General features: G+C 37.4%; 1 protein-coding gene across 1 annotated transcript; it reads right to left on the bottom strand.

Annotated features, from left to right (window-relative positions):
• Positions 1-19,838: 19,838 nt before the first annotated feature.
• LOC100368382 (uncharacterized) lies at positions 19,839-57,425 on the bottom strand. Its single transcript, XM_002738068.4, has 2 exons — positions 57,324-57,425; positions 19,839-23,773 (listed from the first exon to the last, which is right to left on the bottom strand). The coding sequence occupies exon 2, from the start codon at positions 23,743-23,745 to the stop codon at positions 22,825-22,827; it is 921 nt and encodes a 306-aa protein (XP_002738114.1). The 5' UTR covers positions 23,746-23,773; positions 57,324-57,425; the 3' UTR covers positions 19,839-22,824.
• Between the last annotated feature and the right edge of the window lie 14,664 nt (positions 57,426-72,089).

The following is a 72,089-nucleotide window of genomic DNA, read 5'->3' as shown; positions in this document are numbered from 1 at the left end:
ATTCATCCTGCCTGGTGTATGGCTTACTGTCACTGCCAGAGCCCTCAATCCATACAACATTACATTCATCCTGCTCGGTGTATGGGAGGCTGTCACTGTCAGACACCTAAATCCATACAACATTATATTCATCCTGCTCGGTGTATGGATGGCGTCACTGCCAGAGCCCTCAATCTATACGGCATTACATTCATCCTGCCCGGTGTTTGGGAGGCTGTTACTGCGAGAGCCCTCAATCCATCCAACATTATATTCATCCTGCCCATTGTATGGCTTGCTGTCACTGCCAGAGCCCTCAATCCATACAACATTACACTCATCCTGCCCAGTGTATGGGAGGCTGTCACTGCCAGACACCTCAATCCATACAACATTACACTCAGCCTGCACGGTGTATGGCTGGCTGTCACTGCCATACCCCTCAATCCACACAACATTACATTCATCCTTCCCGGTGTATGGCTGGCTGTCACTGCTAGAGCCCTCAATCCATCCAACATTACATTCATCCTGGCCGGTGAATTGGAGGCTGTTACTGCCAGAGCCCTCAATCTAATCAACATTATATTCATCCTGCCCGGTGTATGGCTTGCTGTCACTGCCAGAGGCCTCAATCCATACAACATTAAATTCATCCTGCCCGGTGTATGGCTGGCTGTCACTGCCAGAGCCCTCAATCCATACAACATTACACTCATCCTGCCCGGTGTATGGGAGACTGTCACTGCCAGACACCTCAATCCATACAACATTACACTCATCCTGCACGGTGTATTGCTGGCTGTCACTGCCAGATCCCTCAATCCACACAACACTACATTCATCCTTCCCGGTGTATGGCTGGCTGTCACTGCCAGAGCCCTCAATCCATACAACATTACATTCATCCTTCCCGGTGTATGGCTGGCTGTCACTGCCAGAGCCCTCAATCCATACAACATTACATTCATCCTGCACAGTGTATGGCTGGCTATCACTGCCAGAGCCCTCAATCCATTCAACATTACATTCATCCTGCCCGATGTATGGGAGGCTCTCACTGCCAGACACCTCAATCCATACAATATTACATTCATCCTGCCCGGGGTATGGCAGGCTGTAACTTGCATCCCCCTCAATCCATACAACATTGCATTCATCCTGCACAGTGTATGGCTGGCTATCACTGCCAGAGCCCTCAATCCATTCAACATTACATTCATCCTGCCCGATGTATGGGAGGCTCTCACTGCCAGACACCTCAATCCATACAATATTACATTCATCCTGCCCGGGGTATGGCAGGCTGTAACTTGCATCCCCCTCAATCCATACAACATTGCATTCATCCTGCCCGGTGTATGGCTTGCTGTCACTGCCAGAGCCCTAAATCCATACAACATTACACTCATCCTGCCCGGTGTATGGGAGGCTGTCACTGCCAGACACCTCAATCCATACAAGATTACATTCATCCTGCCCAGTGTATGGGAGGCTGTCACTGCCAGACACCTCAATCCATACAACATTACACTCAGCCTGCACGGTGTATGGCTGGCTGTCACTGCCATACCCCTCAATCCACACAACATTACATTCATCCTTCCCGGTGTATGGCTGGCTGTCACTGCTAGAGCCCTCAATCCATCCAACATTAAATTCATCCTGCCCGGTGTATGGCTGGCTGTCACTGCCAGAGCCCTCAATCCATACAACATTACACTCATCCTGCCCGGTGTATGGGAGGCTGTCACTGCCAGACACCTCAATCCATACAACATTACACTCAGCCTGCACGGTGTATGGCTGGCTGTCACTGCTAGAGCCCTCAATCCATCCAACATTACATTCATCCTGGCCGGTGAATTGGAGGCTGTTACTGCCAGAGCCCTCAATCTATACGGCATTACATTCATCCTGCCCGGTGTTTGGGAGGCTGTTACTGCGAGAGCCCTCAATCCATCCAACATTATATTCATCCTGCCCATTGTATGGCTTGCTGTCACTGCCAGAGCCCTCAATCCATACAACATTACACTCATCCTGCCCAGTGTATGGGAGGCTGTCACTGCCAGACACCTCAATCCATACAACATTACACTCAGCCTGCACGGTGTATGGCTGGCTGTCACTGCCATACCCCTCAATCCACACAACATTACATTCATCCTTCCCGGTGTATGGCTGGCTGTCACTGCTAGAGCCCTCAATCCATCCAACATTACATTCATCCTGGCCGGTGAATTGGAGGCTGTTACTGCCAGAGCCCTCAATCTAATCAACATTATATTCATCCTGCCCGGTGTATGGCTTGCTGTCACTGCCAGAGGCCTCAATCCATACAACATTAAATTCATCCTGCCCGGTGTATGGCTGGCTGTCACTGCCAGAGCCCTCAATCCATACAACATTACACTCATCCTGCCCGGTGTATGGGAGACTGTCACTGCCAGACACCTCAATCCATACAACATTACACTCATCCTGCACGGTGTATTGCTGGCTGTCACTGCCAGATCCCTCAATCCACACAACACTACATTCATCCTTCCCGGTGTATGGCTGGCTGTCACTGCCAGAGCCCTCAATCCATACAACATTACATTCATCCTTCCCGGTGTATGGCTGGCTGTCACTGCCAGAGCCCTCAATCCATACAACATTACATTCATCCTGCACAGTGTATGGCTGGCTATCACTGCCAGAGCCCTCAATCCATTCAACATTACATTCATCCTGCCCGATGTATGGGAGGCTCTCACTGCCAGACACCTCAATCCATACAATATTACATTCATCCTGCCCGGGGTATGGCAGGCTGTAACTTGCATCCCCCTCAATCCATACAACATTGCATTCATCCTGCCCGGTGTATGGCTTGCTGTCACTGCCAGAGCCCTAAATCCATACAACATTACACTCATCCTGCCCGGTGTATGGGAGGCTGTCACTGCCAGACACCTCAATCCATACAAGATTACATTCATCCTGCCCAGTGTATGGGAGGCTGTCACTGCCAGACACCTCAATCCATACAACATTACACTCAGCCTGCACGGTGTATGGCTGGCTGTCACTGCCATACCCCTCAATCCACACAACATTACATTCATCCTTCCCGGTGTATGGCTGGCTGTCACTGCTAGAGCCCTCAATCCATCCAACATTAAATTCATCCTGCCCGGTGTATGGCTGGCTGTCACTGCCAGAGCCCTCAATCCATACAACATTACACTCATCCTGCCCGGTGTATGGGAGGCTGTCACTGCCAGACACCTCAATCCATACAACATTACACTCAGCCTGCACGGTGTATGGCTGGCTGTCACTGCCATACCCCTCAATCCACACAACATTACATTCATCCTTCCCGGTGTATGGCTGGCTGTCACTGCCAGAGCCCTCAATCCATACAACATTACATTCATCCTTCCCGGTGTATGGCTGGCTGTCACTGCCAGAGCCCTCAATCCATACAACATTACATTCATCCTGCACAGTGTATGGCTGGCTATCACTGCCAGAGCCCTCAATCCATTCAACATTACATTCATCCTGCCCGATGTATGGGAGGCTCTCACTGCCAGACACCTCAATCCATACAATATTACATTCATCCTGCCCGGTGTATGGCAGGCTGTAACTTGCATCCCCCTCAATCCATACAACATTGCATTCATCCTGCCCGGTGTATGGCTTGCTGTCACTGCCAGAGCCCTAAATTCATACAACATTACACTCATCCTGCCCGGTGTATGGGAGGCTGTCACTGCTAGACACCTCAATCCATACAAGATTACATTCATCCTGCCCAGTGTATGTGAGGCTGTCACTGCCAGACACCTAAATCCATACAACATTACATTCATCCTGCCCGGTGTATGGGAGGCTGTCACTGCCAGACAGTACACCTAAATCCATACAACATTACATTCATCCTGCTCGGTGTATGGCTGGCGTCACTGCCAGACCCCTCAATCCATACAACATTACATTCATCTTGCCCGGTATATTGAAGGCTGTCACTGCCAGAGCCCTCAATCCATACAGCATTACATTCATCCTGCCCGGTGTATGGGAGGCTTTCACTGCCAGAGCCCTAAATCCATACATCATTACACTCATCCTGCCCGGTGTATGGGAGGCTGTCACTGCCAGACACCTCAATCCATACAACATTACATTCATCCTGCCCAGTGTATGGGAGGCTGTCACTGCCAGACACCTAAATCCATACAACATTACATTCATCCTGCCCGGTGTATGGGAGGCTGTCACTGCCAGACAGTACACCTAAATCCATACAACATTACATTCATCCTGCTCGGTGTATGGCTGGCGTCACTGCCAGACCCCTCAATCCATACAACATTACAATCATCTTGCCCGGTATATTGAAAGCTGTCACTGCCAGAGCCCTCAATCCATACAACATTACAATCATCCTACCCGGTGTATGGGAGGCTGTCACTGCCAGAGCCATAAATCCATACAACATTACACTCATCCTGCCCGGGGTATGGGAGGCTGTCACTGCCAGAAACCTCAATCCATACAACATTACATTCATCCTGCCCAGTGTATGGGAGGCTGTCACTGCCAGAGCCCTCAATCCATACAACATTACAATCATCCTTCCCGGTGTATGGCTGGATGTCACTGCCACAGCCCTCAATCCATTCAACATTACATTCATCCTGCCCGATGTATGGGAGGCTCTCACTGCCAGACCCCTCAATCCATACAACATTACATTCATCTTGACCGGTATATTGAAGGCTGTCACTGCCAGAGCCCTCAATCCATACAGCATTACATACATCCTGCCCAGTGTATGGGAGGCTTTCACTGTCAGAGCCCTAAATCCATACATCATTACACTCATCCTGCCCGGTGTATGGGAGGCTGTCACTGCCAGACACCTCAATCCATACAACATTACATTCATCCTGCCCGGTGTATGGCTTGCTGTCACTGCCAGAGCCCTAAATCCATACAACATTACACTCATCCTGCCCGGTGTATGGGAGTCTGTCACTGCCAGACACCTCAATCCATACAAGATTACATTCATCCTGCCCAGTGTATGGGAGGCTGTCACTGCCAGACACCTAAATCCATACAACATTACATTCATCCTGCCCGGTGTATGGGAGGCTGTCATTGCCAGGCAGTACACCTAAATCCATACAACATTACATTCATCCTGCTCGGTGTATGGCTGGCGTCACTGCCAGACCTCTCAATCCATACAATATTACATTCATCTTGCCCGGTATATTGAAGGCTGTCACTGCCAGAGCCCTCAATCCATACAGCATTACATTCATCCTGCCCGGTGTATGGGAGGCTTTCACTGCCAGAGCCCTAAATCTATACATCATTACACTCATCCTGCCCGGTGTATGGGAGGCTGTCACTGCCAGACACCTCAATCCATACAACATTACATTCATCCTGCCCAGTGTATGGGAGGCTGTCACTGCCAGACACCTAAATCCATACAACATTACATTCATCCTGCCCGGTTTATGGGAGGCTGTCACTGCCAGACCCCTCAATCCATACAACATTACATTCTTCTTGCCCGGTATATTGAAGGCTGTCACTGCCAGACCCCTCAATCCATACAACATTACAATCATCTTGCCCGGTATATTGAAAGCTGTCACTGCCAGAGCCCTCAATCCATACAACATTACAATCATCCTACCCGGTGTATTGGAGGCTGTCACTGCCAGAGCCCTAAATCCATACAACATTACACTCATCCTGCCCGGGGTATGGGAGGCTGTCACTGCCAGAAACCTCAATCCATACAACATTACATTCATCCTGCCCAGTGTATGGGAGGCTGTCACTGCCAGAGCCCTCAATCCATACAACATTACAATCATCCTTCCCGGTGTATGGCTGGATGTCACTGCCACAGCCCTCAATCCATTCAACATTACATTCATCCTGCCCGATGTATGGGAGGCTCTCACTGCCAGACCCCTCAATCCATACAGCATTACATTCATCCTGCCCGGTGTATGGGAGGCTTTCACTGCCAGAGCCCTAAATCTATACATCATTACACTCATCCTGCCCGGTGTATGGGAGGCTGTCACTGCCAGACACCTCAATCCATACAACATTACATTCATCCTGCCCAGTGTATGGGAGGCTGTCACTGCCAGACACCTAAATCCATACAACATTACATTCATCCTGCCCGGTTTATGGGAGGCTGTCACTGCCAGACCCCTCAATCCATACAACATTACATTCTTCTTGCCCGGTATATTGAAGGCTGTCACTGCCAGACCCCTCAATCCATACAACATTACAATCATCTTGCCCGGTATATTGAAAGCTGTCACTGCCAGAGCCCTCAATCCATACAACATTACAATCATCCTACCCGGTGTATTGGAGGCTGTCACTGCCAGAGCCCTAAATCCATACAACATTACACTCATCCTGCCCGGGGTATGGGAGGCTGTCACTGCCAGAAACCTCAATCCATACAACATTACATTCATCCTGCCCAGTGTATGGGAGGCTGTCACTGCCAGAGCCCTCAATCCATACAACATTACAATCATCCTTCCCGGTGTATGGCTGGATGTCACTGCCACAGCCCTCAATCCATTCAACATTACATTCATCCTGCCCGATGTATGGGAGGCTCTCACTGCCAGACCCCTCAATCCATACAACATTACATTCATCTTGACCGGTATATTGAAGGCTGTCACTGCCAGAGCCCTCAATCCATACATCATTACATTCATCCTGCCCAGTGTATGGGAGGCTTTCACTGTCAGAGCCCTAAATCCATACATCATTACACTCATCCTGCCCGGTGTATGGGAGGCTGTCACTGCCAGTCACCTCAATCCATACAACATTACATTCATCCTGCCCGGTGTATGGCTTGCTGTCACTGCCAGAGCCCTAAATCCATACAACATTACACTCATCCTGCCCGGTGTATGGGAGGCTGTCACTGCCAGACACCTCAATCCATACAAGATTACATTCATCCTGCCCAGTGTATGGGAGGCTGTCACTGCCAGACACCTAAATCCATACAACATTACATTCATCCTGCCCGGTGTATGGGAGGCTGTCATTGCCAGGCAGTACACCTAAATCCATACAACATTACATTCATCCTGCTCGGTGTATTGCTGGCGTCACTGCCAGACCTCTCAATCCATACAATATTACATTCATCTTGCCCGGTATATTGAAGGCTGTCACTGCCAGAGCCCTCAATCCATACAGCATTACATTCATCCTGCCCGGTGTATGGGAGGCTTTCACTGCCAGAGCCCTAAATCTATACATCATTACACTCATCCTGCCCGGTGTATGGGAGGCTGTCACTGCCAGACACCTCAATCCATACAACATTACATTCATCCTGCCCAGTGTATGGGAGGCTGTCACTGCCAGACACCTAAATCCATACAACATTACATTCATCCTGCCCGGTTTATGGGAGGCTGTCACTGCCAGACAGTACACCTAAATCCATACAACATTACATTCATCCTGCTCGGTGTATGGCTGGCGTCACTGCCAGACCCCTCAAACCATACAACATTACATTCATCTTGCCCTGTATATTGAAGGCTGTCACTGCCAGAGCCCTCAATCCATACAGCATTACATTCATCCTGCCTGGTGTATGGGAGGCTTTCACTGCCAGACACCTAAATCCATACAACATTACATTCATCCTGCCCGGTGTATGGGAGGCTGTCACTGCCAGACGGTACACCTAAATCCATACAACATTACATTCATCCTGCTCGGTGTATGGCTGGCGTCACTGCCAGACCCCTCAATCCATACAACATTACAATCATCCTGCCCGGTGTATGGGAGGCTGTCACTGCCAGAGCCCTAAATCCATACAACATTACACTCATCCAGCCCGGTGTATGGGAGGCTTTCACTGCCAGAGCCCGCAATCCATCCAACATTATATTCATCCTGCCCGGTGTATGGCTGACTGTCACTACCAGAGCCCTCAATCCATACAACATTACATTCATCCTGCCCGGTGTATGGCTGGCTGTCATTGCCAGAGCCCCCAATCCATACAACATTACATTCATCCTGCCCAGTGTATGGCTTGCTGTCACTGCCAGAGCCCTCAATCCATACAACATTACATTCATCCTGCCCGGTGTATGGCTTGCTGTCACTGCCAGAGCCCTCAATCCATACAACATTACACTCATCCTGCTCGATGTATATGAGGCTGTCACTGCCAGAGCATTAAATCCATACAACATTACACTCATCCTGCCCGGTGTATGGCTGGCGTCACTGCCAGAGCCCTCAATTCATACAATATTACATTCATCCTGCCCGGTGTATGGGAGGCTGTCACTGCCAGAGGCCTCAATCCATACGGCATTACATTCATCCTGCCCGGTGTATGGGAGGCTGTTACTGCCAGAGCCCTCAATCCATCCAACATTATACTCATCCTGCCCGGTGTATGGCTTGCTGTCACTGCCGGAGCCCTCAATCCGTACAACATTAAATTCATCCTGCCCGGTGTATGGCTGGCTGTCACTGCCAGAGCCCTCAATCCATACAACATTACACTCATCCTGCCCGGTGTATGGGAGGCTGTCACTGCCAGACACCTCAATCCATACAAGATTATATTCATCCTGCCCAGTGTATGTGAGGCTGTCACTGCCAGACCCCTCAATCCATACAACATTACACTCATCCTGCTCGGTGTATATGAGGCTGTCACTGCCAGAGCATTAAATCCATACAACATTACACTCATCCTGCCCGGTGTATGGCTGGCGCCACTGCCAGAGCCCTCAATTCATACAATATTACATTCATCCTGCCCGGTGTATGGGAGGCTGTCACTGCCAGAGGCCTCAATCCATACGGCATTACATTCATCCTGCCCAGTGTATGGGAGGCTGTTACTGCCAGAGCCCTCAATCCATCCAACATTATACTCATCCTGCCCGGTGTATGGCTTGCTGTCACTGCCAGAGCCCTCAATCCGTACAACATTAAATTCATCCTGCCCGGTGTATGGCTGGCTGTCACTGCCAGAGCCCTCAATCCATACAACATTACACTCATCCTGCCCGGTGTATGGGAGGCTGTCACTGCCAGACACCTCAATCCATACAAGATTACATTCATCCTGCCCAGTGTATGTGAGGCTGTCACTGCCGGACCCCTCAATCCATACAACATTACATTCATCTTGCCCGGTATATTGAAGGCTGTCACTGCCAGAGCCCTCAATCCATACAGCATTACATTCATCCTCCCTGGTGTAGGGAGGCTTTCACTGCCAGACACCTAAATTCATACAACATTACATTCATCCTGCCCGGTGTATGGGAGGCTGTCACTGCCAGACGGTACACCTAAATCCATACAACATTACATTCATCCTGCTCGGTGTATGGCTGGCGTCACTGCCAGACCCCTCAATCCATACAACATTACAATCATCCTGCCCGGTGTATGGGAGGCTGTCACTGCCAGAGCCCTAAATCCATACAACATTACACTCATCCAGCCCGGTGTATGGGAGGCTTTCACTGCCAGAGCCCGCAATCCATCCAACATTATATTCATCCTGCCCGGTGTATGGCTGACTGTCACTACCAGATCCCTCAATCCATACAACATTACATTCATCCTGCCCGGTGTATGGCTGGCTGTCATTGCCAGAGCCCCCAATCCATACAACATTACATTCATCCTGCCCAGTGTATGGCTTGCTGTCACTGCCAGAGCCCTCAATCCATACAACATTACATTCATCCTGCCCGGTGTATGGCTTGCTGTCACTGCCAGAGCCCTCAATCCATACAACATTACACTCATCCTGCTCGGTGTATATGAGGCTGTCACTGCCAGAGCATTAAATCCATACAACATTACACTCATCCTGCCCGGTGTATGGCTGGCGTCACTGCCAGAGCCCTCAATTCATACAATATTACATTCATCCTGCCCGGTGTATGGGAGGCTGTCACTGCCAGAGGCCTCAATCCATACGGCATTACATTCATCCTGCCCGGTGTATGGGAGGCTGTTACTGCCAGAGCCCTCAATCCATCCAACATTATACTCATCCTGCCCGGTGTATGGCTTGCTGTCACTGCCAGAGCCCTCAATCCGTACAACATTAAATTCATCCTGCCCGGTGTATGGCTGGCTGTCACTGCCAGAGCCCTCAATCCATACAACATTACACTCATCCTGCCCGGTGTATGGGAGGCTGTCACTGCCAGACACCTCAATCCATACAAGATTACATTCATCCTGCCCAGTGTATGTGAGGCTGTCACTGCCAGACCCCTCAATCCATACAACATTACACTCATCCTGCTCGGTGTATATGAGGCTGTCACTGCCAGAGCATTAAATCCATACAACATTACACTCATCCTGCCCGGTGTATGGCTGGCGTCACTGCCAGAGCCCTCAATTCATAAAATATTACATTCATCCTGCCCGGTGTATGGGAGGCTGTCACTGCCAGAGGCCTCAATCCATACGGCATTACATTCATCCTGCCCGGTGTATGGGAGGCTGTTACTGCCAGAGCCCTCAATCCATCCAACATTATACTCATCCTGCCCGGTGTATGGCTTGCTGTCACTGCCAGAGCCCTCAATTCGTACAACATTAAATTCATCCTGCCCGGTGTATGGCTGGCTGTCACTGCCAGAGCCCTCAATCCATACAACATTACACTCATCCTGCCCGGTGTATGGGAGGCTGTCACTGCCAGACACCTCAATCCATACAAGATTACATTCATCCTGCCCAGTGTATGTGAGGCTGTCACTGCCAGACCCCTCAATCCATACAACATTACATTCATCTTGCCCGGTATATTGAAGGCTGTCACTGCCAGAGCCCTCAATCCATACAGCATTACATTCATCCTGCCTGGTGTATGGGAGGCTTTCACTGCCAGACACCTAAATCCATACAACATTACATTCATCCTGCCCGGTGTATGGCTGGCGTCACTGCCAGACCCCTCAATCCATACAACATTACAATCATCCTGCCCGGTGTATGGGAGGCTGTCACTGCCAGAGCCCTAAATCCATACAACATTACAATCATCCTGCCCGGTGTATGGGAGGCTGTCACTGCCAGAGCCCTAAATCCATACAACATTACACTCATCCAGCCCGGTGTATGGGAGGCTTTCACTGCCAGAGCCCGCAATCCATCCAACATTATATTCATCCTGCCCGGTGTATGGCTGACTGTCACTACCAGAGCCCCCAATCCATACAACATTACATTCATCCTGCCCAGTGTATGGCTTGCTGTCACTGCCAGAGCCCTCAATCCATACAACATTACACTCATCCTGCTCGGTGTATATGAGGCTGTCACTGCCAGAGCATTAAATCCATACAACATTACACTCATCCTGCACGGTGTATGGCTGGCTGTCACTGCCAGACCCCTCAATCCACACAACATTACATTCATCCTTCCCGGTGTATGGCTTGCTGTCACTGCCAGAGCCCTCAATCCGTACAACATTAAATTCATCCTGCCCGGTGTATGGCTGGCTGTCACTGCCAGAGCCCTCAATCCATACAACATTACACTCATCCTGCCCGGTGTATGGGAGGCTGTCACTGCCAGACACCTCAATCCATACAACATTACACTCAGCCTGCACGGTGTATGGGAGGCTGTCACTGCCAGACCCCTCAATCCACACAACATTACATTCATCCTTCCCGGTGTATGGCTGGCTGTCACTGCCAGAGCCCTCAATCCATACAACATTACATTCATCCTGCCCGGTGTATTGGAGGCTGTTACTGCCAGAGCCCTCTATCTATCCAACATTATATTCACCTGCCCGGTGTATGGCTTGCTGTCACTGCCAGAGCCCTCAATCCATACAACATTAAATTCATCCTGCCCGGTGTATGGCTGGCTGTCACTGCCAGAGCCCTCAATCCATACAACATTACACTCATCCTGCACGGTGTATGGCTGGCTGTCACTGCCAGACCCCTCAATCCACACAACATTACATTCATCCTTCCCGGTGTATGGCTGGCTGTCACTGCCAGAGCCCTCAATCCATACAACATTACATTCATCCTTCCCGGTGTATGGCTGTCTGTCACTGCCAGAGCCCTCAATCCATACAACATTACATTCATCCTGCACGGTGTATGGCTGGCTGTCACTGCCAGAGCCCTAAGTCCATACAACATTACGCTCATCCAGCCCGGTGTATGGGAGGCTTTCACTGCCAGAGCCCGCAATCCATCCAACATTATATTCATCCTGCCCGGTGTATGGCTGACTGTCACTACCAGAGCCCTCAATCCATACAACATTACATTCATCCTGCCCGGTGTATGGCTGGCTGTCATTGCCAGAGCCCCCAATCCATACAACATTACATTCATCCTGCCCAGTGTATGGCTTGCTGTCACTGCCAGAGCCCTCAATCCATACAACATTACATTCATCCTGCCCGGTGTATGGCTTGCTGTCACTGCCAGATCCCTCAATCCATACAACATTACACTCATCCTGCTCGGTGTATATGAGGCTGTCACTGCCAGAGCATTAAATCCATACAACATTACACTCATCCTGCCCGGTGTATGGCTGGCGTCACTGCCAGAGCCCTCAATTCATACAATATTACATTCATCCTGCCCGGTGTATGGGAGGCTGTCACTGCCAGAGGCCTCAATCCATACGGCATTACATTCATCCTGCCCGGTGTATGGGAGGCTGTTACTGCCAGAGCCCTCAATCCATCCAACATTATACTCATCCTGCCCGGTGTATGGCTTGCTGTCACTGCCAGAGCCCTCAATCCGTACAACATTAAATTCATCCTGCCCGGTGTATGGCTGGCTGTCACTGCCAGAGCCCTCAATCCATACAACATTACACTCATCCTGCCCGGTGTATGGGAGGCTGTCACTGCCAGACACCTCAATCCATACAACATTACACTCAGCCTGCACGGTGTATGGGAGGCTGTCACTGCCAGACCCCTCAATCCACACAACATTACATTCATCCTTCCCGGTGTATGGCTGGCTGTCACTGCCAGAGCCCTCAATCCATACAACATTACATTCATCCTGCCCGGTGTATTGGAGGCTGTTACTGCCAGAGCCCTCAATCCGTACAACATTAAATTCATCCTGCCCGGTGTATGGCTGGCTGTCACTGCCAGAGCCCTCAATCCATACAACATTAAATTCATCCTGCCCGGTGTATGGCTGGCTGTCACTGCCAGAGCCCTCAATCCATACAACATTACACTCATCCTGCACGGTGTATGGCTGGCTGTCACTGCCAGACCCCTCAATCCACACAACATTACATTCATCCTTCCCGGTGTATGGCTGGCTGTCACTGCCAGAGCCCTCAATCCATACAACATTACATTCATCCTTCCCGGTGTATGGCTGGCTGTCACTGCCAGAGCCCTCAATCCATACAACATTACATTCATCCTGCACGGTGTATGGCTGGCTGTCACTGCCAGAGCCCTCTATCCATTCAACATTACATTCATCCTGCCCGATGTATGGGAGGCTCTCACTGCCAGACACCTCAATCCATACAATATTACATTCGTCCTGCCCGGTGTATGGCAGGCTGTCACTGCCAGACCCCTCAATCCACACAACATTACATTCATCCTTCCCGGTGTATGGCTGGCTATCACTACCAGAGCCCTCAATCTATCCAACATTACATTCATCCTGCCCGGTGTATTGGAGGCTGTTACTGCCAGAGCCCTCTATCTATCCAACATTATATTCATCCTGCCCGGTGTATGGCTTGCTGTCACTGCCAGAGCCCTCAATCCATACAACATTAAATTCATCCTGCCCGGTGTATGGCTGGCTGTCACTGCCAGAGCCCTCAATCCATACAACATTACACTCATCCTGCACGGTGTATGGCTGGCTGTCACTGCCAGACCCCTCAATCCACACAACATTACATTCATCCTTCCCGGTGTATGGCTGGCTGTCACTGCCAGAGCCCTCAATCCATACAACATTACATTCATCCTTCCCGGTGTATGGCTGGCTGTCACTGCCACAGCCCTCAATCCATACAACATTACATTCATCCTGCACGGTGTATGGCTGGCTGTCACTGCCAGAGCCCTCTATCCATTCAACATTACATTCATCCTGCCCGATGTATGGGAGGCTCTCACTGCCAGACACCTCAATCCATACAATATTACATTCATCCTGCCCGGTGTATGGCAGGCTGTCACTGCCAGACCCCTCAATCCACACAACATTACATTCATCCTTCCCGGTGTATGGCTGGCTATCACTACCAGAGCCCTCAATCTATCCAACATTACATTCATCCTGCCCGGTGTATTGGAGGCTGTTACTGCCAGAGCCCTCTATCTATCCAACATTATATTCATCCTGCCCGGTGTATGGCTTGCTGTCACTGCCAGAGCCCTCAATCCATACAACATTAAATTCATCCTGCCCGGTGTATGGCTGGCTGTCACTGCCAGAGCCCTCAATCCATACAACATTACACTCATCCTGCCCGGTGTATGGGAGACTGTCACTGCCAGACACCTCAATCCATACAACATTGCACTCATCCTACACGGTGTATGGCTGGCTGTCACTGCCAGACCCCTCAATCCACACAACATTACATTCATCCTTCCCGGTGTATGGCTGGCTGTCACTGCCAGAGCCCTCAATCCATACAACATTACATTCATCCTTCCCGGTGTATGGCTGGCTGTCACTGCCAGAGCCCCCAATCTATACAACATTACATTCATCCTGCACAGTGTATGGCTGGCCTTCACTGCCAGAGCCCTCAATCGATTCAACATTACATTCATCCTGCCCGATGTATGGGAGGCTCTCACTGCCAGACACGTCAATCCATACAATATTACATTCATCCTGCCCGGTGTATGGCAAGTTGTAACTTCCAGACCCCTCAATCCATACAACATTACATACATCCTTCCTAGTGTATGGCTGGCTGTCACAGCCAGAGCCCTCAATCCATACAATATTAAATTCATCCTGGCCGTTGTATGGCTGGCTGTCAATACCAGACGCGTCAATCCATACAACATTACATTCATCCTGCCCGTTATTTGGCTTACTGTCAATACCAGACGCCGCAATCCATACAACATTCCATACTTCATGTCCTTTGTATGGCTGGCTATTACCATCTGACTTTCATTTTTTACCATATATATTGTAGACACTATTCTCTAGTGTATCGCCCTCAGCGCCTGACCTATTATCTAGATTTATAAATTTATCTGAACTGAGACTACAGTGTTTTCATATGTAAATCAGATTGATCTTAGTTCTTATTACTTGTATATTTTATCTGCTGTGATAATAAATTGTATAAATATATATATATATATATATATGTCATGGTATGTATGTATGTATTTAATACAGTGTAACTATAACCCATATAACCATGTTTTGTATTTGTTCTATCGACTCTATTTCAGCATGGAGTAGTTATGTATTCACAGTGCAATAGGGGACATATCACAAGAAATGTTACTAAGAGTTGACGAGCAATTATATTTGTGCTTAAATATTCAAATTCATTAATGCCCTTTCACAAAAAAACACGTTGTTTATTTATGAGCATTGCCTTGAATGTACGCTGATTGTCCCTCAGTTTAATTTCGAAAACGATAATGTACAATCTATGTAGCAATTCTAAAAAAACTAAACATAAGATACAGTATTATGCACAAACACAACACAACCATTGTATTGGAGTTGGAAATAGCAGTAATTTTGAAGATCGATCTATATATTGTATATATAATCTATAATTATCCTACGAAAAGTTATTTATTAATTTAAGACACTTACAATTCTCAATAAAATTAATTTATAAATGACTAAATAACTCTGTGGTATAGCGTTTGTTAAAACTTTGTGTTGTGCTGTTAATGTGTACGTCGTGCCCACATAATGTGAATATTGTTTAAATCCGCTGTTATTGTTTAGTTTGTAATATGTTGTTTTATTTTTTTGGAGGCTAACACACATGAATATTAGGACATTTCGTTTTTTTTATTAATCTTATTTATTGTTGACGAATCGCATTCCACATTCCAACGCTCTAAATGTTTGATGACAGTGGCATTATTTATTCATCCTGACGGCAAACTATTATCTCACACTTTCTATGAAACTTTTCAAGTTGTCCATTATAAATACTGATAATGAAAACGTGACTGATGTCCCAGAGGGCCACATTGATGAGAATTTTTACTGCATAACATGCAAAGAAATCAGTGCTTTACCGTGGCATAGCTAATCCACTCATTTTTTATCTACACTCTTGAGACAAGTTACCCTGGCAACTTATCGTTTATGACGCATGTGAAAAATCCTCAAAACCGAATTAGAGTTGACCCGAAAATAAAGAATTTATCAGGTTATTGTATTTCGATGTTTTTTTTTATTTTAGAAGACGATTGAGCACATATTAGTGTTTATGTAGTGTCATGTGAGAATATATATGCCAGTGACGTGTGTTGTTATTTAAGGTAGCAGTGAATATGTGATATCGTAAATAATGACTACGTTCTGTTAGCTGTACGTAACATAGTCTAATTGTTGATAAAATTCTTTCATTCGTTCAACGATTCTGGTTGACTTTAAATAATAATAATTGGTCCACACAATATTTCCACAGAGAGGGACCCAACGTCGCTGAATGTCAACCAAGGTTTAGAGCTGTGTCTATTTCTGTGTTTATACACAAAATTACTTGTGTACACAAAGAATTAACCATACTGACATTTCTCATATCGCGAATTATGAATAAGGAAACATTGCTTATGAGAGGATTGACATTTCTCACATCGTGAACTCAGAATAATTAACCATTGCTTATAAGAGGATTGACATTCCTCATATCGTGAATTCTGAATAATTAACCATTGCTTATACTGAGGATTGACATTTTTTAAATCGCGAATTCTGAATAATTAAACAATTGCTCATATAGAGAATTGGCATTTCATATCGTTAATTATGAATAATTAAATATTGCTTATACTGAGGATTGATAATTTTAATATCGTGTATTCTGAATAAGGAAACATTGCTTATACAGAGAATTGACATTTCTCATATCGTGAATTCTGAATAATTAACCATTGTTTATACAAAGGATTGACATTTCTCATATCGTTAAATCTGGATAATTAACAATTGCTTATAAGAGAACTTTCATTCCTCATATCGAGAATTCTGAATAATTAACCACTGCTTATACTGAGGATTGACATTCCTCATATCGTGAATTCTGAATAATTAACAATTGCTTATACTGAGAATTGACATTCCTCATATCGTGAATTCTGAATAATTAACAATTGCTTATACTGAGAATTGACATTTCTCATATCGTGAATTCTGAATAAATAACCATTGCGTATATTGAGGATTGACATTACACATATCGCGAATTCTGAATAATTAACCATTGCTTATACTGGAGATTGACATTCGTCATATCGCGAATACTGAATAATTAACAATTGCTTATACTGGGGATTGACATTACTCATATCGTGAATTCTGATTAATTAACCATTGCGTATATTGAGGATTGACATTACACATATCGCGAATTCTGAATAATTAACAATTGCTTATACTGGAGATTGACATTACTCATATCGTGAATTCTGAATACTTAACAATTGCTTATACTGAGGATTGATATTTCTCATATCGCGAATTCTGAATAAGGAAACATTGCTTATAAGAGAAATTACATTACTCATATAGCGAATTCTGAATACTTAACAATTGCTTATACTGAGGATTGATATTCCTCATATCGCGAATTCTGAATAATTAACCATTGCTTATACTGGGGATTGACATTACTCATATCGTGAATTCTGAATAATTAACAATTGCTTAAACTGGAGATTGACATTACTCATATCGCGAATTCTGAATAATTAACCATTGCTTATACTGGGGATTGACATTTCTCATATCACGAATTCTGAATAATTTACCATTGCTTATACCGAGGATTTACATTTTTCATATCATGAATTTTGCTACAAAACTGACAATTTTTCGCCCGGATAATTCTAATGAACTGATTATTCGGTGAGGTATTTGTATTTTGATACTTTTAGTATGTCAACGTTGATGGCAGTAATCATTTGCTTGCCTGAGTTGGCAGCATTATAAACATCATGATGTTTGATTTGATAATGCTAGCGTTGGTGGCAGTATACACATTTGCGATAGTGCCAAAAAAAATCGTTGATGGCGGTGTGCACATATTTGGCGGGGCAATGTCAGCATTTGTGACTATATGCACATGTTTGATGGGGTAATGTCTGCATTGGTGACTATATGCACATGTTTGATGGGATAATGTTAGCATTGGTGACTATATGCACATGTTTGATGGGATAATATCAGCATTGGTGAATATATGCACATGTTTGATGGGATAATATCAGCATTGGTGAATATATGCACATGTTTGATGGGATAATATCAGCATTGGTGACTATATGCACATGTCTGATGGGATAATGTCAGCATTGGTGAATATATGCATATGTTTGATGGGATAATTTCAGCATTGGAGAATATATGCACATTTGTGATGGGATAATGTCAGCATTGGTGAATATATGCACATGTTTGATGGGATAATATCAGCATTGGTGAATATATGCATATGTTTGATGGGATAATTTCAGCATTGGTGACTATATGCACATGTTTGATGGGATAATATCAGCATTGGTGAATATATGCACATTTGTGATGGGATAATATCAGCATTGGTGACTATATGCACATGTTTGATGGGATATCAGCATTGGTGAATATATGCACATGTTTGATGGGATAATGTCAGCATTGGTGACTATATGCAAATGTTTGATGGGATAATATCAGCATTGGTGACTATATGCACATGTTTGATGGGATAATATCAGCATTGGTGACTATATGCACATGTTTGATGGGATAATATCAGCATTGGTGACTATATGCACATGTTTGATGGGATAATGTCAGCATTGGTGACTATATGCACATGTTTGATGGGATAATATCAGCATTGGTGACTATATACACATGTTTGATGGGATAATATCAGCATTGGTGACTATATACACATGTTTGATGGGATAATGTCAGCATGTGTGACTATATGCAAATGTTTGATGGGATAATGTCAGCATTGGTGAATATATACACATGTTTGATGGGATAATATCAGCATTGGTGAATATATGCACATTTGTGATGGGATAATATCAACATTGGAGACTATATGCAAATGTTTGATGGGATAATATCAGCATTGGTGACTATATGCAAATGTTTGATGGGATAATGTCAGCATTGGTGAATATATACACATGTTTGATGGGGTAATATCAGCATTGGTGACTATATACACATGTTTGATGGGATAATATCAGCATTGGTGACTATATGCAAATGTTTGATGGGATAATGTCAGCATTTGTGACTATATACACATGTTTGATGGGATAATATCAGCATTGGTGAATATATGCACATGTTTGATGGGATAATGTCAGCGTTGGTGGCGCATGCCCAGGTTGAACATTACGTACACTGTACAAAGTATTTGATGGCAATATCAATTTGTATATCATGATATGTGTATGAATTAACATAATTATGCATTATTGAAGCGGATTCTCCATTATTCAGTGAGGAATCAGTAATAGGCAGTAATACCCGCATTGATCACGTGACCAAACCACATTATCTGCAAGATATAACTAGAATTTATTTCCTTTATGATACAAAAAACGTTACAAACACTTTAAATGTAGAGGGCGTGGTTTGATTTGTTATCCCACTAAACATTAAAATAAAGGCCATAAGCATTCGTTATACCCCCTGATTTAAATGGTCAAATCAAGAAATCAACTATGTCTATATAAAGTCCACGTGCGCAACCACTCTTGATGTTGGTAGGTCACGTAATTACTTCCGGTGTCAGGTTTCCACTTGAAGCGACAGTATATTTAGCTATGAGAATAGGTAATTGTGATATCCATTGAGATAAGGTTACGAAATATCTTGCAGCGTCATTATAGGATGTACAACTGAGCTTGACGGTCAAGCATCGTAATTAGAACTTACATATGTATGCCACATGTTATTACCAGATAAAAAAGTTTTAAATGGTTGCTGACGAATGATTTCAAAAATCTCTGTTAAACACAATTGGAACTATTTCGGGATAATTGGATTCGCTTAAAATGTGCTACTGTTCGTTTTAGATTTTTTTCTGATAATTTCTTGTATTGATATCAGAAATGATGAAATTAAGAACAATACTACCCTACAGTAGCACATTTTAATCGAATCCAATTATCCCGAAATAGTTCCAATTGTGTTGTTATATATTCTATTACTTCAGCAGCATTAAGTGCACCAAGTATGTGCGCCATCTATAGACCGTGATATTCCAAACACGTCGTGTCTTCAGCATTTATTAAACTGACAGAAAGAAAGACTTGAGTGTGAGACGAACCCCGCAAGGTGTATTGATATGTATTATACATAGAAATATTGAATAATGCCGCACATATATCGTAAATATGATGGATTATAATCTAAAGCCACTCAGCAGGTCAAAAGGTGTAAATTGAGAAATTGTTTGTCTTAAGTTACACATAATTGTAATATTATTCATAACAAAATCAAAATAATCATGATTAATGTTACTATCTCTTATATTATCTGTTCGATGGCAATTTTTAGTTATTTGTAATCTTCCAAACTACTCCATGGCATTCAAGTAAGATTTGTTATTACATGATGACTTGTACATTGACAGCAACATCCAGCCATCGTACGTGGCATTGCCTAAAATAGTAAATATAATTCTTTGAGACATTTCTGTTGTATCAGTGATTCAATGTAGTGCTATGATATAATCCGTGGCATTGATTTAAAGGGCGGCAGTCATCGCGCTGCGCTTGTGCGACATTTGTGTTGATAAAAATTGATTTTCTCACAACCCAATGCGCCCATCTAATGGAAATCACAAGTAGGAGGTTTGACCTGGACGAAATTTGCACAAATTACCGCCAGTGAGTCCTCCACACCTTCTAATCACTAAAAATATACTTAATTAGAGAATGGTTGATCTGCGCAACAGTCAAAGTCGCCATCTTTGTTTACATGAGACCCTAATATCTCGCGTATGTGTGACGCGACGACTACCACAATTTAATCTCGATTTGCCACATAACAAATGGAGTAATTAGAATTTTTAAGATTTCAATGGTAAACAAATGACGAATCCAAAGTTCACACGACACAGATAATATTGATTACTTCCGGTCCATACATATAATGACAAGTTTCTGGGGTCACTGATGTTCAAAATACTGGTGATTATACATCATGCTGGAATAGCTGTAACCCAAAGTTAAAAAATGCGATATTTTGGAAGCGCCCATTGATTATTTGACATGCGTATTCACTTTAAATGTAGTGAATACAATTGTGAGCTGTGATAACATATTACTGCAAAAACACGCGCGATATGGCAATATTGCAATAGCAAACGACTATTACCATCATTGCAAAAATACATGCAATATCGTTCGTATTGTAATTACAAAAGATGTTGCCGTCATTGATATCGTGGATATCGCTGTTATTGCTAATACCTACGCTCATATTCCAATTACACACGATATAGCCGTTACTGCAAAAATACATGTGATTCCGATATTGCTGTTTTACAAACACATGTGACATCGGTCACATTGCAAACACATGCTATATCGACCATATTGTGATTACAAACGGTATCGCCGTCATTGCAAAAACACACGATATCGCTGATATTGAAAACACATACTACGATACCACGTATATTGCAATTGCACATTTGAAACACATGCACGATCCATGTCGTTGAAAACACATGTCATTTCGTCCATATTGCAATTACACACGATATCGCCATCATTGCAAAACACTGCAATATTGCTGTTATAGCAAACACTTGCAATATTGCCCATACTGCAATTACACACGATATAGTCGTCACTATAAACCACATGCGATATTAATTTGTTTTAAAAACATACGTGAGATCGGCCATATTGCAATTAAAACCGATATCACTGTCATTGTAAACATACAATAAGACATGCGATATCGACCATAATTCAAAGACATACGATATCACAAATATTGCATATTCACACGATATATCCGTCAATACAAACATATCACTGTTATTGCAAGCACATGCGATATCGTTTACATTACAAACAATATCGCCAATATTCTAAAACCACCTCCGATATGGCAAACATGCGATATCGTCCATAATGCAATTAAACACGATATCGGTATTATTGGAAAAATATATGCGATATCATTAATTGCAAACACATTAAACAAAGCTCGAATGGCAAACACAGACGCCATTGTCGTCATTGCAAACGATATCGTCGATTATGCCAACATGCAATACATCACCATCATTAAAATTTGGACATTTCGAAACATGAAAAGTGTAAAAGCTTGCTGTTGGTATATTATGACGTCAAACTTGCGAAAATTAATACGTCATGTGATACAAAGAAAACGCGTTATTCGGGAATCACAATAAAATGTATTTTAATTGTTCATTAAAAAGATCTTTTTTTTTTCTGATAAAAAGTCAATTCACATGTCAGTGAAAACAATCATTTGGTCATTAGGGTAATCTAGATTGTCAGCCAAGTATCATTTCCCAACCATATTCTTTATCAGCTCTTGTAACACGGTTAGGAAGTCTGAAATGTGCCTTAAATGGTGACCGTTTATTGTGCACTGATGTTTTCACGTTTTCTCCCAGGTAACCTCGCGGTATATAACTGTCAAATATTTGCGTAGATCGTTTGTTCAGATCGTCGTCGTCTTCATCAGATAACACGTCCGTTTCATAATCATCAAAGTCCCTGTCTGGTATTTGATTAACAAATGTATCATCGTCATCCCAGTCTCGTTTTCCTAGAATCAAGCCCCAGCCGTACTGCTCTCCACGCTTATCGTTCCAGTCGTGGTTACCATAGTTTCTTTTTCCAAATACCATTCCCCATCCGTAATCTCCGCCCCTTTTCCAGTCAATGTCCCCCCGCTTATCCACTCCATTCCTTGCTACGAAATGAATTCTTTTGTTTGATTTCTGTTTTGGTGACCAACTTATGCAACCAGTTCCACTCGTCTCATCGCACTTTGCGTGTGTATTGTCAAATGAACCCCATCGTTGTACTCCCAGTTTGTTCAGGTTCGGATTCCTTTTCCCAAACATCATTCCCCAGCCATAATCACTTTTTCCAGCCTCTTTCTTTGAGGGCGCATTGCGTTTTCCAAAAGTTGTTCCCCAGCCATACTCATCATCCAAACTTCGTTTCGTTTTGCTTCGTTTTCCGAACAGTGTTCCCCACCCGTAATCTTTATTTCCTCGTTTGTCCTCCAGTGGATTTGATTCAAATGTGTTGTCTTGTATTTCAGATGCTTCCTTTTCTTTGATCCATTCTATGGAATCTAACAATCCCTTGTCTTCCCTATCCAACGCTGGTGAGGGTACCCATGCAGACAGGACAACATCAAAACTGACGACTGACAACAACAATAGCACCAAGATTTTCATCGTAGATGGCGCTGTTTAAACGCTTTATCTGAAAAAAATATAAAGAGATCATCACTTGAGGAGTAAATGCATTTTTTGGGCACGAAACAGTATTTTTTGTTGTCGATTTTTGTTTTCCTTTTTATTATTATTTTGGAGCTCTACCCTAAGTGGAATATACTAAGATAGAACATAATTTCAGGGTCCTGAGTGCCCTCCGAATATGTACATTGGAACTGCGTTTAAACCAATATAGTATCGTTTTTTTAATTTTTTAAGATTGCTAGTTTGTCAACGTCTCCACCGTACGAACGTGTACTGCAAACCAACATGCACCGCGATGTGTTAATTACAAAACGTCTTTTCGACTGAGACATTTGCACATGTATTCCAAATTCAATCAATTAAGCTGGCGTCAACGAACTCCAATCTCCTCAATTAACAAATCAAACCGAATATTGAAGTACAACACACCTTTGACGCGAAATAGCTATTTTTAATTGCAAATGTAAAACCCTGAACGTGTTAAACATAATATTATTTAACCCAGTTAGTCGCACCGTTTAAACTTTGTTATAAAATGATCGAATATCCGAGGGTTTCATTTGGTGAGTTATGGCGATAATAAAAGCATGTTGTAGGCGTTAACTGACAGGATGTGCTCAGTTCCGCCGTGGTTCCACTATGGTGAAATACGATATACTGTCATGGCAATAATTTCATTTCATTCGATGTGTGTACTATCCGACAGACGTTATACACCACGTCATGTAAAACATGCCACATGTGTGAACTGACAAGTTCCTCATTACTACTGTTTAATTCAATAAAGAACCATTTTTTCAGTTAACGCTATGTGCGTCAGTGCATGAACAAAGTCACGTGTAAAGTCAATGAACTGCAAGTCGAATGCAGTCCAGTGTAAATTACATACATGTTTATGTAGTCTGTATTGCGTTTCAACAACAAACATACAATACCTCAGATTATACGAATACGTTGGAAAAATGCAATATAGATTCAATCTAATACTGTATAATACTGATAAACTGCATCTTGTTTACCAGGAATGGCGTGCTCGGCATCCATTTAATTGCACTCTAGACAAAATGGTGCTATTTTGACAAAATTACAGCTAGCATAACAATTTACACCTTAGATATCAAATACATGATGTTACGCATCTAGTATATAAGCATGATCTAGCCAAGAAATGTAAGCACATTTGCCCTACACCACACCCACATATCGCTAATTAGGCGGCAAGCGGGTATAATGTCAGTGGTTATTCAACTTAAGTCGTGTTAGGTTAAACGTCTTCCTGAAGAGCTACGAGAAGCGAAAACAGCTTTTCCTAACCACTTATAAATAAACCATAGAAAATGTATTTATTTATTCTAATAATAATGTATTTTCGGCTAGAATCTCAAATCAGAATAAGATGCTCTTAATTGACGCCATCATGAAAAACGGTGCCTCTGATTGGCGCAATTCTTTGATTAAAGCGCGGTAGTCGTCGCGCTACGCATGTGCGTGATATACGGGTCTCATATAAACAAAGATGGCGACTTTGACTGTTGCGCAGATCAACGAGTACGAAATGAGACGTTTCCAAGCTTTAAAGGGAACCTCAATCCAAACAACATAATGACCCGTAAAGAAAAAGCTCCACAAATGTAGGAGAATGCAATTTACACTTTTTTTATATCAGTTTTCATTCTCTAGATATTCAACTTTTCATCGTTATTATGTAGTCAGCCATCTTGATTCTCAAGCAAAGGATTATGGGTAAAGTATGACATCATAGAATCTGTTGTCAGAAATTGAGAAAATTATTTCATCTATAACATGAGAAATACTGATGCGAATTAGTTCAAATTTTCGTTGTGCATATTACTCATGTATATAATTAAAGTAATGGAAATTGGAATTTTACAAATACACATAAATTGAAGATATTGTTAAAAACGTTAAAAAAATAAAAATCAATATTTTAGTTGTGAAATATAGAATGGTACTTTTTTGTCCCCTTTTTGTGCTCAACATGTGATATATCATCTATATAACCTACTCACGTTGGTAAATTGTATACAATATAAGGAAATTTTGGCATTTGGTAGAAAAACATAAAAATTAATATTGTCAGTTCTGTTTCCATGACAACTATTTTATAAGCATGGATGGCACCAGTACATGTATGCTACCAATTTCTAAACTTTCAGCCAATCTGAAGTTCAACTTTTGAAGTTATAGATGAAATCATTTTCTCAATTTATGACAACAGATTGTATGATGTCATACTTTACCCATAATCCTTTGCTTGAACATCAAGATGGCTGACGACGTAATACTGGTGAAAAGTGGAATATCTAGAGAATGAAAAGTGATACAACAAAACTGTAAATTGCATTCTCCTACATTGGTGGAGCTTTTTCTTTAGGGGTTATTATGTTGTTTGGATTGAGGTTCCCTTTAATTAAGCAATTTTCATGTTATTGGAAGGTATCGAAGAAGTCACCGGCGGTAATCAGTGCAAGTCGCGCCCAGGTCAAACCTCATACTCGTGATTTCCATTTGAAGAGCGCATTGGATTGTGGGAAAATCAATGTTTATCAACACAAGTGCGACGACTACCGCTCTTTAAACATCGTGAATTGCCTCCGTAACTTGTTACAGAAACTACTGGTAAATATTGTAGCCATTGTTTACTCATCTCCGATCCTCTCCAAGCTAGAAGTCAGTAAACAACGTATGCATACATGAATACTGAATTAGTCGGGGAATATATTCATGAGTTTTCAGTAGTGAAAAACCGTTGAAATGATTGTTTTAAAAAAACAGTGACATGTATAAACTGCTAGTCATGCTGGGAAAAGATATGGTCACCCACTGTACATCTTTTTCTAAAATATAATCTTTCTCCATCCAACTCCTGAATGTACAAGTATCACAACAAAATGAATATATATATATATAAGTACAATAATTTTTCAACTTTCCGTTAATGTATTAACTGCCCTATTTAATAACTGCAAGATCTGAACTTCAGTCGTCTATACATTTTATTTCGAGATACATTGTGAAGGCAATTGTGATGTGGCTATGCGACTCGTCCATTTGAAACGTGTGAATAGTTTATTAGAAAACTTCTCTGCTTCATTTTAGGTTTTTTTATTTTTTTTTTATTATAAACACTATGTTGTTCATTTTTAAATGTAAAATATCTTATTTCCCTATACTACATATGTAACAGAACGATGTTGGTTTGTCCTGTAAGTTATTTTGAAGCTTGTGTGAAGCATGGCGCTCTATATGTGCTGCTGACTTGAAGTGAATCATCTGAGACGTTTGTTCAGGGAGGTTAACATGCTTGATAGCACCTTTAACGGAGGATTAGAAATTCAAGCGTTCTAACCCGAGACAAATAAAAATAACAACCAGTCGACTGTGGTAGTTTATAAAGGCCTAGTTACATAACAGTAGAAAGAGTAAGAAAAGAATAACTTTAATTTTTTTAAATTGCGTTAGCGTTAAAACTTACTAAAGTAATTGTAATTTCCTGTGGCTACTCAATGTCATGAGGTATTCAATTAAGTATATAATGTTAAATCATAGCTACGTATATATTATTAATCATACCTATAACCCACTACCCAGATATAGATAAACTAGTATTGTCCTGACAATGTTGTATAGCATTACCCAGATATAGATTAACTAGTATTGTCCTGACAATGTTGTACAGCATTACCCAGATATAGATAAACTAGTATTGTCCTGACAATGTTGCACAGCATTACCCAGATATAGATTAACTAGTATTGTCCTGACAATGTTGCACAGCATTACCCAGATATAGATTAACTAGTATTGTCCTGACAATGTTGTACAGCATTACCCAGATATAGATAAACTAGTATTGTCCTGACAATTTTGTATAGCATTACCCAGATATAGATAAACTAGTATGGTCCTGACAATGTTGTATCGCATTACCCAGATATAGATAAACTAGTATTGTCCTGACAATGTTGTATAGCATTACGCAGATATAGATAAACTAGTATTGTCCTGACAATGTTGTATAGCATTACCCAGATATAGATAAACTAGTATGGTCCTAACAATGTTGTATCGCATTACCCAGATATAGATAAACTAGTACTGTCCTGACAATGTTGTACAGCATTACCCAGATATAGATAAGCTAGTATTGTCCTGACAATGTTGTATAGCATTACCCAGATATAGATAAACAAGTATGGTCCTGACAATGTTGTATAGCATTACCCAGATATAGATAAACTAGTATTGTCCTGACAATGTTGTATAGCATTACCCAGATATAGATAAACTAGTATTGTCCTGACAATGTTGTACTGCATTACCCAGATATAGATAAACTAGTATTGTCCTGACAATGTTGTATAGCATTACCCAGATATAGATAAACTAGTATTGTCCTGACAATGTTGTACTGCATTACCCAGATATAGATAAACTAGTATGGTCCTGACAATGTTGTACTGCATTACCCAGATATAGATAAACTAGTATTGATCTGACAATGTTGTACAGCATTACCCAGATATAGATAAACTAGTATTGTCCTGACAATGTTGTATAGCATTACCCAGATATAGATTAACTAGTATTGTCCTGACAATGGTGTACAGCATTACCCAGATATAGATAAACTAGTATTGTCCTGACAATGTTGTATAGCATTACCCAGATATAGATAAACTAGTATTGTCCTGACAATGTTGTATAGCATTACCCAGATATAGATTAACTAGTATTGTCCTGACAATGTTGTACAGCATTACCCAGATATAGATTAACTAGTATTGTCCTGACAATGTTGTACAGCATTACCCAGATATAGATTAACTAGTATTGTCCTGACAATGTTGTACAGCATTACCCAGATATAGATTAACTAGTATTGTCCTGACAATGTTGCACAGCATTACCCAGATATAGATTAACTAGTATTGTCCTGACAATGTTGTACAGCATTACCCAGATATAGATAAACTAGTATTGTCCTGACAATGTTGTATAGCATTACCCAGATATAGATAAACAAGTATGGTCCTGACAATGTTGTATAGCATTACCCAGATATAGATAAACTAGTATTGTCCTGACAATGTTGTATAGCATTACCCAGATATAGATAAACTAGTATTGTCCTGACAATGTTGTACTGCATTACCCAGATATAGATAAACTAGTATTGTCCTGACAATGTTGTATAGCATTACCCAGATATAGATAAACTAGTATTGTCCTGACAATGTTGTACTGCATTACCCAGATATAGATAAACTAGTATGGTCCTGACAATGTTGTACTGCATTACCCAGATATAGATAAACTAGTATTGATCTGACAATGTTGTACAGCATTACCCAGATATAGATAAACTAGTATTGTCCTGACAATGTTGTATAGCATTACCCAGATATAGATAAACTAGTATTGTCCTGACAATGTTGTACTGCATTACCCAGATATAGATAAACTAGTATGGTCATGACAATGTTGTACTGCATTACCCAGATATAGATAAACTAGTATTGATCTGACAATGTTGTACAGCATTACCCAGATATAGATAAACTAGTATGGTCCTGACAATGTTGTATAGCATTACCCAGATATAGATAAACTAGTATTGTCCTGACAATGTTGTACTGCATTACCCAGATATAGATAAAGTAGTATTGTCCTGACAATGTTGTATAGCATTACCCAGATATAGATAAACTAGTATTGTCCAGACAATGTTGTACTGCATTACCCAGATATAGATAAACTAGTATGGTCCTGACAATGTTTTACTGCATTACCCAGATATAGATAAACTAGTATTGTCCTGACAATGTTGTACAGCATTACCCAGATATAGATAAACTAGTATTGTCCTGACAATGTTGTACTGCATTACCCAGATATAGATAAACTAGTATTGTCCTGAGAATGTTGTACAGCATTACCCAGATATAGATAAACTAGTATTGTCCTGACAATGTTGTACAGCATTACCCAGATATAGATAAACGAGTATTGTCGTGACAATGTTGTACAGCATTACACAGATATAGATAAACTAGTATTGTCCTGTCAATGTTGTATAGCATTTCCCAGATATAGATAAACTAGTATTGTCCTGACAATGTTGTACAGCATTACCCAGATATAGATAAACTAGCATTACCCAGATATAGATAAACTAGTATTGCCCTGACAATGTTGTACAGCATTACCCAGATATAGATAAACTAGTATTGTCCTGACAATGTTGTACAGCATTACCCAGATATAGATAAACTAGTATTGTCCTGACAATGTTGTACAGCATTACCCAGATATAGATAAACTAGTATTGTCCTGACAATGTTGTACTGCATTACCTAGATATAGATAAACTAGTATTATCCTGACAATGTTGTATAGCATTACCCAGATATAGATAAACTAGTATTGTCCGGACAATGTTGTACAGCATTACCCAGATATAGATAAACTAGTATTGTCCTGACAATGTTGTACAGCATTACCCAGATATAGATAAACTAGTATGGTCCTGACAATGTTGTACAGCATTACCCAGATATAGATAAACTAGTATGGTCCTGACAATGTTGTACAGCATTACCCAGATATAGATAAACTAGTATTGTCCTGACAATGTTGTACAGCATTACCCAGATATAGATAAACTAGTATTGTCCTGACAATGTTGTACAGCATTACCCAGATATAGATAAACTAGTATGGTCCTGACAATGTTGTACAGCATTACCCAGATATAGATAAACTAGTATGGTCCTGACAATGTTGTACAGCATTACCCAGATATAGATAAACTAGTATTGTCCTGACAATGTTGTACAGCATTACCCAGATATAGATAAACTAGTATTGTCCTGAAAATATTGTACAGCATTACCCAGATACAGATAAACTAGTATGGTCCTGACAATGTTGTACAGCATTACCCAGATACAGATAAACTAGTATGGTCCTAAAAATGTTGTACAGCATTACCCAGATATAGATAAACTAGTATTGTCCTGACAATGTTGTACAGCATTACCCAGATATAGATAAACTAGTATTGTCCTGACAATGTTGTATAGCATTACCCAGATATAGGTAAACTAGTATTGTCGTGACAATGTTGTACAGCATTACCCAGATATAGATAAACTAGTATTGTCCTGACAATGTTTTACAACATTGCCCAGATATAGATGAACTAGTATTGTCCTGACAATGTTGTACTGCATTACCCAGATATAGATAAACTAGTATGGTCCTGACAATGTTGTACAGCATTACCCAGATATAGATAAACTAGTATTGTCCTGACAATTTTGTATAGCATTACCCAGATATAGATAAACTAGTATTGTCCTGACAATGTTGTACAGCATTACCCAGATATAGATAAACTAGTATTGTCCTGACAATGTTGTATAGCATTACCCAGATATAGATAAACTAGTATTGTTCTGACAATGTTGTATAGCATTACCCAGATATAGATAAACTAGTATTGTCCTGACAATGTTGTATAGCATTACCCAGATATAGATAAACTAGTATTGTCCTGACAATGTTGCACAGCATTACCCAGATATAGATTAACTAGTATTGTCCTGACAATGTTGTACAGCATTACCCAGATATAGATAAACTAGTATTGTCCTGACAATGTTGTATAGCATTACCCAGATATAGATAAACTAGTATTGTCCTGACAATGTTGTATAGCATTACCCAGATATAGATAAACTAGTATTGCCCTGACAATGTTGTACAGCATTACCCAGATATAGATAAACTAGTATGGTCCTGACAATGTTGTACAGCATTACCCAGATATAGATAAACTAGTATTGTCCTGACAATGTTGTACAGCATTACCCAGATATAGATAAACTAGTATTGTCCTGACAATGTTGTATAGCATTACCCAGATATAGATAAACTAGTATTGTCCTGACAATGTTGTATAGCATTACCCAGATATAGATAAACTAGTATTGTCCTGACAATGTTGTATAGCATTACCCAGATATAGATAAACTAGTATTGTCCTGACAATGTTGTACAGCATTACCCAGATATAGATAAACTAGTATTGTCCTGACAATGTTGTACAGCATTACCCAGATATATATAAACTAGTATTGTCCTGACAATGTTGTACAGCATTACCCAGATACAGATAAACTAGTATGGTCCTGACATCATTGTACAGCATTACCCAGATATAGATAAACTAGTATTGTCCTGACAATGTTGTATAGCATTACCCAGATATAGATAAACTAGTATGGTCCTGACAATGTTGTATAGAAATACCCAGATATAGATAAAGTAGTATTGTCCTGACAATATTGTACAGCATTACCCAGATATAGATAAATTAGTATTGTCCTGACAATGTTGTATAGCATTACCCAGATATAGATAAACTAGTATTGTCCTGACAATGTTGTATAGCATTACCCAGATATAGATAAACTAGTATTGTCCTGACAATGTTGTATAGCCTTACCCAGATATAGATAAACTAGTATTGTCCTGACAATGTTGTATAGCATTACCCAGATATAGATAAACTAGTATTGTCCTGACAATGTTGTATAGCATTACCCAGATATAGATAAACTAGTATTGTCCTGACAATGTTGTACAGCATTACCCAGATATAGATAAACTAGTATTGTCCTGACAATGTTGTACAGCATTACCCAGATATAGATAAACTAGTATTGTCCTGACAATGTTGTATAGAATTACCCAGATATAGATAAACTAGTATTGTCCTGACAATGTTGTACAGCATTACCCAGATATAGATAAACTAGTATTGTCCTGACAATGTTGTATGGCATTACCCAGATATAGATAAACTAGTATTGTCCTGACAATGTTGTACAGCATTACCCAGATATAGATAAACTAGTATTGTCCTGACAATGTTGTACAGCATTACCCAGATATAGATAAACTAGCATTACCCAGATATAGATAAACTAGTATTGTCCTGACAATGTTGTATAGCATTACCCAGATATAGATAAACTAGTATTGTCCTGACAATGTTGTACTGCATTACCCAGATATAGATAAACTATTATTATTTTGACAACATTATTCATATGAACAAGTATTTTGAGTTATACAAATGTATTGTATTATTTAGCAAATAAGCAGCTTTTTTCATGTCAAGTAATGCCACACATATTATAGTTGTCCAATTCTGTATGCATGCCAACATGGGTCGGAATATTTTGTGCCATTTTTGAATAAAAGACCTAAATAAAATGTTTGATTTTAAGGTCGCTAAATAGTACATATTCGAGTTTAATTGCTACATACTCATATAAAGTTAATCTCAAGCTCCATCAACCTATCTGTTATTCTAATTTCTGATGTCATATTAAGAAGATTTATTATTTCGATTTATCATTTTGGTACGGACAGTTGTTGCGTTTCTTGTCTTTGTCGGGTTAATAAATCATTTTATTGTACTTTCTTTGATGTCCACCTGTCCACTCGATGACACTTGATGAATGAGAAATTGTGTGAACACTGGTCAATATTTTCATATTACAGTTGTCATGACGTCACGTCAAACCACAAATTCTACATCCCAAGATGTGCATGTTATGATGGAGGGTGAGTATACATAAGACAGACCGCGAAATAAACCCCCTGAGAAATGCATGTTATGATGGAGGGTGAGTGTACATAAGACAAACCACGAATTAAACACCCTAAGAAATGCATGTTATGATGGAGGGTGAGTGTACAAAAGACAAAGCACGAATTAAACACCCTAAGATATGCATGTTATGATGGAGCGTGAGTGTACATAAGACAAACCACGAATTAAACACCCTAAGATATGCATGTTATAATGGAGGACGAGTGAACATGAGACAAACCCCGAATTAAATACCCTGAGATGTGCATGTCATAATGGAGGACGAGTATACGTAAGACAAACCACGAATTAAACACCCTAAGATATGCATGTTATGATGGAGGGTGAGTATATATAAAACAAACCACGAATTAAACACCCTAAGATATGCATGTTATAATGGAGGACGAGTATACATGAGACAAACCACGAATTAAACACCCTGAGACACCCTGAGATGTGCATGTCATAATGGAGGACGAGTATACATGAGACAAACCACGAATTAAACACCCTAAGATATGCACGTCATAGTGGAGGACGAGTATACATGAGACAAACCACGAATTGAACACCCTGAGATGCGCATGTCATAATGGAGGACAAGTGTACATAAGAAAAATCACGAATTAAACACCCTGAGATGTGTATGTCATAATGGAGGACGAGTATACGTAAGACAAACCACGAATTAAACACCCTGAGATGTGCATGTCATAATGGAGGACGAGTATACATGAGACAAAACACGAATTAAACACCCTGAGATGTGCATGTCATAATGGAGGACGAGTATACATGAGACAAACCACGAATTAGACACCCTGAGATGTGCATGTCATAATGGAGGACGAGTATACATGAGACAAACCACGAATTAAACACCCTGAGATATGCATGTTATAATGGAGGACGAGTTTACGTAAGACAAACCACGAATTATACACCCTGAATGTGCATGTCATAATGGAGGACGAGTGTACATGAGACAAACCACAAATTAAACACCCTGAGATATGCATGTTATAATGGAGGACGAGTATACGTAAGACAAACCACGAATTAAACACCCTGAGATGTGCATGTCATAATGAAGGACGAGTGTACATGAGACAAACCACGAATTAAACACCCTGAGATGTGCATGTCATAATGGAGGATGAGTATACATGTGACAAACCACGAATTAAACACCCTGAGATGTGCATGTCATAATGGAGGACGAGTATACTTGAGACAAACCACGAATTAAACACCCTGAGATGTGCATGTCATAATGGAGGACGAGTGTACATGAGACAAACCACGAATTAAACACCCTAAGATATGCATATCATAATGGAGGACGAGTGTACATGAGACAAACCACGAATTAAACACCCTGAGATTTGCATGTCAGAGTGAAGGACGAGTATACATGAGACAAACCACGAATTAAATACCCTAATATATGCATGTCATAGTGGAGGACGAGTGTACATGAGACAAACCACTAATTAAACACCTTGAGATGTGCTTGTCATAATGGAGGACGAGTATACGTAAGACAAACCACGAATTAAACACCCTGAGATAAGCATGTCATAATGGAGGACGAATATATATGAGACAAACCACGAATTAAACACCCTGAGATGTGCATGTCGTAATGGAGGACGAGTATACATGAGACAAACAACAAATTAAAAACCCTGAGATATGCATGTTATAATGGAGGACGAGTATACGTAAGACAAACCACGAATTAAACACCCTGAGATGTGCATGTCATAATGGAGGACGAGTATACATGAGACATACCACGAATTAAACACCCTGAGATGTGCATGTCACAATGGAGGACGAGTATACATGAGACAACACACGAATTAAACACCATGAGATGTGCATGTCATAATGGAGGACGAGTATACATGAGACAAACCACGAATTAGACACCCTGAGATGTGCATTTCATAATGGAGGACGAGTATACATGAGACAAACCACGAATTAAACACCCTGAGATATGCATGTGATAATGGAGGACGAGTTTACGTAAGACAAACCACGAATTATACACCCTGAGATGTGCATGTCATAATGGATTACGAGTGTACATGAGACAAACCACGAATTAAACACCCTGAGATATGCCTGTTATAATGGAGGACGAGTATACGTAAGACAAACCACGAATTAAACACGCTGGGATGTGCATGTTAATGGAGGACGAGTGTACATGAGACAAACCACGAATTAAACACCCTGAGATGTGCATGTCATATTGGAGGATGAGTATACATGAGACAATCCACGAATTAAACACCCTGAGATATGCATGTCATAATGGAGGACGAGTATACATGAGACAAACCACGAATTAAACACCCTGAGATATGCATGTCATAATGGAGGACGAGTATACATAAGACAAACCACGAATTAAACACCCTGAGATGTGCATGTTATAATGGAGGACGAGTATACATGAGACAAACCACGAATTAAACATCCTAAGATATACATGTTATAATGGAGGACGAGTGTACATGAGACAAACCACGAACTAAACACCCTGAGATATGCATGTTATAATGGAGGACGAGTGTACATGTGACAAATCACGAATTAAACACCCTGAGATGTGCATGTCATAATGGAGGACGAGTATACTTGAGACAAACCACGAATTAAACACCCTGAGATGTGCATGTCAAAATGGAGGACGAGTATACGTAAGACAAACCACGAATTAAACACCCTGAGATGTGCATGTTATAATGCAGGACAAGTATACATGAGACAAACCACGAATTAAACACCCAGAGATGTGCATCTCATAATGGAGGACGAGTGTACATAAGACAAACCACGAATTAAACACCCTGAGATGTGCATGTTATAATGGAGGACGAGTGTACAAAAGAAAAACCACGAATTAAACACCCTGAGATATGCATGTTATGATGGAGGGTGAGTATACATAAGACAAAACACGAATTAAACACCCTGAGATATGCATGTTATAATGGAGGACGAGTATACATAAGACAAACCACGAATTAAACACCCTAAGATATGCATGTCATAATGGAGGACGAGTGTACATGTGACAAATCACGAATTAAACACCCTGAGATGTGCATGTCATAATGGAGGACGAGTATACTTGAGACAAACCACGAATTAAACACCCTGAGATGTGCATGTCAAAATGGAGGACGAGTATACGTAAGACAAACGACGAATTAAACACCCTGAGATGTGCATGTTATAATGCAGGACAAGTATACATGAGACAAATCACGAATTAAACACCCAGAGATGTGCATCTCATAATGGAGGACGAGTGTACATAAGACAAACCACGAATTAAACAACCTGAGATGTGCATGTTATAATGGAGGACGAGTGTACAAAAGAAAAAACACGAATTAAACACCCTGAGATATGCATGTTATGATGGAGGGTGAGTATACGTAAGACAAAACACGAATTAAACACCCTGAGATATGCATGTTATAATGGAGGACGAGTATACATAAGACAAACCACGAATTAAACACCCTAAGATATGCATGTCATAATGGAGGACGAGTGTACATAAGACAAACCACGAATTAAACACCCTAAGATATGCATGTCATAATGGAGGACGAGTGTACATGAGACAAACCACGAATTAAACACCCTGAGATATGCATGTCATAATGGAGGACGAGTATACATAAGACAAACCACGAATTAAACACCCTGAGATGTGCATGTTATAATGGAGGATGAGTATACATGAGACAAACCACGAATTAAACACCCTAAGATATGCATGTCATAATGGAGGACGAGTGTACATGAGACAAACCACGAATTAAACACCCTGAGATTGCATGTCATAATGGAGGACGAGTATACATGAGACAAACCACGAATTAAACACCCTGAGATATGCATGTTATAATGGAGGACGAGTATACGTAAGACAAACCACGAATTAAACACCCTGAGATGTGCATGTCATAATGGAGGACGAGTGTACATGAGACAAACCACGAATTAAACACCCTGAGATGTGCATGTCATAATGGAGGATGAGTATACATGTGACAAACCACGAATTAAACACCCTGAGATGTGCATGTCATAATGGAGGACGAGTATACTTGAGACAAACCACGAATTAAACACCCTGAGATGTGCATGTCATAATGGAGGACGAGTGTACATGAGACAAACCACGAATTAAACACCCTAAGATATGCATATCATAATGGAGGTCGAGTGTACATGAGACAAACCACGAATTAAACACCCTGAGATTTGCATGTCAGAGTGAAGGACGAGTGTACATGAGACAAACCACGAATTAAATACCCTAATATATGCATGTCATAGTGGAGGACGAGTGTACATGAGACAAACCACTAATTAAACACCTTGAGATGTGCTTGTCATAATGGAGGACGAGTATACGTAAGACAAACCACGAATTAAACACCCTGAGATGAGCATGTCATAACGGAGGACGAATATATATGAGACAAACCACGAATTAAACACCCTGAGATGTGCATGTCGTAATGGAGGACGAGTATACATGAGACAAACCACAAATTAAAAACCCTGAGATATGCATGTTATAATGGAGGACGAGTATACGTAAGACAAACCACGAATTAAACACCCTGAGATGTGCATGTCATAATGGAGGACGAGTATTCATGAGACATACCACGAATTAAACACCCTGAGATGTGCATGTCACAATGGAGGACGAGTATACATGAGACAAACCACGAATTAAACACCATGAGATGTGCATGTCATAATGGAGGACGAGTATACATGAGACAAACCACGAATTAGACACCCTGAGGTGTGCATGTCATAATGGAGGACGAGTATACATGAGACAAACCACGAATTAAACACCCTGAGAAATGCATGTGATAATGGAGGACGAGTTTACGTAAGACAAACCACAGAATTATACACCCTGAGATGTGCATGTCATAATGGAGGACGAGTGTACATGAGACAAACCACGAATTAAACACCCTGAGATATGCCTGTTATAATGGAGGACGAGTATACGTAAGACAAACCACGAATTAAACACGCTGGGATGTGCATGTTAATGGAGGACGAGTGTACATGAGACAAACCACGAATTAAACACCCTGAGATATGCCTGTTATAATGGAGGACGAGTATACGTAAGACAAACCACGAATTAAACACACTGGGATGTGCATGTTAATGGAGGACGAGTGTACATGAGACAAACCACGAATTAAACACCCTGAGATGTGCATGTCATAATGGAGGATGAGTATACATGAGACAAACCACTAATTAAACACCCTGAGATATGCATGTCATAATGGAGGACGAGTATACATGAGACAAACCACGAATTAAACACCCTGAGATATGCATGTCATAATGGAGGACGAGTATACATAAGACAAACCACGAATTAAACACCCTGAGATGTGCATGTTATAATGGAGGACGAGTATACATGAGACAAACCACGAATTAAACATCCTAAGATATGCATGTCATAATGGAGGACGAGTGTACATGAGACAAACCACGAATTAAACACCCTGAGATATGCATGTCATAATGGAGGACGAGTATACATAAGACAAACCACGAATTAAACACCCTGAGATGTGCATGTTATAATGGAGGATGAGTATACATGAGACAAACCACGAATTAAACACCCTAAGATATGCATGTCATAATGGAGGACGAGTGTACATGAGACAAACCACGAATTAAACACCCTGAGATTGCATGTCATAATGGAGGACGAGTATACATGAGACAAACCACGAATTAAACACCCTGAGATATGCATGTTATAATGGAGGACGAGTATACGTAAGACAAACCACGAATTAAACACCCTGAGATGTGCATGTCATAATGGAGGACGAGTGTACATGAGACAAACCACGAATTAAACACCCTGAGATGTGCATGTCATAATGGAGGATGAGTATACATGTGACAAACCACGAATTAAACACCCTGAGATGTGCATGTCATAATGGAGGACGAGTATACTTGAGACAAACCACGAATTAAACACCCTGAGATGTGCATGTCATAATGGAGGACGAGTGTACATGAGACAAACCACGAATTAAACACCCTAAGATATGCATATCATAATGGAGGTCGAGTGTACATGAGACAAACCACGAATTAAACACCCTGAGATTTGCATGTCAGAGTGAAGGACGAGTGTACATGAGACAAACCACGAATTAAATACCCTAATATATGCATGTCATAGTGGAGGACGAGTGTACATGAGACAAACCACTAATTAAACACCTTGAGATGTGCTTGTCATAATGGAGGACGAGTATACGTAAGACAAACCACGAATTAAACACCCTGAGATGAGCATGTCATAACGGAGGACGAATATATATGAGACAAACCACGAATTAAACACCCTGAGATGTGCATGTCGTAATGGAGGACGAGTATACATGAGACAAACCACAAATTAAAAACCCTGAGATATGCATGTTATAATGGAGGACGAGTATACGTAAGACAAACCACGAATTAAACACCCTGAGATGTGCATGTCATAATGGAGGACGAGTATTCATGAGACATACCACGAATTAAACACCCTGAGATGTGCATGTCACAATGGAGGACGAGTATACATGAGACAAACCACGAATTAAACACCATGAGATGTGCATGTCATAATGGAGGACGAGTATACATGAGACAAACCACGAATTAGACACCCTGAGGTGTGCATGTCATAATGGAGGACGAGTATACATGAGACAAACCACGAATTAAACACCCTGAGAAATGCATGTGATAATGGAGGACGAGTTTACGTAAGACAAACCACAGAATTATACACCCTGAGATGTGCATGTCATAATGGAGGACGAGTGTACATGAGACAAACCACGAATTAAACACCCTGAGATATGCCTGTTATAATGGAGGACGAGTATACGTAAGACAAACCACGAATTAAACACGCTGGGATGTGCATGTTAATGGAGGACGAGTGTACATGAGACAAACCACGAATTAAACACCCTGAGATATGCCTGTTATAATGGAGGACGAGTATACGTAAGACAAACCACGAATTAAACACACTGGGATGTGCATGTTAATGGAGGACGAGTGTACATGAGACAAACCACGAATTAAACACCCTGAGATGTGCATGTCATAATGGAGGATGAGTATACATGAGACAAACCACTAATTAAACACCCTGAGATATGCATGTCATAATGGAGGACGAGTATACATGAGACAAACCACGAATTAAACACCCTGAGATATGCATGTCATAATGGAGGACGAGTATACATAAGACAAACCACGAATTAAACACCCTGAGATGTGCATGTTATAATGGAGGACGAGTATACATGAGACAAACCACGAATTAAACATCCTAAGATATGCATGTCATAATGGAGGACGAGTGTACATGAGACAAACCACGAACTAAACACCCTGAGATGTGCATGTCATAATGGAGGACGAGTATACATGAGACATACCACGAATTAAACACCCTGAGATGTGCATGTCACAATGGAGGACGAGTATACATGAGACAAACCACGAATTAAACACCCTGAGATGTGCATGTCATAATGGAGGACGAGTATACTTGAGACAAACCACGAATTAAACACCCTGAGATGTGCATGTCAAAATGGAGGACGAGTATACGTAAGACAAACCACGAATTAAACACCCTGAGATGTGCATGTTATAATGCAGGACAAGTATACATGAGACAAACCACGAATTAAACACCCAGAGATGTGCATGTTATAATGGAGGACGAGTGTACATAAGACAAACCACGAATTAAACACCCTGAGATGTGCATGTTATAATGGAGGACGAGTGTACAAAAGAAAAACCACGAATTAAACACCCTGAGATATGCATGTTATGATGGAGGGTGAGTATACATAAGACAAAACACGAATTAAACACCCTGAGATATGCATGTTATAATGGAGGACGAGTATACATAAGACAAATCACGAATTAAACACCCTAAGATATGCATGTCATAATGGAGGACGAGTGTACATGTGACAAATCACGAATTAAACACCCTGAGATGTGCATGTCATAATGGAGGACGAGTATACTTGAGACAAACCACGAATTAAACACCCTGAGATGTGCATGTCAAAATGGAGGACGAGTATACGTAAGACAAACCACGAATTAAACACCCTGAGATGTGCATGTTATAATGCAGGACAAGTATACATGAGACAAACCACGAATTAAACACCCAGAGATGTGCATCTCATAATGGAGGACGAGTGTACATAAGACAAACCACGAATTAAACACCCTGAGATGTGCATGTTATAATGGAGGACGAGTGTACAAAAGAAAAACCACGAATTAAACACCCTGAGATATGCATGTTATGATGGAGGGTGAGTATACGTAAGACAAAACACGAATTAAACACACTGAGATATGCATGTTATAATGGAGGACGAGTGTACATAAGACAAACCACGAATTAAACACCCTAAGATATGCATGTCATAATGGAGGACGAGTGTACATGAGACAAACCACGAATTAAACACCCTGAGATATGCATGTCATAATGGAGGACGAGTATACATAAGACAAACCACGAATTAAACACCCTGAGATGTGCATGTTATAATGGAGGATGAGTGTACATGAGACAAACCACGAATTAAACACCCTAAGATATGCATGTCATAATGGAGGACGAGTGTACATGAGACAAACCACGAATTAAACACCCTGAGATTGCATGTCATAATGGAGGACGAGTATACATGAGACAAACCACGAATTAAACACCCTGAGATTGCATGTCATAATGGAGGACGAGTATACGTAAGACAAACCTCGAATTAAACACCCTGAGATGTGCATGTCATAATGGAGGACGAGTGTACATGAGACAAACCACGAATTAAACACCCTGAGATGTGCATGTCATAATGGAGGATGAGTATACATAAGACAAACACCGAATTGAACACCCTGAGATATGCATGTTATGATGGAGGGTGAGTATACATAAGACAAACCACGAATTAAACACCCTAAGATATGCATGTCATAATGGAGGACGAGTATACATAAGACAAACCACGAATTAAACACCCTGAGATGTGCATGTCATAATGGAGGACGAGTATACATAAGACAAACCACGAATTAAACACCCTGAGATGTGCATGTCGTAATGGAGGACGAGTATACATGAGACAAACCACGAATTAAACACCCTGAGATTGCATTTCATAATGGAGGACGAGTATACATGAGACAAACCACGAATTAAATACCTTGAGATGTGCATGTCATAATGGAGGACGAGTATACATGAGACAAACCACGAATTAAACACCCTGAGATGTGCATATCATAATGGAGGACGAGTATACATGAGACAAACCACGAATTAAACACCCTGAGATATGCATGTCATAATGGAGGACGAGTATACATGTGACAAACCACGAATAAAACACCCTGAGACATGCATGTCATAATGGAGGACGAGTGTACATAAGACAAACCACGAATTAAACACTGTGACAAAATTGTCACTATTTTGGATGTTATTTGTTATTGTCTATTTATTTGTGTTTGTAGGTTATAGTATTGTAAAATAACTTAATTGAATAAACTCATCATATAATATACTTAATAGTGCTAAGTCTGTTGCTTAGTAACTGTTGTACAGGTGTACATGAATCAGGTCATAGTTTGATTTGCAGTGTGCTTGTATGCAAGTGTGTATTGGAAGTTAGTGGTATGCACTTACAGCTGGGTGTGTGGAGCTTTACTAGAGTAGCCTGGAGTGATGAATAGAACTGCTTTTGTGATGCAAAGTAGGTCAGTGTGCTTGGTAATTCTGCAGTGTGATGTGGTTAGTTGTCCATCAGTTGTCCAGGAGTGAGCATCTCCTGCAATTCTACTCGTGGTGACTCGTAATTTTACTATCAACTGGCAAGGCGTTCAGGCTTTGAGTTGGTGGGAGTCGGTGGTGACTTTGCTGTATTAGGTCAGCCAAGTATATAGAGTAGAGGTCTGCCAAATTGGTTTTGCAGCTTGCGGATATTCCTGAGACTTGGAGATTCCACCTTTTGGTGAGGGAGATGGACAAGACGCCAGCACATAGAAACTGTAAGTTGAGATTTCAGTTTAATCATTTCCTAGTAATTCATTCAAATGTGCCGGGCACGGTAGCCCGATTAAATACATCCATATTACGTTTCTTTAGTTGTGTTTAGAACGGCAGGTATTTTGGAATGTACTTGTCCCTTTTCCAGATTACCTGTGAGTGGTGAGCCGTCATGACGCATGGAGCATGGAGCGCAGTCTGAGTGGAAGGCTTTGAAGTGGAATTCTAGATTGTGTGGAGTGAAGCAAGTGTCGAGCAAGTGAACGTTTGAACTTACCGGGCATTAGGACAGTCTGAAATGGTTGTGACGTGTTCATGAGGTCTAACCGGTTGTATTAACAACGTGTAATGCTAGTTCTTAATTTACTGCTTGTATTTATAACGTGTATGCTTCACGCATTATTGTAATTTTGATGAGCGTGTAGTCTAGTTTGTCTTATAATTGTATGCCATTTTATGGATTGTGACATGTATTAATATAACTAGTAATATTTCCCTTAGCATCATCCCATTGTGTATAGAACTCACTACCAGCTTAATAAAGCGTATTAATTCTGAACCGCACACTGGCGTGATTTCTGCTTGTTATTTTATTGCATGTGCTGCCTGCTAGAAAAATCTGACGAATTAAACACCTTGAGATGTGCATGTCATAATGGAGGACGAGTATACGTAAGACAAACCACGAATTAAACACCCTGAGATGTGCATGTCATAATGGAGGACGAGTATACATGAGACAAACTACGAATTAAACACCCTGAGATGTGCATGTCATAATGGAGGACGAGTATACATAAGACAAACCACGAATTAAACACCCTGAGATATGCATGTCATAATGGAGGACGAGTATACGTAAGACAAACCACGAATTAAACACTTTGATATGTGCATGTCATAATGGAGGACGAGTGTACATAAGACAAACCACGAATTAAACACCCTAAGGTATGCATGTCATAATGGAGGACGAGTGTACATGAGACAAACCACGAATTAAACACCCCGAGATTGCATGTTATAATGGAGGACGAGTATACATAAGACAAACCACGAATTAAACACCCTGAGATATGCATGTTATAATGGAGGACGAGTCTACATGAGACAAACCACGAATTAAACACCCTGAGATATGCATGTCATAATGGAGGACGAGTATACATGAGACAAACCACGAATTAAACACCCTAAGGTATGCATGTCATAATGGAGGACGAGTGTACATGAGACAAACCACGAATTAAACACCCCGAGATTGCATGTTATAATGGAGGACGAGTATACATAAGACAAACCACGAATTAAACACCCTGAGATATGCATGTTATAATGGAGGACGAGTATACATAAGACAAACCACGAATTAAACACCCTAAGATATGCATGTCATAATGGAGGACGAGTCTACATGAGACAAACCACGAATTAAAGACCCTGAGATATTCATGTCATAATCGAGGACGAGTATACATGAGACAAACCACGAATTAAACACCCTGAGATATGCATGTCATAATGGAGGACGAGTATACACAAGACAAACCACGAATTAAACACCCTGAGATGTGCATGTCATAATGGAGGACGAGTATACATGAAACAAACCACGAATTAAACACCCTGAAATGTGCATGTCATAATGGAGGACGAGTATACATAAGACAAACCACGAATTAAACACCCTGAGATGTGCATGTCATAATGGAGGACGAGTATACATAAGACAAACCACGAATTAAACACCCTGAGATGTGCATGTCATAATGGAGAACGAGTCTACATGAGACAAACCACGAATTAAACACCCTGAGATGTGCATGTCATAATGGAGGACGAGTGTACTTGAGACAAACCACGAATTAAACACCCTGAGATGTGCATGTCATAATGGAGGACGAGTATACATGAGACAAACCACGAACTAAACACCCTGAGATATGCATGTCGTAATGGAGGACGAGTATACATAAGACAAACCACGAATTAAACACCCGGAGATGTGCATGTTATAATGGAGGACGAGTATACATGAGACAAACCACGAAATAAACACCCTAAGATATGCATGTCATAATGGAGGACGAGTGTACATGAGACAAACCACGAACTAAACACCCTGAGATATGCATGTCATAATGGAGGACGAGTGTACATGAGACAAACCACGAACTAAACACCCTGAGATGTGCATGTCATAATGGAGGACGAGTATACATAAGATAAACCACGAATTAAACACCCTGAGATGTGCATGTCATAATGGAGGACGAGTATACATAAGACAAAACACGAATTAAACACCCTAAGATATGCATGTTATAATGAAGGACGTGTATACTTGAGACAAACCACGAATTAAACACCCTGAGATGTGCATGTCAAAATGGAGGACGAGTATACGTAAGACAAACGACGAATTAAACACCCTGAGATGTGCATGTTATAATGCAGGACAAGTATACATGAGACAAACCACGAATTAAACACCCTGAGATGTGCATCTCATAATGGAGGACGAGTGTACATAAGACAAACCACGAATTAAACACCCTGAGATGTGCATGTTATAATGGAGGACGAGTGTACATAAGAAAAAACACGAATTAAACACCCTGAGATATGCATGTCATAATGGAGGACAAGTATACATAAGACAAACCACGAATTAAACACCCTGAGATATGCATGTTATAATGGAGGACGAGTATACATAAGACAAACCACGAATTAAACACCCTAAGATATGCATGTCATAATGGAGGACGAGTCTACATGTGACAAACCACGAATTAAACACCCTGAGATGTGCATGTCATAATGGAGGACGAGTGTACTTGAGACAAACCACGAATTAAACACCCTGAGATGTGCATGTCATAATGGAGGACGAGTATACATGAGACAAACCACGAATTAAACACCCTGAGATATGCATGTCATAATGGAGGACGAGTATTCACGAGACAAACCACGAATTAAACACCCTGAGATGTGCATCTCATAATAGAGGACGAGTGTACATAAGACAAACCACGAATTAAACACCCTGAGATGTGCATGTTATAATGGAGGACGAGTGTACATAAGAAAAAACACGAATTAAACACCCTGAGATATGCATGTCATAATGGAGGACAAGTATACATAAGACAAACCACGAATTAAACACCCTGAGATATGCATGTTATAATGGAGGACGAGTATACATAAGACAAACCACGAATTAAACACCCTAAGATATGCATGTCATAATGGAGGACGAGTCTACATGTGACAAACCACGAATTAAACACCCTGAGATGTGCATGTCATAATGGAGGACGAGTGTACTTGAGACAAACCACGAATTAAACACCCTGAGATGTGCATGTCATAATGGAGGACGAGTATACATGAGACAAACCACGAATTAAACACCCTGAGATATGCATGTCATAATGGAGGACGAGTATTCACGAGACAAACCACGAATTAAACACCCTGAGATACGCATGTCATAATGGAGGACGAGTATACATGAGACAAACCACGAATTAAACACCCTGAGATGTGCATGTCATAATGGAGGACGAGTATACATGAGACAAACCACGAACTAAACACCCTGAGATATGCATGTCGTAATGGAGGACGAGTATACTTAAGACAAACCACGAATTAAACACCCGGAGATGTGCATGTTATAATGGAGGACGAGTATACATAAGACAAACCACGAATTAAACACCCTGAGATGTGCATGTCATAATGGAGGACGAGTGTACATGAGACAAACTACGAACTAAACACCCTGAGATATGCATGACATAATGGAGGACTAGTGTACATGAGACAAACCACGAACTAAACACCCTGAGATGTGCATGTCATAATGGAGGACTAGTATACATGAGACAAACCACGAATTAAACACCCTGAGATGTGCATGTCATAATGGAGGACGAGTATACATAAGATAAACCACGAATTAAACACCCTGAGTTGTGCATGTCATAATGGAGGACGAGTATACATAAGACAAACCACGAATTAAACACCCTGAGATGTGCATGTCATAATGGAGGACGAGTATACATGAGACAAACCACGAATTATACACCCTGAGATGTGCATGTCATAATGGAGGACGAGTATACATGAGGCAAACCACGAATTAAACACCCTGAGATATGCATGTCATAATGGAGGACGAGTATACGTAAGACAAACCACGAATTAAACACCTTGATATGTGCATTTCATAATGGAGGACGAGTGTACATGAGACAAACCACAAATTCCACTTCCCAAGTTGTGCCTGTCAAGTGCATGTCATGATGTATAATGTCTGTTCGAGAGTCAAACCACAAATTCTACATCCAAATGAAATAAATTCAATAAAATTTAATTTTGCTCTTACAACTTGTATATTTGTACGTACATGCATTCCTAGTATCTACGAGGTTGTTCTGGATGGTTTATATTCACACTATTTTATTTAGGATTTATTAAGCATAATAATACATATGAGCTCTCTGGATGGGTGGCTGCCTTTGTTGGGGTGAACATTTGTATAATATAATTTTCTACCTCTACAAATTAATACTATTAGCCTGATTTGCGAACACCGTTCAAAACACCTTCACAAAGCGGGTAGCTGTCTTCAAGAAGCACATTCAGCACGTATTTTATGTGAATATACAATTTATTTCAAACACTTTGGTCGTGTCATAACGTGTGTATTTCTTGATGAAATATACGAACCTAATCACTATTTTGCAATTATGACGTTGTTGTAGACGTCTTTATAACACACAGTTTGATCAAGATCAAAGCTCTGTCCATAGTCGACTCGTCCCAGCTTGTGTCTGTACAGATTCACATTTTGCTTATAATTGTTTCTAATTGCTTATGCTGGATTGTCATATAAATACGTATGTTTCCAGTGAATATAACAAACTATATGCTATCACAATCAGCAAAGAGCACTATTCGTATCGTACATAAGTTATGTTAGAATGACCACCATGAACTAGTATCACAATATCACATAGTCGACAACAACGCAATGGAATAGGTGATATTTGTACAGAGCAATGATCGAGAGACAATGTAGTGAATACTCTTAAGATCATGGGTCAATGTGGAGAACAGTGCATTCCACACCAGGGAACAGGATGGAGGACAGTGCATTCCACACCAGGGGGCAGGGTGGAGGACAGTGCATTCCACACCAGGGGGAAGGGTGGAGAACAGTGCATTCCACACCAGGGGACAGGGTGGAGGACAGTGTATTCACATCAGGGGACAGGGTGGAGAATAGTGCATTCCACACCAGGGGAAAGGGTGGAGAATAGTGCATTCCACGCCAGGGGACAGGGTGGAGGACAGTGTATTCACACCAGGGGACATGGTGGAGAACAGTGCATTCCACACCAGGGGACATGGTGGAGAACAGTGCATTCCACACCAGGGGACAGGGTAGAGGACAGTGTATTCACACCAGGGGACAGGGTGGAGAACAGTGCATTCCACACCAGGGGAAAGGGTGGAGAATAGTGCATTCCACACCAGGGGACAGGGTGGAGGACAGTGTATTCACACCAGGGGACATGGTGGAGAACAGTGCATTCCACACCAGGGGACAGGGTGGAGGATAGTGCATTCCACACCAGGGGACAGGGTGGAGGACAGTGTATTCACACCAGGGGACATGGTGGAGAACAGTGCATTCCACACCAGGGGACAGGGTGGAGGACAGTGCATTCCCCACCAGGGGGAAGGGTGGAGAACAGTGCATTCCACACCAGGGAACAGGGTGGAGGATAGTGCATTCCACACCAGGGGACAGGGTGGAGGATTGTGCATTCCACACAAGGGACAGGGTGGAGGACAGTGTATTCACACCAGGAGACATGGTGGAGAACAGTGCATTCCACACCAGGGGACAGGGTGGAGGACAGTGCATTCCACACCAGGGGAGGGGGTGGAGAACAGTGCATTCCACACCAGTGGACAGGGTGGAGGATAGTGCATTCCACACCAGGGGAAAGGGTGGAGAACAGTGCATTCCACACCAGGGGAGGGGGTGGAGAACAGTGCATTCCACACCAGTGGACAGGGTGGAGGACAGTGCATTCCACACCAGGGGAAAGGGTGGAGAACAGTGCATTCCACACCAGGAGACAGGGTGGAGGACAGTGCATTCACACCAGGGGACATGGTGGAGAACAGTGCATTCCACAACAGGGGACAGGGTGGAGGACAGTGCATTCGCACCAGGGGGAAGGGTGGAGAACAGTGCATTCCACACCAGGGGACAGGGTGGAGGACAGTGTATTCACACCAGAGGACATGGTGGAGAACAGTGCATTCCACACCAGGGGACAGGGTGGAGGACAGTGCATTCCCCACCAGGGAACAGGGTGGAGGACAGTGTATACACACCAGGGGACATGGTGGAGAACAGTGCATTCCACACCAGGGGACAGGGTGGAGGACAGTGCATTCCACACCAGGGGGAAGGGTGGAGAACAGTGCATTCCACACCAGGGGACAGGGTGGAGGACAGTGCATTCCACACCAGGGGACAGGGTGAAGGATATTGCATTCCACACCAGGGGACAGGGTAGAGGACAGTGTTTTCACACCAGGAGACATGGTGGAGAACAGTGCATTCCACACCAGGGGACAGGGTGGAGGGCAGTGCATTCCACACCAGCGGGAAGGGTGAAGAACAGTGCATTCCACACCAGGGGACAGGGTGGAGGATAGTGCATTCCACACCAGGGGAAAGGGTGGAGAACAGTGCATTCCACACCAGGAGACAGGGTGGGGGACAGTGCATTCCACGCCAGGGGAAAGGGTGGAGAATAGTGCATTCCACACCAGGGGACAGGGTGGAGGACAGTGCACATCAGACCAAAAGAACGATCAATCATAATCATACTCTCAAATAAAACTCTGCAAACAGTACGTCCACGAAGCTAAATAAAACTTTCGCTTTATTCAGTTTAGGCAATGGTTTGCCAACTTTTCATGATATATGATTGAAATAATATGCATGACCTGCGACCCCGTATTCAATTATAAACGGTAATGAGTCAATCAACATTGAAGTAAAAACAAGTGCCGTACATCTTTTCAATTATGGTTTATCAATGTAATTATAGTGTATGATTAAATTATTAGTATTCAAAATTCTATCTTAATAATTCATAATTAGAAATACCACTGTAAATCAATTCAGTTTATTACCTTAGAGTCACGTTACATGAATCAAATGAATAGTTCCATGTGCAGTATTCAATTATTCTTATTAAAGTCAGAAAGTGTGCATAAGTATATCATTCAACGTATTTGGTGATTTTGGAGTTTAATCAATAGCTGGAGAAGGGTCAAAACAGATGGGTGATGGTAGTAGAATAGGTCACGTTTAACTACAGATAGAATGTGTCATAAAATATTTGTCATCAAAGTATTACAGAACGAGTCTGGACGAATCTGGAATGAGGTCACTCTAACTATGAGAACACCTTGGCAATCCTAATATCACAGAGAATATACAGAAGTCAGATAAACATAGACCTTGGCATAATTCCATGACGTAATCTCAGTGTAGCACCTTCAGAATCACCACTTCACAATTTGATCGTCAATTGACGCACATGACCCCTCCACTCACAGGAACACCTCTTGACATACGAGACCACACATTCACGCAAAGACCCACCAATCCACAATGGGGCTCACGCACTTGGTTAGAGCTTTATGTACATTGTCATCCTTCATCACTGCTTCAAACCTGGGTTAACCTTTTCACAGACAATATCACCGACTCATTAGTGCCTTACACATTGTATCACACAATATGCAACGTATCAAATAATCAAGTATCCTATAGTGTAATTAGAATTTTGTTCTATGATAATGTTTAATATCCTCCAAGATGATCAAACCTATCCTCCAAGGTGATCAAACCTATCCTCCAAGATGATCTAACCTATCCTCCAAGATGATCAAACCTATTCTCAAAGATGCTCTAACACATCCTCCAAGATGCTTCAACCTATTCTCCAAGATGACCAAACCTATCCTCTAAGATGATCTAAAACATCCTCCAAGAAGCTCTAATACATCCTCCAAGATTATCTAACCAAAGCTACAAGATGCTCTAATCTATCTTTCAAAACGACCTAACCTATACTTCACAATGATTTAACTTATCCTTAAAGATGTTCTATCCTGTCCTCCAAGATTGTCTAACTTATCTTTGAAGATTATCGAAATGTATCCTAGGAGATGACCTAACCTGTCCTCCAAGATGACTTAGACCCTCCTCTAAGACGACCTGATTGATTTAACAAGATGATCTAACTTTCCCTCCAATATCACCTAAATTATCTTTGAAGATTATCTAATTTATCCTCGAAGATGATCTAACCGTTCCTCCAAGATGACTTACTCTCTCCTCCAAGATGACCTGACTTATTCTACATGATGATCCAACCTTTCCTCGAAGATCATCTAACTTATCTTTGAAGATTATCTAATTTATTCTCGAAGGTGATCAAACCTTTCCTCCAAGATGACTTACTCCTTCCCCCAAGACGACCTGACTTTTTACATGATGACCTAATCTTTCCTCCAAGATCATCTAACTTATCTTTGAAGATTGTCTAATTTATCCTCGAAGATGATCAACCTTTCCCCCAAGATGACACAGCCCCTTCTCCAAGACGACCTATCTTATTTTCAAAGATGATCTAACATTTCCTTCAACATTTGTCAACATTGGATCCATTATTTTAGGTTTTATTCAGATGTGTGATTGTAGCTTAGTCAATATTAAAACGTGAATGTGCAGTAAACAACTGTCATAAGTAATAATATTGTTATATGTGAGTAATGGGTGTGTTGCTCGTTCTGTGTAACCTTTGAACAATGTTAGTTTGGTACATCAATATAATTACTGAAAACTATGAATATAGAACGCCATAATTAGATCGTGAAAGAGAGAAATGTAATGTGAACATCACTCTAAAATGCCTCATATTTCCTATCATTAGTGAGTCTAAATGATTATGTGTCCGATTCAATTCATAAAAACGGAATCTACAGAATTAATTCACGGGCGTCTGAAAATGATTTGCATTGTTAATATCTTTCATAATCATTTTTTTTACTACAAAGTAATAATACCTGACAAATATTTCTTGGTTCCGAGTTAAAAATTACATGGAACAAAAATAACACTGGACCAACTGTGTATCAGATACCTCAATATGGTCGTTTCGTATATCACTTTGAGCGACTTCAAATTGAGTTAGGCGCCAACTGATTTCTTGTTATGTGCGGGAAAGTAAAAATTCGGATAAGTTTTTTGTGTGTTCGAAGAAGACCGAGGTTAATAATCAAGGAATGGAAAGGAATTCCAACGTGGAATTCAAGTCTGAAATTATTTACACATACCTAATAATATGAGCACACATCATGTATGTATATTAAGTGCCTGGTCAATACTATTAGCCCAATAGTGTATAGGGTTAATTAATTACGGATACACGTAAATGCTATACAATCAATAAGTTTGTAGAAATAAATATTACACGAAGAAATGACGTAATTTAACACTTTAACATTTGTATTTTCAAAACCCACTCAATCTGGGCGATTACCAGAATTAATCTCCGGGTTGTAACTAACTCAATCTCACGTTGGTCTAACTAACATATTGCATTGCAAAATAAATCCAGGAGGTCAAGGTCAAAGGTGACATGGAAAGATGACACCTGATATATTTGTTAATATATAATTGAGTAATTATTTACTAATGAAATGTACAATGTTAACACCTGATAGTGATACGGCTGAGTAGCAACGCATTAGTGTCACTCTTACTGAACCAACAGACCCGAAACGTATTTTAATATCGAACGAGCAGCTAAAACATCATAAGCGTTTAGGTTAACTATGTTTAAGTGCCTACCGAATAAAATATCACCCAAATGTTACAAATTACCACGAATAGGTGTAATGTACAATTGTATTGGCGCTCATATTGCCATTAATCTGGTCAATAGACGCCACTTTTGCCACTATATATATATATATATATATATATATATATATATATATATATATATATATATATATATATATATATATATGAACGCTAATGTGATCCACTGTACTTCTCCGTAGCATTCGAAAGCGGCAATGACACCTTTCCAAGCTACAATCGACTGTTCTTATTTTTTGTTATATGCTTATTGTTTACGTATACTTTAACGTAAGTTCTTATAGTAACACAATTTAATTTACAATAATTATGAGAGATAACTGCATTACTGTTAATATTATTATCTTTCAGTTCAACGTAATCTGAGAGTGGACTCGTTTAAAGACAAGGTTTTGTGAAATGCAGCATTCGTTTCACGCATTATGTTAAGAATAAAATGACGTGCAGTAACTTAAAACATGCGTATAATATTGCATCAGTATTTTTTGTATTGAAATATATATTTTTTTTCTCTGCCTGGTTTTTATTTGTTTCACCACAATGATGGATGGATTTATTGATTCATTTTTATTCTTTCTCAATTATTTATACTGTGTATAATATTTAAACTAATAAAATGTATTGTATACCAAAGGTAATCTGAGAATTGTCTACTTATAGGTTTATTTCAATTCAGATAAAATATTGAGACATATTGATTTTTTTCCAGATGGTCTTTTTATTACAATTTCTCCACTTCATAGAATTAAGGTTAATGTTGGGTATTAACGGCAAATTAAAGCCAACGAAGGTAAATGTTTGTTTGTTTCGTGTTTGCTAAGTTCGTTTTACTGTATCATTTATTACCGTTGCCATTGAATGTAATTAGACCTCGATCCGTTGTGCCAATAACCATCGTTCCATGATCGTAAATAGTTCTAATAATGGTAATATCGGAATAAAATTTAGGTGATTTTTGACAGTTTGAATATATTTACAGTTAATGTTTATTAAGTCAATATTTCATGAACAAGTCTTAAAATATTCTATCCCATCAATTATATCATGGCAACATGACTGACTATATCCAGGTCACTGTGGATAACGAGTTGAATATCAGAGTAACCGCAGAGTGTTATATCAAGCTATGGTGTAGTGTGTCCCTAATTGGTAGTGACATTGATTTCAGAATGTCAGGGTCACTCATTCAGCTGATAAATAAATAAATGTACATTAGCAAAATGAAAAAAAAGCTCATAAAGGTCTACCATAAACTCTCAGAGAACGCCTCTTTAGCCATGTACTAAAAATAATAGACGAATGTACTTGAAATATTTGTATTACACACACACATTGAAGTCAGTATAATACTCACGAACAATGTCATTACATCACCAACACGTAAACATGAGCTATTGACCGTATGTACATGTAATGTGTATTTCACACGACAAACAAACAATGCCGTTTATATTTACGTAAAAGACATTCGATTTTGATTTAACCTCAGTTGATTTAATAACTTTAATACTAAGTGCCAGGTCTAGAAATAACTGGAAATGACATCATTCATTGTCCGTACATGTATGTAAGATATGTTATATAATACTGACGATATGTGTATAATAAACAGGTATTATATCATAATATGCTAAAAATCATGATATCCACTTGTAACGTCATGATATTCTCGTTGAACGTCGTGATATCTACGTTGAACGTCATGATATCCACGTTGAACCTCATGATATCAGCGTTAAACGTCATGATATTCACGTTTAATGTTATAATGTATACCATATTGCCTATACAAATACACGAGAACAACAATTCAGAAAACTTCAAATATTTGTTGTAAAGAAATGAATTTAAAGGTTAGCTGAAAAGTATAGAAATCTTATCTGCAGAATGTTCATGCCATAAAGCAAGAGTTGGGTAACTATATACAGCCCTGTGGATACATGGATATTGAGAGTTGAATTAAATTACAGTTACTGTGTTCCTTTAACTCTCTCCATTGTATGCTTAATGATAAATTAGGTTACAACGCAAATTTTGAATAAAACTGAAATAATATTGACACAGTTTTAAAGTGACCAGCAGTTGGAAATGATATGTACTGTGTCTACAGCAGGGTGAATGATATACCCTTATCTACACGTAATTATTGTTGACATGGCTCCCTATATAACTTATAATAGGATTATTGTCGTGTCTTAGAATAGATAACATCTACATAACTTACTCTAGTAGTACAATAATTAGTCTAAATGTCCAACAATATATTTAAATGGTCGTAATAAAGTTACCCATCACATGGATATGTTGTATTAATGTACTACTCGTTAAATGTTGAGTACATGGCATATTGGTTATACGTGCAAAAAGGCGTCGTCTGTGAATTATGTACTTGCAGTGTGAGACATGTAATCGTTAGTAGAAATACAACAGTCTGGTTTGAATGACAACTTGATCCGATATCTTTGTATACGTCACAAGGGACCAATTTCAAACACGACACGGACAGACGACTGTATTTGCCGATTTAAGTTTCCATTTTAATGTATAACAACAGATTGTGACCAAATTGAACCAATCACATGTTAGTATGTATATCAGCAGTTTTTGCCCAACATTTAATTTATCGTATTTTATTTGCTTTATGACACGTGTCAGTCAATGACCATATTTAGCTGGCTTGGTCGAAGAATGTGACGTCACGGATAGTCATGTAGCATAAATTATATTTCGTATCTTATTTACCCAGTGTTTGTTTGCCAGGATGATAGTCATGGCATATTGACATGCAACTTGTCTGCTGGGTTTAATATTCATATTTGTCGTGCAAATAAAAGTATGTTTCTTCAAATTTTCGTAGCGTCCACTGCCATATATTTATCATAAAACATTCTTTTTCTAACTAAGAGATGCAATAAGATGACTAATTGTGAGTTACACAAGTACTATGTTACTATGGTTACATTGTGATATTGATCTAAAATAATTAATATGTCAGAGAATATGTGAATTGTCTAATATAATTAGTTATTTGTGAAATTGTTTTCGAGTCTAAAATCACCAATGTTGGTCTAAGTAAATAGATAACCATCGGAACCGAATGGTTGTAGGCCTTACAATCTTAAACCGCCCATGGTTATAAAACCATGTATGACATTCTGAAATCAAATAATTGATCATCTAGTGGTGGTGGAAAGTGTAAAATTACAAAAAGTAATAAATAGTCATTTAAATAAACTATTAAACCTAAGTCAGAATGTGACTGTGAACACAATTTACAATTTACACAAGTAAATTATTTCTCGATGCAAAGACAAATGTGTGAAGTGTTTTCTCATTAATATGCACAACTATAATCCGTCCGTAATCAGTCCTTGCTATTTAGATTTTACGACTAAAACAGTGATACAAACTACATGGTTGTCATGGCAGTAAATATCTATATTAACCCATATTTTATGGCCAGTCCTGTGAACTATAGGAATTGAAAGTCGTGTACATACAATTCATTTGTTTAATCGATACAACTATGTTTTGCAAATACGGATTGCATTTATATAAACTTTAACATAATTCTGAGTTATAAAAGAGAGCCGTGTTATAAGGTGGTATATTCCACTTGTTACAATGTTACAGTAATAGTAAATGTGACTGACCTTTACTGGTATGCTCTCCGTTTAGCTGACACCGTCGTTGAACCCTTCGCTGTATCACTATCGTGTACGCGCCTGTCAATGTTGGAAGTCGAGTTTACTCTGTTCCGTACTACTTTATATAGAATACATCAAGAAACTCGTCTGCATAATCAGATACGCGTATTTAAATTACCTGATCACATGACATGTAACATGCGTACATAGGTGCATGTCGGGAAGTAACCTGTGATGAGATAGTGTTTCACTGCTTGAACTGTAATGTTCTAAACTGCATTAAACGAGTACTTATTACGAGTCACCAATTCAATTTGATTTCAGTGATCGTTTTCCACTCTTTAATTGTGCTTAATCTTCACGTGTCCACGTGTTGAATATTAACTGACGATTGACCTGTAGGTTGATATGTCTACATAATCGCCTTGTAACCGACAACACCATTAGACATAATTATATCAATTACAAAAGCTTTACTTAATTACAAGTCGGATGTCGTGTTTGCACATTTGGCATTTCTGATGGTGTCGCTTCACGCCAGGGATTGCAACTACCGAATAAGTTTATAATACATAAACCGATCACTAATTTTACTTTCTCCGGCAAATCTATGTATCTATCAATGCACCACGTGACCGACATCATAAATACGCGCTACTCTACAATCACATTTTATTTTTGCTGATAGGCATAGTTACATATTTCAGTCGATGACATCAATTTATCAAGTAAACAATTAAATATATTGTATCGTTTTGTTATAAGGTGGGTGTATGAAAGGCGTGCATTACAGGGTCATGACGTCACGCGTTGACGTGTTCAAGTGCGCGCTCAGTGACGGTATTTGCACGTGGTATTTTCTGAAGTGATAGAATTGTGCAAATGTTTAATACAATTTATAATATCTTAGACATTAAATAGGATATGTAAAATAGCGGTTGGCCATTAAGAAATGCCTTTTTTTTCATCGAGTATATCATCATCTGAGCATGTTTTCTTACAATCGCCGTAGACGGTATAATTGACATTGTTTTCCTGTTCTCGCCAGCTGCATATTTGTACGTTCTTCCCTCGGAGACTGTCTACGTGTTACAACTCTGTCCGATTTGTCATGTGACCACAGAGCGGAAATCACTCTTACCACACAGTGTACAAAATAGTTCTCGTTCATAAAAGTTTATCACGTGTGTGTTTAAGCTTTGGATTTGAATGATATTTATAATGATATTAGATATATAGATATTGTATAAATTCCACGAACAAGGGTGCTTGAATACATTAAAAGTTCCAATATAGGTTCATTTTTATATATTGGTCATCAAAAAATGGCCTTGTGAAACGAATTTTGTTAGATTCCCGTATTCGTATGTATCAGTTTCGTGAAACTTTTTTGTTATTTTAAAACTTAGAACACTTGTATTGCGTGGTCAATTGTATTTGTGTGTAGGTCTCGGGTGGACGCTCAGCAAACCCAACATTATCACAGTCTTTACCGCACAGCAAGTAGTGATTCGCATTTTCAGATAAGCCTCCACATTCACAAATCTTATGTTTCATTTACCGACAGAATCATCCGTCTATGGTGCCAGGATGGCAAATTCTAACTTATTATCACACTTTATATTCAGATATGCACGCATTTACTATGTAATGTAATTCTAAAGAGAAATGGTCTATTATATTTATTAGTATTCGCTTTGAGAGTCATGGTTAAAGCTTCTAAAAGTCTCTCCATTCTACAAAATTTCTGTAAATTAAACCAGAAATATATTATCACGTAGACATGTACATATTAACTTGGTTCATTAGCGATGAGAGCATGCACAGATAGGTCGTTTAGCATTCAAAAAGCCAGAATTGACTACCAAATTTGTGAGGGCACAATTCTATTTTGTGAGCCTCTTCTTCAATTCGGACTTTGTCATTACGTGATCAGCCGTTGTGTGGGTATCTTTAATTTACACCATTCACTTTTCAGTTTAACATTGTCCGGTAGAGCATGGTTATGCAACAACACTCATGGTAAGAATGGATTACATTGCAACTGAGTGAAATGAAACGAATCAATAATGGCATTATAAGATTTCAATGACTACACAACGAGAATGCAGCCTGAGACACATCTACAAGAAAACAGTAGCATGGGATATGTGTTTTTTGATACTTGTTATCGCCTCGGCTGTTAGTAAATGTAGTCGAACGAGTTAGATTGGTGTAAACACCATATTGTACTAACAGTATTGTAAACATAAACAATCAATATGTCATGTGACAAAGAGTGGTACACATGTTTCATACCTGGTATAAAAATGTTGTCATTTACTCATTGACGTTAATTTATATTTTATGGCGCCATCTTATTTGAATTTGTTGTACTTTGACATCGAGATCACACGTACGATTGAATGTTATCAATTATCGTTTGTACGTTTTTTTATTTATCTTTTTTTTTTGAGAATTGTGAAATTGGTTATGTCAAAGTTAACTCTGCTATGCACCAAATCATCACGTTATTAAATTACAATGTAACGTTCGTTGATTGTTTCCTCAGTAAATACCATTGTAAGTCAATGCGAAGCTACTTAATTTATTATTTTTTTAAATGTAACTTTTAAGTTGGAACGTAAACTCATAATAACTTTATTAGAATCTTTTGTTCAATGGTATTAAAGACATTTTCAAAACCCATAATTAAATATACATAATCCTAATATTAATTTGTTATCGAAAATGTTATTAGTTGTAAAGATGCAATTCATTTCATTCATAACCCAAATTGAAAATTAATTATTACTATTTTGAATAGCGAAATATTGTTTTTTATTTTTTATTTATATTTAGATATACTTGTACAAATAGTTTTTTAGTTGATTGGTCCAAATTAAGTACTACATTTTAGTGTAATGGTTATACTATGAGAAAGTGGTTGACAAATATATAAAGCACAATCTCTAATAAGCTGACGACGCAGATTGACTTTCTTGAACTTGATAGTTTTATTTTCATATTTAGCAGCTAGAGTTGTTATAGGATGGAAATAGATATGAATATATTTATTGATAAATCGAGATCTGAATATACGCAGTATGTGCAGCCAGTTTTCGTTACATTTGAACTTGTTATTTATACCATGTTTATTCTATAAAAAAAACATAATCTAATAAGCTTCGTTATTGTTTGGTATGTCTGATTTGAGTTTTTAGCCTTTAATTCATTCATCGTTTTTTCGGGTTTTATTGGTTATAATAATCAATACTTTGAGCTTTCTTAGAATTCAAAATATTGCAGTACATTTATTTAAGTTATGTTTTTGTTTACTTGTTAGACTGATTCAAACTAGATTTTTGAAAGTTTGTGCAAGATTGTGAACTATAAAATGACGGAAATGTGTGAACATTTGATTTTGTCAAAAGATAAATATTCATGTATGTTTAACTTTTTTTAAATAATTTTTTTCCTAGTAGTACTGCTTATTTACTTTTGTATTGTGTGAATAATAATCTCATATTTAAATTAGCTCACTTCTAAAAATATTAGCTTTCTATATCAAAGTGAATCTCATATATATTCACTATTATCATGACTGCAAAACACACCGATGTATAGAATGATAGATGTCTATAGTACCCTAGCTTTTAGCATAGACTACTAACTCAACTCTCGCCTAGCTGACTTTTAGTAAGCCTGCTATACCCAACCCTCGTCTAGTTGATTTTGAGTATCGCCTATTATACCCAACTCTCGCCTAGCTGACTTTTAGTACAGCCTACTATACCCAACCGTCGCCTAGATGATTTTGAGTACCGCCTATTGTACCCAACTCTCGCCTAGCTGACTTTTAGTACAGCCTACTATACCCAACCGTCGCCTAGATGATTTTGAGTACCGCCTATTGTACCCAACTCTCGCCTAGCTGCCTTTTAGTACAGCCTACTACTATATCAAACCCTCGCCTAGCTGATTTTTAGTACCTTCTATTGTACCCAACTTTCGCCTAGCTGACTTTTAGTACAGCCTACTATACCCAAATCGTGTCTCGCTGATGAGTACCGCCTATTATGCTCGACACCCAAAAAGCGAGCTTTGAGTAACGCCTACTATACACAGCTCACGACTAACGATCACTGTGTACCACATACAAAAAACATACATCATACAAAACTCTCGAGATTTTATTTTGGCCTATTATACCAAACTTTCGCCTAGTGAGCTTTGAGTATACACCACACAATTATTATGCCCGACTATCGAGTAGCGGATAATAACAATTATACAAAACTCTTGCCTAGCTGACGTTGAATATCTTAATATATATCTAATTCTCGCCTAGCGAGTTTCGAATAACGCCTGTTATACCGATATTTCACCAAGTGGACTTGTAGGACTGCAACTTTCTCCGGGTGAGTTTTGAGTGCTGCGTTATAACTCCCGCCTAAATGACTTGAAATATTGTACATTATACCAAATTACTGCCTAGCGAGCTTCGACTACAGCTTATTATACCAAACTCTCGCCTAACGAGTTTTAGATACCGTCTATCATTATGCGTAACTCTGTCTTAAAGGGTTTGAGTACCGCCTACTGTACCATTGGGGGTGGGCACTTACTTAAAGGAAAAGATATATTAAGCATATAGGGGTAAATATTTTGGATAGGCACGTTGCGTGTTTAGGGATATAAGTGGCCGTGTTCAAATATCTAACGTACTCCGCGACAAATTACCAAAGGATAGATCTGAAATGCCCCGTTCCAGGCTTTCCAATAGCAGAAGAGAAACGACTGCAGAATTTTTCCTGCAGTTATGCCATTCATTTTTCATATGGTCACGTGGGCGCGAAATGCAATGACGTACAGCTTACGCATATCGAATATTTTGAATAATAAATCCCCAGAAACCTAAAATACAGAACAAGAGTAAATTTAGAATATAATATTAATTCACGACCACACCACCCCCTGGTTGGCCTTCGTTATCTGTGCGTTTTGGTTCAATAATTAAAGTGACTGTAAAAAGGACAACCCAACAGAAGTTATTACACGTTGATAAGTTGCATTGACGTGTTATAACGGACTCCGGGGAGCACTCGTAAATATAAGTATGGATCAAAACTCTGACGCATTGCAATCATCACATTAAAATTATTATAGTAGTTAGTAATGCGCATGCGTAATAGCTGCCCTCGCCAATTTTACGTGAATGAGTCTCGAGGCGTCCAGAATACGAAAACGCAAAACGAACACTGTTGTATTACTTAGTTTATTTAATAGTATATATACTAAACTATAATACTAAACATTGATAAATTTCAGTTTAGGAGAATTTATAACAGGAATCGAATATGTACAGATAAGAGAATCGTTTTTTAGTTTCTTCTTTGTAATTTCAGGTTTTAATTATTTTTATGTGTGAAATTGAAATATGGCGAGACACTGTGATTAATTTCCAACTTATTGACATAATAAAATGTAGTTCTTATATATGTAAGACATGACAAAATATTAATTAGATGAGTTGAGCATTGATCTGAATATCCAATGTAAGTGTGGACGGGTATACCAACATTTTGACATATGATAGGCATTTGTTTTTGGTTGCGTAGTCACAGAATTGACATAAACTTAACACGGGCTTGACGGGGGCGTGACACTGACCAGTGGCGGCGACACAAGGGGGCAGAGGGCGGTCGCCCTCTGTTTGTCAGCAACATTTTCCCCTCAAAATGCAGGAAATAGCGTTTCAAAGGGTCTAGATTTCATTTTTAAGGTGGAGTTGTCCCCGGACCCCTTAGTAAGGTGAGATCTCACGCCTCCGTGCAAAATTTTGTGCCGCCGCCTTTGCGTACTTGACACAGACTCGACACAGGCTTGACACGGGCTTGACATAGGTTTGACATAGGCTTGACATTAACTTAATTTTAAATTTTGATTAGGTGAAATATATGTAATTTTAGTATCGTGTAATATTTGTAATTTTAGTTTAGTGTAACATTTGTAATTTTAGTTTAGTGTAATATTTGTCATTTTAGTTTAGTGTTATATTTGTAATTTTAGTTTGGTATAATATTTGTAATTATAGTTTAGTGTTATATGTGTAATTTTAGTTTAGTGTAATATTTGTAATTTTAGTTTAGTGTTATATTTGTAATTTTAGTTTAGTGTTATATTTGTAATTTTAGTTTGGTGTACTGTTTGAAATTTTAGTTTGGTGTAATATTTGTAATTTTAGTTTAATATTATATTTGTAATTTTAGTTTAGTGTAATATTTGTAATTTTAGTTTGGTGTAATATTTGTAATTTTAGTTTGGTATAATGTTTGTAATTTAAGTTTAGTGTAATATTTGTCATTTTAGTTTAGTGTTATATTTGTAATTTTAGTTTGGTATAATATTTGTAATTATAGTTTAGTGTTATATTTGTAATTTTAGTTTAGTGTAATATTTGTAATTTTAGTTTGGTATAATATTTGTAATTTTAGTTTAGTGTAATATTTGTAATTTTAGTTTAGTGTAATATTTGTAATTTTAGTGTAGTGTAATATTTGTAATTTTAGTTTGGTATAATATTTGTAATTTTAGTTTAGTGTTATATTTGTAATTTTAGTTTGGTATAATATCTGTAATTTTAGTTTAGTGTTATATTTGTAATTTTAATTTGATGTACAATTTGAAATTTTAGTTTGGTGTAACATTTGTAATTTTAGTTTGGTATAATATTTGTAATTTTAGTTTAGTGTAATATTTGTAATTTTAGTTTAGTGTTATATTTGTAATTTTAGTTCAGTGTAAAATGTGTAATTTTAGTTTTGTGTAATATTTGTAATTTTAGTTTAGTGTTATATTTGTAATTTTAGTTCAGTGTAATATTTGTAATTTAAGTTCAGTGTAATATTTGTAATTTTAGTTTAGTGTAATATGTGTAATTTTAGTTTGGTGTAATATTTGTAATTTTAGTTTAGTGTAATATTTGTAATTTTAGTTTGATATAATATTTGTAATTTTAGTTTAGTGTTATATTTGTAATTTTAGTTTAGTGTAATATTTGTAATTTTAGTTTAGTGTAATATTTGTAATTTTAGTTCAGTGTAATATTTGTAATTTTAGTTTAGTGTAATATTTGTAATTTTAGTTTAGTGTTATATTTGTAATTTTAGTTCAGTGTAATATTTGTAATTTAAGTTCAGTGTAATATTTGTAATTTTAGTTTAGTGTAATATGTGTAATTTTAGTTTGGTGTAATATTTGAAATTTTAGTTTGGTTTATTATTTGTAATTTTAGTTTGGTGTAATATTTGTAATTTTAGTTTAGTGTTATATTTGTAATTTTAGTTCAGTGTAATATTTGTAATTTAAGTTCAGTGTAATATTTGTAATTTTAGTTTAGTGTAATATGTGTAATTTTAGTTTAGTGTAATATTCGAAATTTTAGTTTGGTATAATATTTGTAATTTTAGTTTGGTGTAATATTTGGAATTTTAGTTTAGTGTAATATTTGTAATTTTATTTTGGTGTAATATTTGTAATTTTAGTTTGGTATAATATTTGTAATTTTAGTTTAGTGTAATATTTGTAATTTTAGTTTAGTGTAATATCTATAATTATGGTTCAGTGTATTATTTGTAATTTAAGTTTGGTGTAATATTTGTAATTTTAGTTTAGTGTATTGTTTGTAATTTTAGTTTAGTGTTATATTTGGAATTTTAGTTTGGGGTAATATTTGTAATTGTTGTTTAGTGTAATATTTGTAATTTTAGTTTAGTGTTATATTTGTAATTTTAGTTTAGTGTTATATTTGTAATTTTAGTTCAGTGTAATATTTGTAATTTTAGTTTAGTGTAATATTTGTAATTTTAGTTTAGTGTTATATTTGTAATTTTAGTTCAGTGTAATATTTGTAATTTAAGTTCAGTGTAATATTTGTAATTTTAGTTTAGTGTAATATGTGTAATTTTAGTTTGGTGTAATATTTGAAATTTTAGTTTGGTTTATTATTTGTAATTTTAGTTTGGTGTAATATTTGTAATTTTAGTTTAGTGTTATATTTGTAATTTTAGTTCAGTGTAATATTTGTAATTTAAGTTCAGTGTAATATTTGTAATTTTAGTTTAGTGTAATATGTGTAATTTTAGTTTAGTGTAATATTCGAAATTTTAGTTTGGTATAATATTTGTAATTTTAGTTTGGTGTAATATTTGTAATTTTAGTTTAGTGTAATATTTGTAATTTTAGTTTGGTGTAATATTTGTAATTTTAGTTTGGTATAATATTTGTAATTTTAGTTTGGTGTAATATTTGTAATTTTAGTTTAGTGTAATATTTGTAATTTTAGTTTGGTGTAATATTTGTAATTTTAGTTTGGTATAATATTTGTAATTTTAGTTTAGTGTAATATTTGTAATTTTAGTTCAGTGTAATATCTATAATTATGGTTCAGTGTATTATTTGTAATTTAAGTTTGGTGTAATATTTGTAATTTTAGTTTAGTGTATTGTTTGTAATTTTAGTTTAGTGTTATATTTGGAATTTTAATTTGGTGTTATATTTGTAATTGTTGTTTAGTGTAATATTTGTAATTTTAGTTTAGTGTTATATTTGTAATTTTAGTTTGGTGTAATATTTGTAATTTTAGTTTAGTGTTATATTTGTAATTTTAGTTTAGTGTTATATTTGTAATTTTAGTTTAGTGTAATATTTGTAATTTTAGTTTAGTGTAATATTTGTAATTTTAGTTTAGTGTTATATTTGTAATTTTAGTTCAGTGTAATATTTGTAATTTAAGTTCAGTGTAATATTTGTAATTTTAGTTTAGTGTAATATGTGTAATTTTAGTTTGGTGTAATATTTGAAATTTTAGTTTGGTATAATATTTGTAATTTTTGTTTGGTGTAATATTTGTAATTTTAGTTTAGTGTTATATTTGTAATTTTAGTTCAGTGTAATATTTGTAATTTAAGTTCAGTATTATATTTGTAATTTTAGTTTGGTGTACTGTTTGAAATTTTAGTTTGGTGTAATATTTGTAATTTTAGTTTGGTGTTATATTTGTAATTTTAGTTTAATATTATATTTGTAATTTTAGTTTAGTGTAATAATTGTCATTTTAGTTTGGTATAATATTTGTAATTTTAGTTTAGTGTAATATTTGTAATTTTAGTTTAGTGTAATAATTCCAATTTTAGTTTAGTGTTATATTTGTAATTTTAGTTTGATGTACAATTTGAAATTTTAGTTTGGTGTAACATTTGTAATTTTAGTTTGGTATAATATTTGTAATTTTAGTTTGGTATATTATTTGTAATTTTAGTTCAGTGTAATATTTGTAATGTTAGTTTAGTGTAATATGTGTAATTTTAGTTTGGTGTAATATTTGTAATTTTAGTTTAGTGTAATATTTGTAATTTTAGTTTGATATAATATTTGTAATTTTAGTTTAGTGTTATATTTGTAATTTTAGTTTAGTGTAATATGTGTAATTTTAGTTTAGTGTTATATTTGTAATTTTAGTTCAGTGTAATATTTGTAATTTTAGTTTAGTGTAATATTTGTAATTTTAGTTTAGTGTTATATTTGTAATTTTAGTTCAGTGTAATATTTGTAATTTTAGTTCAGTGTAATATTTGTAATTTTAGTTTAGTGTAATATGTGTAATTTTAGTTTGGTGTAATATTTGAAATTTTAGTTTGGTATATTATTTGTAATTTCAGTTTGGTGTAATATTTGTAATTTTAGTTTAGTGTTATATTTGTAATTTTAGTTCAGTGTAATATTTGTAATTTAAGTTCAGTGTAATATTTGTAATTTTAGTTTAGTGTAATATGTGTAATTTTAGTTTGGTGTAATATTTGAAATTTTAGTTTGGTATAATATTTGTAATTTTAGTTTGGTGTTATATTTGTAATTTTAGTTTGGTGTAATATTTGTAATTTTAGTTTAGTGTAATATTTGTAATTTTAGTTTGGTGTAATATTTGTAATTTTAGTTTGGTATAATATTTGTAATTTTAGTTTAGTGTAATATTTGTAATTTAAATTTGGTGTAATATTTGTAATTTTAGTTTAGTGTATTGTTTGTAATTTTAGTTTAGTGTTATATTTGGAATTTTAGTTTGGTGTAATATTTGTAATTGTTGTTTAGTGTAATATTTGTAATTTTAGTTTTGTGTTATATTTGTAATTTTAGTTTGGTGTAATATTTGTAATTTTAGTTTAGTGTAATATTTGTAATTTTAGTTTAGTGTTATATTTGTAATTTTACTTTAGTGTAATATTTGTAATTTTAGTTTAGTGTAATATTTGTAATTTTAGTTTAGTGTAATATTTGTAATTTTAGTTTAGTGTTATATTTGTAATTTTAGTTCAGTGTAATATTTGTAATTTAAGTTCAGTGTAATATTTGTAATTTTAGTTTAGTGTAATATGTGCAATTTTTGTTTGGTGTAATATTTGAAATTTTAGTTTGGTATAATATTTGTAATTTTAGTTTGGTGTAATAGTTGTAATTTTAGTTTAGTGTTATATTTGTAATTTTAGTTCAGTGTAATATTTGTAATTTAAGTTCAGTGTAATATTTGTAATTTTAGTTTAGTGTAATATGTGTAATTTTAGTTTGGTGTAATATGTGTAATTTTAGTTTGGTGTAATATTTGAAATTTTAGTTTGGTATAATATTTGTAATTTTAGTTTGGTGTAATATTTGTAATTTTAGTTTAGTGTAATATTTGTAATTTTAGTTTGGTGTAATATTTGAAATTTTAGTTTGGTATAATATTTGTAATTTTAGTTTGGTGTAATATTTGTAATTTTAGTTTAGTGTAATATTTGTAATTTTAGTTTGGTGTAATATTTGTAATTTTATTTTGGAATAATATTTGTAATTTTAGTTTAGTGTAATATTTGTAATTTTAGTTTAGTGTAATATGTGTAATTTTAGTTTGGTGTAATATTTGTAATTTTAGTTTAGTGTTATATTTCTAATTTTAGTTCAGTGTAATATTTGTAATTTTAGTTCAGTGTAATATTTGTAATTTTAGTTTAGTGTTATATTTGTAATTTTAGTTTGGTGTAATATTTGAAATTTTAGTTTGGTATATTATTTGTAATTTTAGTTTGGTGTAATATTTGAAATTTTAGTTTAGTGTTATATTTGTAATTTTAGTTCAGTGTAATATTTTTAAATTAAGTTCAGTGTAATATTTGTAATTTTAGTTTAGTGTAATATGTGTAATTTTAGTTTGGTGTAATATTTGAAATTTTAGTTTGGTATAATATTTGTAATTTTAGTTTGGTGTTATATTTGTAATTTTAGTTTGGTGTAATATTTGTAATTTTAGTTTAGTGTAATATTTGTAATTTTAGTTTGGTGTAATATTTGTAATTTTAGTTTGGTATAATATTTGTAATTTTAGTTTAGTGTAATATTTGTAATTTAAGTTTGGTGTAATATTTGTAATTTTAGTTTAGAGTATTGTTTGTAATTTTAGTTTAGTGTTATATTTAAAATTTTAGTTTGGTGTAATATTTGTAATTGTTGTTTAGTGTAATATTTGTAATTTTAGTTTTGTATTATATTTGTAATTTTAGTTTGGTGTAATATTTGTAATTTTAGTTTAGTGTAATATTTGTAATTTTAGTTTAGTGTAATATTTGTAATTTTAGTTTAGTGTTATATTTGTAATTTTAGTTTAGTGTAATATTTGTAATTTTAGTTTAGTGTAATATTTGTAATTTTAGTTTAGTGTAATATTTGTAATTTTAGTTTAGTGTAATATTTGTAATTTTAGTTTAGTGTTATATTTGTAATTTTAGTTCAGTGTAATATTTGTAATTTAAGTTCAGTGTAATATTTGTAATTTTAGTTTAGTGTAATATGTGTAATTTTAGTTTGGTGTAATATTTGAAATTTTAGTTTGGTATAATATTTGTAATTTTAGTTTGGTGTAATAGTTGTAATTTTAGTTTAGTGTTATATTTGTAATTTTAGTTCAGTGTAATATTTGTAATTTAAGTTCAGTGTAATATTTGTAATTTTAGTTTAGTGTAATATGTGTAATTTTAGTTTGGTGTAATATTTGAAATTTTAATTTGGTATAATATTTGTAATTTTAGTTTGGTGTAATATTTGTAATTTTAGTTTGGTGTAATATTTGTAATTTTAGTTTAGTGTAATATTTGTAATTTTAGTTTGGTGTAATATTTGTAATTTTAGTTTCGTGTAATATTTGTAATTTTAGTTTGGTGTAATATTTGAAATTTTAGTTTGGTATAATATTTGTAATTTTAGTTTGGTGTAATATTTGTAATTTTAGTTTAGTGTAATATTTGTAATTTTAGTTTGGTGTAATATTTGTAATTTTAGTTTGGTGTAATATTTGTAATTTTAGTTTGGTGTAATATTTTAAATTTTAGTTTGGTATAATATTTGTAATTTTAGTTTAGTGTAATATGTGTAATTTTAGTTTGGTGTAATATGTGTAATTTTAGTTTGGTGTAATATTTGAAATTTTAGTTTGGTATAATATTTGTAATTTTAGTTTGGTGTAATATTTGTAATTTTAGTTTAGTGTAATATTTGTAATTTTAGTTTGGTGTAATATTTGAAATTTTAGTTTGGTATAATATTTGTAATTTTAGTTTGGTGTAATATTTGTAATTTTAGTTTAGTGTAATATTTGTAATTTTAGTTTGGTGTAATATTTGTAATTTTATTTTGGAATAATATTTGTAATTTTAGTTTAGTGTAATATTTGTAATTTTAGTTTAGTGTAATATGTGTAATTTTAGTTTGGTGTAATATTTGTAATTTTAGTTTAGTGTTATATTTCTAATTTTAGTTCAGTGTAATATTTGTAATTTTAGTTCAGTGTAATATTTGTAATTTTAGTTTAGTGTTATATTTGTAATTTTAGTTTGGTGTAATATTTGAAATTTTAGTTTGGTATATTATTTGTAATTTTAGTTTGGTGTAATATTTGAAATTTTAGTTTAGTGTTATATTTGTAATTTTAGTTCAGTGTAATATTTTTAAATTAAGTTCAGTGTAATATTTGTAATTTTAGTTTAGTGTAATATGTGTAATTTTAGTTTGGTGTAATATTTGAAATTTTAGTTTGGTATAATATTTGTAATTTTAGTTTGGTGTTATATTTGTAATTTTAGTTTGGTGTAATATTTGTAATTTTAGTTTAGTGTAATATTTGTAATTTTAGTTTGGTGTAATATTTGTAATTTTAGTTTGGTATAATATTTGTAATTTTAGTTTAGTGTAATATTTGTAATTTAAGTTTGGTGTAATATTTGTAATTTTAGTTTAGAGTATTGTTTGTAATTTTAGTTTAGTGTTATATTTAAAATTTTAGTTTGGTGTAATATTTGTAATTGTTGTTTAGTGTAATATTTGTAATTTTAGTTTTGTATTATATTTGTAATTTTAGTTTGGTGTAATATTTGTAATTTTAGTTTAGTGTAATATTTGTAATTTTAGTTTAGTGTAATATTTGTAATTTTAGTTTAGTGTTATATTTGTAATTTTAGTTTAGTGTAATATTTGTAATTTTAGTTTAGTGTAATATTTGTAATTTTAGTTTAGTGTAATATTTGTAATTTTAGTTTAGTGTAATATTTGTAATTTTAGTTTAGTGTTATATTTGTAATTTTAGTTCAGTGTAATATTTGTAATTTAAGTTCAGTGTAATATTTGTAATTTTAGTTTAGTGTAATATGTGTAATTTTAGTTTGGTGTAATATTTGAAATTTTAGTTTGGTATAATATTTGTAATTTTAGTTTGGTGTAATAGTTGTAATTTTAGTTTAGTGTTATATTTGTAATTTTAGTTCAGTGTAATATTTGTAATTTAAGTTCAGTGTAATATTTGTAATTTTAGTTTAGTGTAATATGTGTAATTTTAGTTTGGTGTAATATTTGAAATTTTAATTTGGTATAATATTTGTAATTTTAGTTTGGTGTAATATTTGTAATTTTAGTTTGGTGTAATATTTGTAATTTTAGTTTAGTGTAATATTTGTAATTTTAGTTTGGTGTAATATTTGTAATTTTAGTTTCGTGTAATATTTGTAATTTTAGTTTGGTGTAATATTTGAAATTTTAGTTTGGTATAATATTTGTAATTTTAGTTTGGTGTAATATTTGTAATTTTAGTTTAGTGTAATATTTGTAATTTTAGTTTGGTGTAATATTTGTAATTTTAGTTTGGTGTAATATTTGTAATTTTAGTTTGGTGTAATATTTTAAATTTTAGTTTGGTATAATATTTGTAATTTTAGTTTGGTGTAACATTTGTAATTTTCGTTTAGTGTAATATTTGTAATTTTAGTTTGGTGTAATATTTGTAATTTTAGTTTGGTATAATATTTGTAATTTTAGTTTAGTGTAATATTTGTAATTCTAGTTTAGTGTAATATGTGTAATTTTAGTTTGGTGTAATATTTGTAATTTTAGTTTAGTGTAATATGTATAATTTTAGTTTAGTGTTATATTTGTAATTTTAGTTCAGTGTAATATTTGTAATTTTAGTTTAGTGTAATATTTGTAATTTTAGTTTAGTGTTATATTTCTAATTTTAGTTCAGTGTAATATTTGTAATTTTAGTTAAGTGTAATATTTGTAATTTTAGTTTAGTGTTATATTTGTAATTTTAGTTTGGTGTAATATTTGAAATTTTAGTTTGGTATATTATTTGTAATTTTAGTTTGGTGTAATATTTGAAATTTTAGTTTAGTGTTATATTTGTAATTTTAGTTCAGTGTAATATTTTTAAAT

This window comes from Saccoglossus kowalevskii, chromosome 22 (assembly GCF_978046115.1).
Source record: "Saccoglossus kowalevskii chromosome 22, keSacKowa6.1, whole genome shotgun sequence".
NCBI classification, from domain to species: domain Eukaryota; kingdom Metazoa; phylum Hemichordata; class Enteropneusta; family Harrimaniidae; genus Saccoglossus; species Saccoglossus kowalevskii.
The sequence above is the reverse complement of the archived record's forward strand: the minus strand, read 5'-3'. Positions and strand labels throughout refer to the sequence as shown.

Excerpts from the sequence above, each read along its gene's own strand:
- LOC100368382 (XM_002738068.4), bottom strand. The coding sequence starts at position 23,745 with ATGAAAATCTTGGTGCTATTGTTGTTGTCAGTCGTCAGTTTTGATGTT.